The 61,827-nt window shown below is 44.2% G+C and overlaps 3 protein-coding genes across 7 annotated transcripts; 1 reads left to right on the top strand and 2 right to left on the bottom strand.

Moving 5' to 3' along the window:
- Nucleotides 1-5,034: 5,034 nt before the first annotated feature.
- On the bottom strand, nucleotides 5,035-11,655 carry NECAP1 (NECAP endocytosis associated 1). 2 transcript variants are annotated; one of them, XM_030456485.1, is made up of 8 exons: nucleotides 11,362-11,655; nucleotides 9,949-10,065; nucleotides 9,694-9,798; nucleotides 9,216-9,297; nucleotides 8,700-8,808; nucleotides 8,434-8,620; nucleotides 6,383-6,482; nucleotides 5,035-6,262 (listed from the first exon to the last, which is right to left on the bottom strand). In XM_030456485.1, the coding sequence occupies exons 1-8, from the start codon at nucleotides 11,408-11,410 to the stop codon at nucleotides 6,214-6,216; spliced, it is 798 nt and encodes a 265-aa protein (XP_030312345.1). In that variant the 5' UTR covers nucleotides 11,411-11,655; the 3' UTR covers nucleotides 5,035-6,213. The 2 variants fall into 2 exon arrangements, with proteins under 2 accessions (XP_030312345.1, XP_008501442.1); XM_008503220.2 differs by having other exon boundaries at nucleotides 9,949-10,049; nucleotides 11,362-11,650.
- C3AR1 (complement C3a receptor 1) lies at nucleotides 11,462-21,756 on the top strand. The gene is made up of 2 exons (XM_008503219.2): nucleotides 11,462-11,541; nucleotides 20,481-21,756. The coding sequence occupies exon 2, from the start codon at nucleotides 20,488-20,490 to the stop codon at nucleotides 21,604-21,606; it is 1,119 nt and encodes a 372-aa protein (XP_008501441.2). The 5' UTR covers nucleotides 11,462-11,541; nucleotides 20,481-20,487; the 3' UTR covers nucleotides 21,607-21,756.
- A 2,892-nt stretch (nucleotides 21,757-24,648) lies between these two features.
- Nucleotides 24,649-51,361, bottom strand: FOXJ2 (forkhead box J2). 4 transcript variants are annotated; one of them, XM_030445738.1, is made up of 12 exons: nucleotides 51,275-51,361; nucleotides 50,922-51,046; nucleotides 36,186-36,538; nucleotides 35,588-35,662; nucleotides 33,457-33,525; nucleotides 32,651-32,791; nucleotides 32,013-32,211; nucleotides 29,788-30,117; nucleotides 29,303-29,404; nucleotides 28,639-28,839; nucleotides 27,736-27,834; nucleotides 24,649-27,218 (listed from the first exon to the last, which is right to left on the bottom strand). In XM_030445738.1, exons 3-12 carry the CDS (start codon nucleotides 36,516-36,518, stop codon nucleotides 27,130-27,132), a joined length of 1,638 nt encoding a protein of 545 aa, XP_030301598.1. In that variant the 5' UTR covers nucleotides 36,519-36,538; nucleotides 50,922-51,046; nucleotides 51,275-51,361; the 3' UTR covers nucleotides 24,649-27,129. The 4 variants fall into 4 exon arrangements, with proteins under 4 accessions (XP_030301598.1, XP_030301609.1, XP_008501439.1 ...); XM_030445749.1 differs by having other exon boundaries at nucleotides 50,922-51,043; nucleotides 51,275-51,332; XM_008503217.2 differs by having other exon boundaries at nucleotides 50,918-51,359.
- Nucleotides 51,362-61,827: the final 10,466 nt, after the last annotated feature.

Raw genomic sequence — 61,827 nt, 5'->3', positions numbered from 1 at the left:
ATTAGTTCTGTCCAAGGACGACGCAGATCTCAACAGCTTTGAACTCTGGCTGCATCTCTGCCCAGTGAGGTGAATGCCTATCTCCCTCTTCTGAAGAGGGAGCCAGGAGTGGAAAGAAAAGCTCAAAAATAGAAAACAGTCACAGTCACCAAGTAAGCACAGGAGCTACCAGGGCAAGGTCACCCAGACCCTCACCATTTGACCTCAGGGCCACCCTTAATTGATCTCAAGCTGGCTTCCTCCACAGCCTCACAGCTTCTCCACGCCCACATAGCAAAGTTTTCTCAGAAGGAGGGTTTTTGGAAGAGTTGCACTGGTTACTCTGTCCCACCAGATGGCAGTGGAACAGAAACAGAACCAAACCCTGCAGCCCTTGCCTTAGTGCTGGCAGCGGGTAGCTCCCTGATACTGCTCCCAGCCTCAAGGGTACATCTAGGGGAAGATTGTAAATGGCCTGCGCTGACACTTACCCAGCACCCTATACCTATTGCCAAGAAGGTTCTGCAAGACATCTGGAGCCTCTGCACCCATCACACACTTTGCTTTCACCAGATGGGTGAGGGACACCTCCTCAGTGCAGTGCAGTGCAGACATCCTGTGAGGCCTCTCAGGATGGGACAAGGAAAAAAAGACACCTGGAGACAACCATAGAAAGCTGAGTTAAACCCAGGGAGTATGGTCACCTCAGCCAGACACTTCCTGGCACCTCATCACTGAAATACACTGGGGAAGCTTTAATGTCAGGAAGGGAGGGCTTTAGCTTTGGGATTCAACTGCACACAGAAGCCTCCTCACAGCACAGATGTCAACATAGTCAGATGGAGAAGGACGCCTCTTGTTCCTCTCCAGGTGCCTACATCAACCACTTTTACAACACTAAGACACTGAGGTCAGTATTGGCACAGTAAAGTGAAACACTTCACGTCAAAAAATACCAGGAGGAGTTCAGTTCCTACAGGGCAGACCAAAGGACTGGGACATCTTCATTCAAAGCCCCACACTACAGTGTCTATGAGGGCACTGAAGCACAGAAGACATTAGGGTAGCAGAACATGTCTGCATTTGAAAGCACCAGTTTCTTCACTGTCAAACTGTCAAGAGGGGAAAAAAATAATAATAATAATAAAATATATATACATATTTAAACCATGCTTCTATAAACTTGACTAGGGGTCAGTTTTAAATCATTCAGGAAAGCATTTGAATGACATGCTATGATATTGGTGGATATGAAGGCTGAAATGCTGTTGGACTGAGGGAACTGTTTAATAAAAGCCAATAGAGCCTCTGCTATGGCTGAAGGTCTAGTGATTCTGTTTAATACCAGACCCAAGGTCCTTTTTCTGTCATCTTATGGTCGCCTACCTCCTTTGTGCCAAAGTCAAGACGCCCTTTTCTCTCCTCTCCATCTCAGGTGCTCTCGGGAACACCTTTCAGATGCTGGAGTTCTTTGTGGCTTGTTTCATATCCAGGTCCAGCTCCTGCCTACATCCCACCCCCAAAAGAAGGTCTCCTCAGTCCAGCAGAGGTCACTGCAGGCAGACAACACAGGAGCCATGCTCTCTCGTCCAAAGATGGCCAGCTGCCATTTCTTTTCATAGAGCACCTGTTCTGGTTTGGGCCAGGATAAAGGTGATTTTCTGTCTTGTACTTTTGCTTTCAGCTAAGTCTCTTGTAAATAGCTGCACTTGCTGAAATTAACAGCAAGTTTCTCAGACAGTGTCTGCTTCTAGGACTGATAACACTCGATGTTTATAGTTACAGCTAGAGACTGGTGTGCAGAGCCAAGGACACTGCTCAGCTCTGAGGAATATTTTACCCTCCAGAAGGAGTAAAGAGGTCCCACCTGAAACCCTCCTTTGGGGAGGAACGGACAAGAGAGATGCCAGAACTGACCAAACAGAGTATTCCATCCCATACACGTCATACTCAGTATAAATTTGAGGGATCACAAGGGTCAAGCCCCTTCCTGCTTCCCCTTCTTTGCCTGTTCCCTGTTTTGCTTCGGCATCCTGAGAGGATTCCGTCCGTTCATCTGCCTGTGGTCCTGATCCATGCCAGCCTGAATCTGTGTGTTCCTGCCTCCAATTCCTGACTGCTGCCGACTCCAGGAGTCCAGCCTGGACTTTCCCAGGGCTGCCCTGCAGCCTCAGTGGTGACATGGGAGTAACTGGGGGGAACGTGGTATCAATTTTCTGTATATTTGTATATATTTAGTAATTTTTCCTATTTATCATTACAGCTTCATTAAAGTTGTGTAGTTTAGTTTCCAACCCATAAGTCTCTCTCCCTTATTCTCTCTCCTTTCTTTATCAGGGAGGCAGATTAATAGAGAGGATCTGTCATTCGGTTTAATTGCTGGGCCAGTGTTAAACCCTGACAGCACCTCACCAGGGTTAGCCAGGTCACAGGTGATACCTGCCCGCATCCCACCCACTGCCCCCCCCCCCAATCCTGAACGCCGGGGCCCAGTTGAAACCCAGAGATGGCAACTGAGCCCAGGGGGTGCCAGAAGCTCTGCACCAAGGGAATGCAGCACCAGGTAGCAGCACACGGTGAGGCTTGAAGAGGAAGCTATGAGGGCAAGGGAGTGCCACGCTTCTCTTTGCATCCCTAAGGCATAATAAGCCTCCACACAAAGGCTGCAAGTTACAGGCAGCTCCTTCCTTTAGGGAACGTTTCTTCAGACTGCTTCAAGGATCGCAAAGCTGGTAGCCTCTGCTAGCCAAAATGCAGGAGTCACCATCCTAGAAATGCCTGGGAAAGGGAAAGCAGATCAGTGCTTCCAGCAATGACAGCTGGAAAAATGGGTCTCATTTGGAGCCAGTGCAGACACCAGCTGCTGCTGACTGATCTTCTCACACAGAGACAGTTCCAAGGAATGTTTGTCAAGAGTCCCAACTGCAGAAGAGGACACATAGTTACAGCTAATGGCAGCCAACAAAACTAAGCTGGTTAAACCAGAAGGGCACTACATCCTGCAATATGCTTTCCCTAACGATTAGCATAGACTAAGCTATTAACTTGGAAGAAAGAGACCTAAAATGGTCCCTAGACTAAGCACCTACTGTTCACATGTGTCAACCACTCAGTGTACTGCCCAGACCTTGAGGCATTACAATGTCCCAGTGCTCTTTTCATGCATTAACAGCCCAGCTGTGCTCCCTTCTAGGTTTCTGCTGATTTAACAGGGTGAGATCAGGTTCAGATCCTATTTCCTCACCAACAAAGCTCAGGAAGACTTTGGGGGTTTTGATCTGTGAGTTTCTCTCAGCTATATCCTCACCCTTGATCCCTGCCTGAGCGAGCACAGCCATACCTACGCCTGGCCATGCACCTTGCTGATGTAAATTATCATCCTGAACTGCTCTGATCTTCCTGCCCAGGTACTGTGGGACTGTTCCTTTATCAGCGAGGCAGCTGTTCCTGCCTGCCTTACTGTGACTCAGATTCCAGCTTACTCTCCCTTTCCCATCCTGTCCCTCCTGCTCCATGACAAGGAGCACACACACTAAGCACACCTTGCTCATCTCTGCAGTCAGCAGAGAGACTGCTTCCCGTTCACAAGCATGGCAAGAAGAATTTCTGAAAACATCTGCAGGGTGCAGAAGCCTCTGATGTCTCAAATGTCAAATGGCAGAGCAACTTGCTGTTTTCATCCACATGCTTATCAAGCATCGCACACACCTACAGTCAGGACTGTTTGCACTTTGCTTTGGTTGTTGTTTGTTGTTGGGTTTTTTTGCCCCATTTGGAACAACCATAGGTTATTTTTGTGTCCTTACATGCTTCTCCTTCTTCATGCAGAACATGAGCCCATTCACTTCTAATTCTTTATTCGTCCAGTCCACAGGCCATAATGCACTTGCAGGAAGGAGGATGAATAGGCTACTAGGATGTTCCTAGAAACATAAAGACCTTCAGTCTGCAGGGCTTCCAAAGCAACAACATTTTGACAACTTAAAAGACTCATTACATTCTTTTCCCCAATATTATTTGTTTAATTACCATTTGCACCAGTACATCTTATGCTTTATATACATATATTTTTAATTTTTTTTTTTTCTTCAGCTTTTCAAATACATAATATATTATCTCCAGAATACTAAGACAATACAGAAGAGGCTCCTAGTTAGTTGTTAGTTGGTGCCATGAACTTCCTTGGTTTGGGAAAGTGATACATACTTGAAATGACAGGACCTCACAACGACTTGAGCAAAGGAAGAAAATGAAAACAAAAAGCAAACTGGCAGAGTCCATGACTTTGCTAACATATTATAGCCACTCACAAAATCAGAAGCAGGAAGTTTACGTTCAGTGAGACTGCAGAAGTGACTATCTAGGCAGTGGAGGGGGAGCAGGGGAAACACCAAGAGAGCCAGGAGATCAGGATTAAATGACTACTTAAAATACAGCCAGCAGCAGTCTGGTCCTCACTTCCACAAGTAGAACTGCAGCATCTTTAGAGCTGTTTTCGAGAATTTTGCTTCCCAGAGGGATGGTCTAAGTGAAACTTTGTCTCCAGAGCACCCTCAGTGTAGTAAGACGACAAAAGGGACTTCTGGCAAGTACAAGGTGCTCACTACTCTCCTATAGAAGTCTCACCAGGAAATCTTTTCACAAAGGGAAAAATATACTTGTACAGGTGTGCTAGCAGAGCATATCCCAGTTACAAAAGTGTTGCTGCTGGTTGAGTATTTAAAACAAGAAGCAGCCTTCCAGTAAAGTATCAAAACCCTGGTGTTCTAATGCTCAGTAACTACTAAGATCACCTTCCCAGCTAGCATTCTGGTTTATCAGCTAGCAGAGGGTAGCACTGTGAGCTTTCCAACCTGCCTGCAGGCTCTGTCCAGAGTCATCAGCAGACTTACACCTCAGATCACATCCATAGCTACTGAAGATAGAATAGTGTCTAAATCAAAGAGCCTTAGGAAACTCTCCCAAAGAAAACAGGAGAGTTATGGCCTTCTACCTCTCTCTAACCCCCCCAAACCACATGAGAAACAGAGGCAGTTTGAGGCACATTTAAAATAAAAAAATATTTCCATGTTACAATAACCAGCTCACATTGTAGAAAGCCTTAGAAGGAAAGCCATAAGGAACACAGGTGGGAGAATTTCACTGACACAGTTCTCAAGATTGGGCCTACTATACATTTCTTGCCCAAATAAGTGCAAGCTGTAGAGGGGAAGGAGATTGACCCTCCACCAGAGAATAATCCATTGTCCCCATAGTTTTTACTGTGGCATGGATATGCAATACTTGTAACACAGTGCCAAGTTACAACACAAGGCCAGGGCTCAGGATAGTGATGCAGGAACATGAAATGCTGAGTGGTGGGATCACCTGGTTGTCATCTAGTGCAAGTAACTACCAAATTATAAAAACAGCCTTTTTTTTTTTTCTTTTTTTCCTTAAAGCTATTTCCAGTTAAAACAGCTCAATGACAATGAGGCCTCTGCATGGGGCAGGAGGGAGAAGGGAATGAAACTGAGAAATTCCTTCAGTGAACCTGCAAGCCCAACAAGGAGCTTTAAGATGGGGTGCCCATGTAGAGCTACAGCACAATGGCCTGAGGTCTACTCAAGGACTTGCATGACTCCTCCCACAGGAGTACAGGAACATCCAGCACTATCAAAAATTGCATCAGAGAGGAGCACTGCATATATGGGGAGGTTTACTCCTCATCACAGATGTAATTAATCAGAGGGTTTTGTGTTGAACTATCTCTTTAAAGCTTCCATCTACAAGCTGCAGCCAAATCAGCTGCCCTCAGCACTGCAGGCCAAGCTGAGGCTGAGTCATTATTGAAAGCAGCCACAAAAAGCAGCAGTCTGACCAGAGAAAATCTGAAGGACAAGGGACCCAGAAGCACCTCTTGTACCCACCTTCTTCAGGATTCTTGCTTTCCCTGTATGGAAAGATGGGGAAAAGTGCTAGAATGTACCATATAATGGCCAAGTGGGGAGAAGAGATGAGGATACCTCTCTCCTCCTTGCCCACCTTGTGAGGAGTCAGTATGCTCTCTTTATGTTCAGTAGTTTCACTGTGGGATCAAAAATTTGACTGAAATGAAGATCTGGTTTAAAAAGGAATGATTATCCCGATTTGTTTTGATTGAAGACTAGCAGAGTTTTATGCCCCCTCTGATCCCATTTGGTGCCTCTAGAGCCTCTTGGTCACCAGTTTGTCCGATTTCACTGCTTTGAGCACTCAGAACTGGACCCAGTTGGACTGCTGAGGAGCCTGATTGGGAATAGCACTGAAATAAAGAAAGGACAATCAAAGGAGCAGATCTATCAAGCCTTCTTAGCTTATGGCTCTTTCAGTGCCCACCAGGACACTACACTTCTTGTATGCAATTCCCTTCACCACAGTTTACCTGGATGCAGTGCTGAAGTCTCCCCAGAGGTCTGTGGTAGCTGATGCTGATGCCGGTGCCTTGGATGCAGAAGCAGGAGCATCTAAGTCTAACAGAATGTCTAAGGCAGAAAAAAAACCCAAAATAAAACAAAACCAAGCTAATCAAGCAGAAAACCCCTCAGGCATTTTAACTGCCACACAAACTGCTGGAGGAAGGTACAAAGAATCTTTGAAGGGATTCCAGTTCTCCTTTCAGAAGAAGTAAGATTTTCTTAAGGAAGATTTTGTTATAATAGCAGCTCCTTTTGCTTAATGTGCACTAAGCCTCCAGCTCCTACTACAGGGATAAATAGCCTTCAAGAACTGTTCAGTCTCTGCCTAGCATACCAACTAACAGATCTGTGACATATTTCCTCTTTCTGTAGAATTAAGGCTCAGATTTAGCTCAAGCTCAGCAATAATAATTGCCAAGCAGGCATCATCTTAACAGTACAAATCACATACTAGACACCAGCCCTATTCAGAAGCTTGTGATTTCTCCTCATTCTGATCTGTGTACAGCACTGCTACAGTCCCTGCCTTCACAAAAGTATAAAAAAGTCACAAAAGACACCTCTGTATGGTCACATTGAAAGTGTGTACAGGTGTATACCACCCAGAAGGCTGCAGCGATCCCTTTGTTATAGAATTACAGAAAGGTTTGGGTTGGAAACGACATTCAAAGATCACCTAGTCCAAGCCTCCTGCCATGGGCAAGGGAATCTTTTACTTTGATCAGTTGCTCAAAGTTCTGTCTAATCCAGCCTTGAACACTTCCAGTGATGGGGCACCCACAACTCCTCTGTTGTTCCTCACCTGTTCAAGTGTTTCATTACCCCTACTGTAAATAATTTGTTATACCAACATAAATCTACCATCTTTCAGCTTAAAATCATTACCCCTTGTCCTGTTCACCACCTTTCAGTTTTAATATATAAAGGGGGCTATGGTTTTAAAGGCTGCAATAATTTCTCCCCAGAGCTTTCTCTTCTCCAAGCTGAACAAACCCAACTGTTTCAGCCTGTCTTCATAGGAGAGGTGTTCCAGAACTCTGATCACTTTTGTGACCCTCCTCTGGACCTGCTATAACGGGTCTATGTGTGTCTTGTGATGAGAATGCCCAAACTGGACATAATATCCCAGGTGGGTTCTCACCAGAGCAGTGTAGAGGGAGAACATTACCTCCCTCAGTCTACTGGTCATGCTTCTTTAGGTGTAGCCCAGGATATGCCTGGCTCTCTGTGCTGCAAGTGCATACTGCTGGCTCATATCCAATTTTTAATCCACCAGTATCCCTAAGTCCTTGTCTGCAGGGCTGCTCTCAATCCATTCACCCCCCAGTCTGTACTGGTGATTGCCCCAGTGCATATGCAGGACCTTGAACTTGGACTTGTTGAACATCATGTATATGCATGTATGAAGTTCAACAAAAATATTCTGTATGCCTTATTATTTTTATGTACATTATATAAAATCATATGCATATTTTTAAAATAACCCACTGTACTCTCAATCCTGTTATACCTTGCATCTCTTTCTGCTGCTGACATTAAACTGTCCTCTCTTCCTATTCAAAGCCACTCAAGTTCTTTTTTCTCCATCTTCAACAACAAGACTATCTGATTTTTTCTGCTGACAGCAATTATCTGTGTAGTACTTTTCTGGACACCCTACACAACTCTGTCAGTGCCCCCAGAGCACATAAAATTTCAGAAAAATCTGACTGTTTAAATTTCACACCCACCTGCTCCCAGATCGTTTTGACCAAGTTGCTTTGTTCCTCCTTTTTCAAGGACAGGTGCTACAAAGCTGTCCTCCTTGTAAGAACAAGCAGCTATGATTAAGCAAGCACCAAGATCCTCAGGCCAACAAGAGCTAAGCCCTTGGGACACAACATGCCTCAGAGGGCACTGTTGGCACTAGATGGAACACTGGTTCCCTGAAGCAGCCTTCAGTCCTCTCTATGCACCTGCTAGTGCCTTGAGTTTTGGTGTTTTTTGTTTTTTTTTTTTGCTGTAAGCTAATATTTACCTGCACTGCTCACATTACTGGATTTCAGCACAGGTGGTGGTGTGACATGGTTGGCAATGGGTGTGGAAGAAGGGGGAAGTACAGGAGGGACTGCAATTTTGCCTCCTGGTGGGGGTGGCAGCAGGCTTAGGCCTCCTGATCCAGATGCACGAGGCTTGGCTGCTCCTCCTTTCTTTGTCGTCATATTCTGCATGGCAAGATAGGACAAGTGAGAAAGTGTCTCCATTGGCATAGTCAGAAGATGCTGAGTCAACTGGGCTGCTTACCCCAATGTTAAGTTTGATGGTCTGCCCTTCTTTAAACCCCAAGTCTAATTTGGGACGTGTGTCGGCTTCCTGGGACTCCTTGGAGATCTCGGTTTCCTGCTTCACCCACCTAAAAAGAAGAGAGGAAAACCTAAGATCTTGTGGGAAAGGGGATCAGAGTTTCAGAAAAATGCATGGTTCCTCCCCCGGCCCTGCCAAAGAACTAACTTGCCTTGACAAACCAGTTACCTCACTAGTCCCAGTGTAGTACAGTAAAAAGCTGGGACCACCACAAACCCAAGAGGCTAAGCACTACAGCTGCAGCATCACCAGACCTAAGCTTAAGACACATAGATCTGACCCTGTAGGAGTCTCAGCTTGCGTAACAGTTGGCAACACACTCAAATGTCCCTGATGTAGCCAAGGTAGGCTTCCAAAACGATCCCAAGGAAGCCTGCACCAAATGAACATGCACCACCACCCACCATGTTCTCTACGGGCCAGAGGAAAACAGCATTCCGGGAAAACACAACTCACTTGAAGTGATCCTGCAAAGAGACGTTGAAGTCAAAGGCATCACCACGATCCGTGAAGCCAATGCCTATAAAAGCACTTCGTCCTAGCAAGGAGACAGGAGGTGTCACTGGAGTTACCCTGCAAATGGGCCTTCATGTTCATTCACTCCAAAATCCTTCTGCTTCTCCTAAACCACCCTGTGCTACCTCCCTCTGGCACATTTGCAGCTGGGCACCAGCAGCTCACAGCAGTTCATTGTTCCTAGCTTTCAGGATGAATCCTTTCTGCCCATGTGGCACCCTCAGAAACCAAATGTTCCTTCCCAGACCCTAGAAATGGGAAGATTCTCAATGTAGGGAGCCCTCCTTGCCTTCCTACTCCTACAGGCACACTACCCAACCTTTCCAGCACTTCCAACACTATTTCAACCCACCTCCATCAGGCTAAGTCTCCTCTACCCCTAGCATTGAGCTGGCACATATGTAACCCCTTAACTCACCAGTCCCATCCTGAATTCGAATGACAAAATAGCGGCTAGAATCTGTCACAGTCTCTACTGCAATGCCAGGGTATTGATCTATTGGAGCCTGGGCAAAGAGTTCTCCTGCAGAGAAAGAATTGGTTATTAAGAAGTGCAGCCTCCTGCTGAAGCGTGGCCTGGGCTGCTATGCACAGCTCTGAGCAGCATTAGAAGCACAGATTCATAAGCAGCAATCATAGTCACTGTCTTACCAAGCCATAGCCTTTCCCTCACCTGAAACCTTGTCCTCCAGTTTGATGTATGCAGTTTTGCCTTTGGAGGTGACACGAAGCCGCCCTGTCCAGTCTGGATGGTCCAGTTTCCAGTCAGATGCCCTGAAAAGAAAAGCAACTGTTTGATGATCAGACATCAACCTCTCCACTTCTACCCATATCTCAGCAAAAGTGTCTGCTCTCAAACCTTCAACACCTGCAGCTGCTTTATTCCACTTCTCTTCCCAAGCAATATATGACATCTCAGATGGTTTCTGTTGCTGCCAGTCAAGCCACATGGCTCTGACTGGCCTCCCTTTCCTCAGGGTAAAGGGCTATAGGTACAGTCCGGAGAACATCAAGTCTGTCTTTAACTTTGTAAGCTTGCAGAAGAGGGGAGGTTGAAACCCAGAAACTCACTTCTAACAGCAAACCCAAAAGCAACCAACAAGTGACTTCTGAGCACCAGGAAGACCTCAAAAATAAGCTACTAGATGCTGAAAACTCACTCCAATATTCTACTGTGTTGATGTAAAATAATACCAAGTACCTCTGAACCTACAGTCAGCTAGCTTACACTGGGTGAAACATCATACACACAGCCATCTTGACTAGCCCATCCAACTCTTTGCTACTGGCTGCTGCGAAGGGAAAGAAAAAAAGAAAGAAAAATAACCCCAAAAAACGGCCCAACCCCAACCTACACAATTCTACAACTGGAAACAAATGCCACAACATCCAGAAGGGCAAGTGTGCCAAGGCCAGCAAGTACAACTGACACCCTTCAGTGCCTCAGAGCACAAACCCATTTCTCTCAAAAGCAAACACCACTGTTTTCGGCTAGAGAGAGGAAAGGCATTTCTAACTCCTGGTGCTGCAACGTTTTCTGAAGAATCACACCGAACTCCTTCCGACTGCCTCCCCGCTGCCGCAAAAGCCGCCAAGCCCAGGCCATGCTCAGCGTGCCAACACAGCACATCGGATTCCCACCTCCGGGAATAGGGCTGGCTGGGAGCGGAGATCCGCTCTGCCTGGAAGCGCAAGTTGCCTGCCCGGGTGCCCTCACCTCCTGCACAGCATGAACGCAGCAGACACTGCTCCTGCACGGTCCGGAGCAAAGGCGAAAAGGCACAGGACACCTGCCAGAGGCGTCTCCGGCCGCTCCGTTCGCCCGGAGCTGCCGCCGGTGCGGTCTCAGCACCCCAGGGCACAGGCCTGGTCTGCCTGCAGCCGCAGGACACGGTCTCCCAGTGCTCCGCTGGAGGCGAGGACGCCTCTTCCCGGACCCAACCGCTGGATTCGCAGCCCTGTAGCACCGCTGCCCCGTAGCCCTTCCGCTCCGCAGCCCCGTAGTCCCGCCGCCCCGCAGGTAGGGCGGCCAGCGGCAGGGCCGCGCCATGGCAGCGCCGATCCCGGGCTCCGCACGGTCCCTCACCTGTACCCGCGGTTGGAGGTGCGCGGCGGGATGCGGTAGACGTTGACATCGGGCTTCACGCAAAGGACAGACTCGTACTCCAGCTCAGCCGCCGCCATCTCGGCCGCGAATCCCGACGACCCAGCGTGGAGTGACGGGCGGGAGCCTAATAACCGGGGACGCTCCCGACCGCCATCTTTGGTGAGGGCATATACCGCCTAAGGGCGCTGCGGAGGCCTGGCGGGAAGCGAGCAGCGTCCAAGGCTCGGAGGGAGGCATCTTGGATCCTGGCAGCGGGGGCGGGAAGGTGGCCATCTTGGAGCCCGTCCTGACACAGCAGCGAGGGCTGCCGCCATCTTGGACCCTGGCAGTTCCCTTCCCCCCTCCCCACCTCCCTCCTCCCTCTCAGAGCCCGGAGGGTCCATGTTTGGTTCGGGCTGAGGAAGTGGTGCCGGGAGCCATCCTGGTCCCGGGCGCGGGCAGAGAAGGGCGGGGTTAAGCGCCCCTGGGCAGGCTGGATCTCCTCCCTGGGTACTGGGCCTCCGGAGGTGCCGAACTCCCACCGGGGAGGGCGCCCGTCGCCGTCGCTATCGCTATCGCCATCGCCATCGCCATCGCCAGACAGTGCTTAGGACGGGCGAAAGGTGGCACGGCGAGAGCTGGGAGGAGCCTGAAGATGGGGTCGGGTTCTCTCTCGCTACTCGAGTATCTGGTGGCCATGTGGATAGATCACTGCGTGCCCTCGGCAGTTTGCCCAGGCATCTTTTTCTTGCCTGGTCAGAGCTTGGATTTTAAGTGAAAATTGATGGTTTGTGTGGGCTGTGGTGCTGGGATTAGGAGGCCTTTGGTAAAACAGAAAACCAAAGAGGAAACACGGCACAAAACCCTGCACAAAACCATTGCAGGTTTTGCGGCTAAAAGTGGTGAAAATAGCTGCCATGTGACGATTAATTTCGAGAGTCTGACTTACCAGAATTAAAGCCAAAATGAATGCATAGGTACTAGTTTATTTATCAACTATGATAAGATGTAGTAGCATTTAAGAGTCAGTGAATTCCCAGTGAAAACTGGTGTTGAAGTGTACTGCTATGCAGAAGTAGCCTGTGACTGAGTCTCTTTAGCACCATAAAAACAGAAAGTAAAGTTCTAAGAAAAATGGCACAGATATATACCCACAGAGCCAGGGGTGAGCATAGCATGAGCTAGTGGTGCTAGAAAGTATCCATGGAAGCCTGAGTGAGCCCAGTTTACTGCTGAATGTAAAGCAAAAGTGAACAAAACAGTTCGAGGAATTTTTTTCCCAGTATTGAATAATGTTTAATGCAGTCAGAGCTGAACCTGGAGTTTTATTCCTATTTGTTTCCAGAGGAACCTGTAATGGGATGGTAATGAACCTCAATCAGCAAACTGTCCTCTGTCACTTAAATCATCCATGGAGCCCAGTGTTCTACCTATCAGTGCCCAGTGCAGAAATACTGTGGAGCAGGTGGGGGTTGGTCTCTTTTCCCAGATGACATTCAACAAGACAAGAGGGCATGGTCTTAAGTTGTGCCAGGGGAAGTTTAGGTTAGATATTAGAAAGAATTTCTTTACGGAGAGGGTGATCAGGCATTGGAATGGGCTGCCCAGGGAAGTAGTGGATTCTCCGTCCCTGGAGATATTTAAAAAGAGACTGGATGTGGCACTCAGTGCCATAGTCTAGCAACAGCAACAGTGGTTCAAGGGTTGGACTTGATGGTCTCTGAGGTCCCTTCCAACCCAGCCAATTCTATGATTCTATGAAAGGAGACTGTGCTGCTGATTTGATAAATCTGGTAGGTGAAGCTAGTTTGAAGCCAAGGACAGGAATAGTCTTGGGTCATTAAGACTAACAAAGTAGGATACTTGTAGTTTAATTAGCGTATCTAAATGCAACTAGCCTGGTTTTCTTCAGAAATTATGTTAACAGCTGTGTGTACTCAGTAAAGATGTGAGCTAAGTACCTGAAGAAATACAGAATGACACAAGTGAGCAGCTTCCTTTCCCCTTTTGCCCCCTCACGGTGCAGAGGCCTGCACTGTGTTTGTGGGTTCCTTTCCCTCCTGTACCCTGGGGCAAACAGATACCTGCCTGGGAAGGCAGATTTGAACCCTTTCATGCAGCCTGCACAAGAACTACAGAAGAACATAGCGCCAATATTTAATGCAGATATGTGCCACAATGTAAAAGAAGACTCTGCCTTCCTGCTTTTGCAGTATGCCAGTGTTAGTTGCTTGCCAGACTGCAAGAGTTAAGGCAAACAGGTTGATGAGAGGTAAACCTTGGAGAAGAACAGAGCTGCCTAAAGAAAGCCTATAACACAGTACAGAATTACACTTTCCCAGTATACTAGCCTAGCAAACTGTAGTGTAAGGGCTTTGTGGGCCAAAGGTTTTGTGTGCCTTTATTAATTAGCAGTGTTTTACAGACTTTCCTTCTATGGATTCATCTAACTGCTTTTTTTGAACTTCTTTATACTACGGGTTACCCAGAATCCCTGGAGCCATTAATCTAATTGTGCAGTATGAAAAAGTGTGATTTTTTTAATTACAAACTTTTACCTGATCATTTATTTTGAGAGCATCTTGTTCTTGTGCTTTTAGAATTCATGTGTCACTTTTGTCACATGTCTCTCACACTACCTCCTTCCCAAAGTGAGGCATTCTTGTGTATTTAGCTTGTCCAACAAAAGAAGCCATTCTGAGCTATGGCTTTCCAGCTTTCTGCCTAACTTCTAATGCTATAATTAAGATCAAGGCCCACCACAGCATTCAGTATTCAGAGGCCACTGAACACTTCCCCTTATATTTACCTTTTGAATAGCATTGCATGTTGATTCATGTGGTGGGTTGTCCCTGTGTGGACACCAGATGCCCACCAGAGCTGCTCTATCACTTGCCTCAGCTAGGTAAGGGGAGAGAAAGCACAATAAAAGGCTTATGGGTTGAGATAAGGACAGGGAGAGATCACTCACCCATTTACTGTCATGGTCAAAAAAGACTTGACTTGGGGAAAAATTAAATTTATAACCAATCAAATCAGAATAGAATAATGAGAACTTAAACTCAGCCTCAAGAACGCCTTTTCCCCACCTCTCCCTTCTTTCTGAGCTCGCTTTCACTCCTGATTTCTCTACCTTCTCCCCCACAGCAGTGCAGGAGGACAAGGAATGGTGTGTATGGTCAGTTCATCACACTACTCCTCCGCTTCCTCCTCAGGAGGAGGACTCTTCACATTCTTCTCCCTCATTGTGGTGTCCCTCCCATGGCAGACAGTCCTGCACAAGCTTCAACGTGAGTCCTTTCCATGGGCTGCAGTTCTTCATGAACTGCTTCCAGCATGGGTCACTTCCATGTCATGCAGTTCTTCTGGATCAGGATACTCCAGTGTGGGTCCCCCACGGGGTCACAAGTCCTGCCAGCAAACCTGCTCCAGCATGGGCTTCTCTCCATGGGTCACAGGTCCTGCCAGGAGCCTGCTCCAGCATGAGCTCTCTGGGGTCACAGCCTCCTCCAGGCCTCCATCTGCTCCCATGTGGGGTCTTCCACAGGGTGCAGGTGGATGTCTGCTTTACTGTAGATAAAGCAGATCTGTGTGGCTGCAGGAAGGCAGCCTGTGTCACCATGGACTGAAGACAGGCTGCAGGGGAATCTCTGCTCTGATATTTGGAACACCTCCTCCTTCTTTGTTGACCTTTGTGTCTGCTGGGTTGTTTCCCCTATTCTCACACCTTGTTCCAGATGCAGGTTGTTGTAAAACAACTTTTTTCCTCTTAAAAATCTTATTACAGAGCTCGTACCACCATTGCTGATGGGCTCAGCCTTGGCCAGCAGCAGGTCTGCCTTGTAGCTGGCTGGCATTGGCTCTAAGACATGGGGGAAGCTTCTGACATATTCTCACAGTAGCCACTCCTATAGGACCCCTGCTACCCACACCTTGCTATACAAACCCAATAAAACATGATTTTTCACACAACTTCCTGCACTCACTGCTGAGGGGTTTTTTTGAATGGTAATAATTTATCTGGGGTACATCACTCTGTATGTGAAGTTATGGTTGTTTTTCCAAATTCAGTAATTCACCTTCATTAAATTTCATCTGCCACTTTATTGTGCTTTGTAGTTTAATGTCCTTCATTGTCCTATAATTCTCCTACAGTCCTTCTAGAAGGATAGCATCTAAGAGAAAACAGTGCCAAAGGACAGCTTTTATAAGGCATGTTAGGAAAGATGCACAAGCAGCACCAGGACACCATGAATACACCTCCCATTCAATTCCATTGAGACTTGAAGAGCAGAGAACACAACATTTTTTTTGTCTTTTTCTAACAAGCATCCAGGGACCAAGAAAATACAAAGCACCGCTGATAATGGCTAATGTTTTGGGTTGTTTTTTTTTTTTTTTAAAGGATTAAGCAGAGAGTTTTAAATATTGAAAGAGAATATATCTAAAATTGGACTGTGAAAGCAAAGGGGAATCCACATGCTTCCCACGCAGAACTTGTCAATGATGAAAAACAAGGAATAGCAGAAATCTTGGATGGAACTCCACACTAATAATAAAATGCAAAGAATAATAATTTGCTTTGCTTTTTGTTTGCTTATTTAAGGAAAAAAATAGGGCAATGTTCAGGAAAGTACTTAATGAATTAATTAGCTTTTTTTTTTTTTTCTGCAGAGGAGGTACAGGGAAAACCTGTTTTGGAAAACGACTCTTTAGATAACTAAAAGGCTAATCTCAAGATGAGCATTTTTGCAAAGCAACCCATGTTCTATTTCAAATAGTGCTTCCTTCACTGAAAATGCCCTGGCAAAACATTTGACCCAAACACTCTTCCAAGTACTAAGAACCTGCTATTGTGAAGATGTTTTTTTGAATTATGTATGATCTATGTATGTACCAGTATTGCTGAGCTTTGTTCCCTCCTTGGTGTCCAAAACTTGTGCTTACCTGAGCTTATTCAGCAATGTACATAAATGCCTTGGGGTCACTTGGGATTTTCTGGAGAGGAGAGCATCTGAGGGATACCAGTGCAGGACAGCCCTGCAGATACTTAATGTTACTGGAAAGTCCATATGAAACTAAATGCACAGTTGTGATGATGAAAACAAGTGCATAGCAAAGACTGGCCCACCACTCCAGTGCACTATGCTTTTTATAGAAACAGTTGTGCTAGTTTAGGCTAACCTTTACAGGGAGAATTTTGGACAGCATTTTTAGGTAAGTGGGCTTGGCATGTACACATGGAACATTCAGGGTCTGTGAAAGATCATAGCTATCTAGTTGCTCCACCTGCAGAGAAACAAATGAGAGATTTGAGAGGGGTTGCAAGGGTTTATAGAATGCAGAAGTAGCACAAATATGAAATATAAGTAGAATCCTCAGTTCTTGCCAATGTGTTTTGGACACAACCTGCATACCCTTGCAGGAGGGATGCTTTTGTAAATATACTAATCACATTTTTAGAGTTATATATGGCTGTAACTATTTTGTAACTAATAGACTGGTGCAGTTTTGCTATTAACAAATCTGAAACAGCAATATAGATGGTAACTTGCATTAAAGTTTTAGCTGATTGGTGTTGGCGAGTTGAGTCCATACATCAAGATAAATTTCAAGATTAACACCCTCATAGTCAAGCTCATGGAATATGGAGTAGAGAAGTGGACAGTGAGGTGGACTGAATAGTGGCTGCTGGGCTCAAGAGTGTGGTGATCAGAACTCAGTCCAGATGGAGACCAGTCACTAGTGGTCTCTGAAAGCAGCTGACACTGGTTCCAGTTCTGTTTAACTCTTCATTAATGACCTGGATAATGAAGCAATGTGCACCCTCAAGAAGCTTGCAGATGATACAAACCCCATAGGAGTGGCTGGTGCACCAGGTGTCTCTGCTGCCACTAAGAGGAATCTGAACATGCTGGAGAGTTGGGCAGCCAGGAACCTCATGGAGTTGAACAAGAAGTGCAGTGTCATGCAGCTGGGAAGGAACAACAGCATGGACTGGGAGCTGACCACCTGAAAAGCAGCTTTGCAGACAATGATGACATTGTGGTCCTGGACAGAAAAATGAAGATGAACCATCAATGCAACTTTATGGCAAAGAATGCCAGTAGCTGCCACAGCTAGGTTAGGAGGAGTGTTGAGATCAGGTCAAGAAAGATGATCCTTCCCCTCTACTCAGCACTGGTGAGGCCGCATCTACAGTGCTGGCTCCAGTTTGGGGCTTCCCAGTACTAGAAAGAGATGGGCATAGTGGAGTGAAGTTTGTGGAGAGCCACAAATGTAATTAAAGGGAGTGATACACCTGTCATGCAAAGAGAGGCTGAGAGAGCTGACACTGTTCAGCCGGGAGAAGAGAAGGCTCAGGTGGATCTAATCATCTATCTGATGGGAGTGTTTAAGGGAGATGAAGCCAGATTCTTGTCAGTAGTGCTTGGTGACAGGACAAGATGCAGTAGGCACAAGCTGAAATACAGGAAGTTTCATCTGAACAGAGAAAAACAGATTTTACTGTAAGGGTGGTTGAACACTGAAACAGGTTGCCTGGACGATTTGTGGCGTCTCCTGGAGAGATACTCAAAACTGACTGGATGATCATCTATCTCTAGCTGATCATCTCTAGATGACCCTGCTTTGAGTAAGGTTGTTCACAGTTATTCAGTGATGCTGTGAATTAGAGCCTTTCTAAGCAGACTCAGTCAGTAAATCATGAAGGGTAGGGAGAGATCCAGAAGAAAAGAACGCAGTTTGGTGATTTGGGGTTACCATCAACACTGCAAGTCAAAGGTCTAGTCTGATCTAAGTAAGCATTTTATGAAAGTAACAAAAAGTATTTTTTTCCTCCCTGTACCATCTCCTTTGAGTGTCTGCATCATTAAGCCCTTTATGCTGAGGTGCAAAACACTTCACTAGTCAAGCTGCTGGAAGCTTATACACAGAAGTACCACATCATCTCATCCCTGTCTAAGGTGAGTGAGCTGGAATAGATGTAAAGTGCTTTCTGTGACAAGGTTGGCTGCAGGGGAGAGGTTTTAACTGGAAGGATCAGAACTCTGACCAATAGGTCGAGAAGAATCTTCTTGTAAGGGGAGTTTGACTACAGCTCATATGGTGGTGAAAATGCTGCACTTCCCTTGGCCCACAGGAGTACCCTCCTATGGACATTACCAGTCTGGATCAGAGGAGTCCCCCTGAAAAGATGGCAGCTGTGAGGAAGATGCAGCTAGGCAAATTTTACAGACAGCCTCTCCATTTTTAGGGGCACAGCCAGCCCTGGCCTGCCTTCCTCTTTGTGGTTTTATGGCTTTTATACTGGAGTCAGCATAGATGGTATTCACAGAGACGTGCTCAGAAGCAAAACCCTGCACCATCCTGGTTCCTTTTCCAGACTAAAAACTGAAGCTGATTCTTGTATGTCTGGGGATTTATCATTTCTGCTAACAGTCTCGATTTCCCAAATTGGGATGGCTCAGGGGGAACCCTCTTATTGCAGATTTAAAATGCCTTGCCCTTGATGTCTTCTGTTCATAGTCTTGCCACATTTTGTGTTACCAGCATTCCAGTAAACCACTTCTTTTAATAATAATAAAAAAATCTTAAAATACAACAACTGAGCATTAAATAGTCTGAAAAGGCAAAAATAAGATTATATTCCCTTTTGACATGACCAGTTATGGTTTGCTGAGTACCATGTTCTGTATCAGGTGAACTAAGCTGTCTCAAGCAGGAACAGAAACTGATCTGGATTGATAAGAATCCTAGAATTGTGATTAGCTAGGCAAACATGCTGATCTGACAAAACATGGAAGTGGATACACTACAACAGAGCAGACACCTGGTGGTGGCATGGCAGAGTGTGGAAATCACGCAAAGGTCAGCATCATGCTAATAAGCAAGACATCTGATCGTGTTTTCTTATGGAAAAGATAGTGAAGTGGATGCCTGGCCTTGTCATTCCCTTGCTTTCTATTATTCTTTGACTCAGGGCACTGTATTACTTTGATACAGCTTCTTTTGTTGCGATAGTTTGTTTCTTTTATAAACAGATCTTGCTTATCTCAAACTTCAGACATGAGTCATTGTAAGCCTTTCCCCTAGGGCAAAAGAAGATACTTAGCACACACACGCACACAGAGGAAAAAAGCAGTTCCTAAAATGTCATGTGAGTTTCATTTTTCAGTCACTCCAGAAACAGGACTTGGTTCTTGCTCCCTGGCACACTGAAATACCTACTTCACACTGGTAGGTATAATAATAACTTGCAATTTCTTGCTTTTCACTTCTGAAAACCTCCCTCTCCCCTCCAGTTCCCTCTTCCATCTTCATAGCCACATGCCAGCACTTTCAGCATTCTTGAAAACATAGCATGGGCAGTATCTTCTTATTGATTCATCCCTCAGTCTGCTTTGCAATATGATTTTTATTACTGTCTTTTCAACATCCTTTGATTCCCTGTCCTCGTTATACCATCTTCTGTAGCTGTAAGGGAGGTACCAGGATTCAGGCTGTCTAGCGCTGTTCTCCAGTTGTGCCTGTAAAAGTCTCGTCTGCATATATCAGCAAGACCCCGGGAAATGGAAAAAAAAATTGTTAGACTTTTCTTAGTCCCCAGCTGCCTTTCAGTGGCTTCTCTCATAGCTTTTCTTGTAGGTCACCCTCACCTAAAACCCTCTTAGCAATTGTTACAACAATTGATAAATTACAGTGTTTGTTGCAACCGCTTATTTCATTTTCTTTGTGATGAAGCAGTTCTAACACTCATGCATCACTCCACATTTAGACTATATGTTATGCAAGGAAGAGATTAATGATTTGGATTTTTTTTTTTTCATAACAGTCCCTGACTGGCACTTAAGTACAGGAATAATAGAAGTTAAAACAGAATCAGGCTGGGCTGTCTTATTCACATCTCCTCTGTTGCTTCTGCAGGCTGTATTCTGCAGTTTCCTATGCAGTTTCCATGCATTCTGGTAATGCTTTTAGGGACTTTTCAGCAACACGACTGTCTTCATTGATTGAACAAGGCTTTGTTAACATGGATTTTATAAACAATTCTATTAATGCCTAAAGGATGATCAGGCTCTTTCTCAGAACTGCCTACTAATTTGCTTTCTGTTTTATAGCTGCAGAATGCCTCCACTCCTGGGTAACAGCAGTTCACATGAGCGGGCTGCTGTATATTATGCATCAGAATCCATTGTCTCCATTGCTATCTTCATCATCATTTTCATCATAGGTATTCCGGGCAATGGTTTGGTGATCTGGGTGGCTGGTCTGAAAATGAAAAGGTCTGTGAACATTATATGGTTCCTAAACCTTGCTGTGGCTGATTTCATGTGCTGCTTGTCCTTGCCATTTTCCATTGTTCACCTGGCCCTCCATGAGCACTGGCTGTATGGTTGGTTCCTCTGCAAAGTCATTCCATCAGTCATAATCTTGACCATGTTTGCCAGCATCTTCCTGCTCACAGCCATCAGCACTGACCGCTGCCTCCTTGTGATGAGACCTGTCTGGTGTCAAAACCATCGAACAGTGAAATTTGTGTCACTAATATGCAGTGGCATTTGGATCCTAGCCTTCATTTTTTGCTGCCCTGTCTTCTACTACCGTGAAACTAGCACCTATAGTGGCAAAACTGAGTGTGAGTACTATTTTGGAGACGAGGAAGAGTTGGATTATATGGATGATTCCGTAAATGAGTTATTGGAAAAATATTCAGCTTTAGCCTACAATAGTAATGACTCCTGGGGAAATTTCTATGAAGGTGATTATTCTGCATCCCTTGCCTTTGTGATAATAAACATCACTAGAGCTGTCTTTGGCTTTGTACTTCCCTTTGGCATAATGGCAGCTTGCTATGCCCTTATTGCTTTCAGAACACGTGCAAATCTATTTCACAAGTCACACAACAGGATGCTGCGAACAATTGTGCTCGTGATAGCTGCATTCTTCATCTGCTGGGCTCCATACCATGTAGTTGGAATTCTGTCTCTTGTACCTACTCTTGGAACAGGACTGAGAGAGTCATTAGTTCTCTGGGATCACCTCTCTACAGCACTTGCGTATGCCAACAGCTGCATCAACCCCCTGCTTTATGTTTTTGTGGGACGAGACTTCAGGGCAAAGGCATGGCAATCAGTGCAAGAAATCTTGGAAGGTGCCTTTACAGAAGAGCCAACACATGCAGTCTTTTATTCCCTTGGAAGAAACAAGACTTCAACTGAGAAGAATGTTAGCAGCACAATGTAATGCAGGACTTGGGATCACTGTAGAAAGAGCGAGCTATGGCCTTGGATATCAATCACTCTCTGCTTAACAGGTTTTTTTAGCTCTAACATATTTGATTGATCTCAGATCCACACACAAGGCACTGAGATGTTTCAGAACAGAACAGCTAACTCCATTTATATCCTGCTCTAGAGAGATGGGGAGTTGGAACTACCAAGAGGTAATAATAATCTGAAGGAAGACTCTGGTGGAGCAGGAGACAGAATGCTTTAACCTTTAAAGAAGAAAGCAAGCTTGCAGAATGGTCTGGTGGGATCATGTAATTTAACCCCTGAATTATTAGATGATGATGCTGTTAGAGTTATTTGCATATGTTTCTGTGTTCTACACCTCTTGTCTCTGATAAATTGCAGATGAAACTTTGATGTCTCTCATTGGTATTTGTCACCCCATCTTTCCTCTCCTTTGAGTATACTTGGTGTCTGAGGGTTTTTTCCTGAAGCACTACTCTAGAAGGGTAGTGCACTACCTAGAGGGTAGTGCTACATTTTCTTACAGCAGTATGCTTTTTAGACAAACAGTTGTGCTAGTTGGAAAAGTTGGCAGGCGACTTACAAGGACTACAAAGACATAGTGAAGCTATGTGGGGAGACAATTAGAAGGCCCAAAGCCCATCTAGAACTCAACTTGGACACTGCAGTCAAAAATAGCAAAAAATGTTTCTATAAATATATTTACAACAAAAAGAGGACTAGGGAGAGTCTTCATCATTTACTGGATGCATGGGGAAACATAGTGACCAAAGATAAGGAAAAGACTGAAGTACTTAATGCCTTCTTTGTCTCAGTCTTTAAACAGTAGGACTAATTGTTCCCTGGGTACCCCCTGAACTGGAAGATGGGGAACAGGAAAAGACCTCCATAATCCAAGAGAAAATGGTTAGTGAGCTGCTGCATCACTTTGGAACACACAAGTCTATGGAATTGGGTGCTGAGGAACTTGGCAGGGGAGCTTGCCAAGTCACTCTCTCTCATTTATCAGTAGTCCTGGCTAACCAGGGGGCTTCCAGTAGACTGGAGGTTGATAGATGTGACATCCATCTTCAGGAAGGGCCCAAAGGAGGATCTCGGAAACTACAGAGCTGTCAGTCTGACGTTGGTGCCAGGGAAAGTTATCTCAAGTGCCATTATGCACTATTTACAGGACAAGCAGACAACCAAGTCCAGTCAGTGTGGTTTCATGAAAGGAAGGTCCTGCTTGATGAACCAGATCCCTGATCTCCTTCTACAAGGTGACTCACGTATTGCATGAGGGAATGGCCATTGATGTAGCGTGATGGACTTGGTAAAGTCTGATACTGTTTCCTAAAAACATCTGCATGAACAAATGGCTTCCCTGAGGCTTGGATGGTCATACACACTGCTGGGTCACACACTGGCTGGATGCTGGGCCCAAAGGGGATCCCTGGGACTCAGTACTGGGGCCACTCCTGTTTAAGGGCATCCTGAGTAAGCTTGCAGACAACACCAAGTGGGGTTGGAATGTTGATCTGTTTGAGGGTAGGAAGGCTCTGCAGAGCACTCTGGATTGATGGGCTGAGGCCAGCTGTACGAGCTTCAGGAAGAACAAGTGTCTGGTTCTGCAGTTTTGCCATTACAACCCCAGGCAATGCTACAGGCTTGGAGAAGAGTGGCTGGAAAGCTGCCCAGTGAAAAAGGACCTGAGAGCACTGGTATGAGCCAACATTGTGGCCAGGGAGGAACTTCACCAGATGAGGCTCAAGTACTGGGTTTTGGGCACCTCAATACAGAAAAGATGTCAAGGTGATGGAACAAGTCCAGAGAACACCACCACCACCAATGAAGGGTCTGGAAAACAAACCTTATGAGGAGCAGCTGAGGGAACTGGGGCTGTTGAGTCTACAGAGGAGGAGGAGGCTGCAGGGACACCTTATCACTCTCCACAACTACGTGAAAGGAGGTTGTAGCAAGAGGGCATTGGTCTCTGCTCACTAGTAACCAGTGATAGGCTGAGAAGAAATGCCATCTGCACCAGGGAGAGGTTTAGGTTGGATGTCAGGAAAAACTTCTTTACAGAAAGGGTTATTAAGTACTGGAACAGGCTGTCTAGGGAAGGGATTGAATCAGCATTCCTGAACTGTGTTTAAAAATGACACAGATAGGGTGCTTAGGGGTATGGTTTAGCAGTGGGCTGGTAAAGTTAGGTTAGCAGAGTTCAGTTAAGGGTTGGGTTGGATGATCTTACAGATCTTTTCCAACCTCAAAAATTCTGATTCTATGATTTGTCCCAACAAATAACACCCCCATAGAGTAGTAACCGGTCCAATGCACATACTGTAGCTATATTGTTAGGATGCACTTACTCACCATCGCCCCAGCACTCCACCACCAGAGTCCCAGATCTTCCTTTTAAGAAGACATGGCCCATGATCAGAATCTGAGCAACTCCAGGCACAAATGAACCGGATTAGGTGGCGGCTGGGCCACGAGCCATTTGGTAAAGCCTTGAAATTGAGAGGTGATAACCCCCAGTCTGACCCCAAGGTGGGGAACCAGTCTGTTCAGCACAGCCATGTCCTTCTTTCTACAAGATGGACATCTTCCTGGTGGAGGAAGATAAAAATTGCACCTAGTCAGGCTGTTTGGGGGTGTTTCCCAAGCTTCAATGTTCCCTGTTCCCAAAAATCAGATGTATGTTTACTATGTACTCTACGAAAGTGGTTTAAAAATCTGGTTTTTGTGTTAATCCTTCCTTAAAAAAGTAAGGTCAAAGGTATGACAGCCACTAAGCACAGATACAGTTTCCACTTTGCCTTTCTGTTAAGAATGAGTTGGAAGACTCATGGATCTCAGTGCCTGGAGAACAGGCAGCTGTGAGAGCTTTTGTCTCTTGACATCCTCAGCTGTAAACTACATCTAGGTAAGGACTATTAATTAAGCAGTGTTCACACCCAAATTCTGTTCCAAAGATAAGCAGGTGGGAATCAAGCCCACCCGACAGGCGCCAATGAAAAAAGAGAAATCAATACTAGCACCAGAAGAGTTAAACCATAAACATTCACTTTTCCTTTTTATTAAGAAAGCATGCACAAAAATAAACTCGTGAGACCACGCCCCTCTCTCCCTGACCACTGACAAAAAGCACGGGGGGACCACACCATGCTGGAGGGGCCTGCCAGAGCCCCTGGTGGTGACACAGCATCCCACCCCTCCCTGCAGGCACCCTGCAGAGCTCCGCACGCCCACCCAGTGCCGTCCCACGCACTAACACCACACGTTTATTTCAGGGGCAGAGGAACAAGGCTAATTTGCACACTGACCGGCATGTATTTACATATGCAAATGAGGCGCAACTTAATATGCAAATGAGGCAAATATGCAAATGATGAGCACTTGGGTAAGCAGATGGAGCCATCTTGGTTGTTTTTTCTTCCAGTGGTGTTTTCAGACTTTCACAGGGCTGGCTCTCAGTAACATTCTTTGCAAAGCACCAACTGGCACCTACCAGAGCTGTTCTCTCATGGTTGTCTCAGGTGCCACTTTCCATATAAACCCATCACACACGCTTCCAAGTTTAATCATTCCCATCCTGAGGCAGTAGAGATGACAGCTGACTCCATGTTGAAGTTGGCTCTGGGATTCCTCATTTCTCTCAGAAACACCCAATGAGGAACTCACCCCCCGCAAACACACACTTAAAAGAAAGAAAAAAAAAAAAAAGAAGAAACAAAAATGTCCCCACCCCCCCTCCCCCAATACAAGATTCTGTCCACTTTCTCAATAAAGATCCAATTGGTTTATCCCCACAGCAAATTTCAAAAGCAATGCTAGTTCCCCACCTTCCTGCAGTGAGAGTAGAGGTTATTACTCCCCTGCCCCAGGTCTGTCAAGAAGCCACGGTATCTTCATCTTGGTTCCTTTCACTGACAAACAGGGAATAAGGGCTATGGGGAGGCTTTACAAAATACTAAGAATAAACAAGAGGTTTGACTGAACAGAGCTATACCAGAAAAAAGGTGAACACAGGACACTGCTTCGGGGAGGAGGCATCTCAACACTCACTCCTGCTCCTGCACCTTTTCCACCTTCCTGATTTGCACATGCTGACAAAACTCGTCCTTCAGGCTTTACATTAAGATTCTATCACTTCCCTGGCTGAACTGCAAGGGGTCTGACCCACCGTCCTCCCTTTTATACTACACTCTTTGGCTGCTTGGTTTAAAACTCCGCCACACTTCATCCTCTCTCTTCTAATGCACCTCTTATAAAAAGCACTTGTGAGGGCCTCCTAGTTACTCGAGCAGAGGGTCCAGCCCCTTGACCAGACATCCTCTAATTGACCTCCACTTTGAGCCTTTTTGTCTTCCCACCATTATCCCACCATGCACAAAATAGAACCACTGACTGAGAATCTGAACCTACGCAACACAATTCCTGTTGCTGGCACTCTCAAACCACAGACAAGGACAGTCTCCAAAGAACTACTGAAGGGCAAGGGGCCAAACACCAACGGAACAAATACCGATGAGGAGAAAACTTCCAAATTTGCATATACAAGTAAAAAGCCTCACTACATATTCTGAAGGGCTTGAAGGGTTGGGGGGTGAAATGAAAAGCTCTGGGGAATAGGATTTGCTGAATCACATGTGACACCTCTGACTGCTTCTTTTCCCTGATGGGGATGTAGGCTTCACCCAGAGACTGTAAAAGGCAGTGTAGAAAATAGGTCAGGATTCCCTCAAAATCTCTCTCAGCCCTCGCAGATGAACTGCATTCTGCAACTACACTACTCTGCTGAAATACCATCTCTGCTACATTCTCCCTTCTCCAAACTCCAAGTCTACCCACCCAACTCAGCTCTCCCTACCTCAGGGATTACCCTCTCTTTGTACTTGGGAACTCTACTTCTTTTCTTGCTTTTCCTGTTGGTGTGAGAAAGTTCACAGAGCTAAGATCACCTCTCCAGTGTCCCTTTAGCCTCCTGACCTTTTCAACATTTACGAAACAACAGAACTACAGGCTCTCAGGGTCCACCAGGCTCTCTCACTCCAGTAGCCAATACGACAGATTCACTGGCCACCCTGAAGGGAAAGAGGGATTGTTAAACGCAAAATGACAGAGGCAGAGGAAGATGCACTTGAGGATTCAGCCTTCCAAGGTCTTTTCATGGCACCAAGGACCCATCTTTCTGCCCTCCACAGAGCACCATGCAACACGAAAGAGCCGATCTGATGCATCCGAGGCCACCAGAGGAGAGGGAGGGCTGTGCTCAATTATTGGTAATAATAATAATAACAACAATAATAATAATAAACAAAAGAAGAAAAAGAAGATAAAACAGGATGCAAGGAAGGATTATCTTCGGCAGCATCTTGCGGTGGCTTCTCTGGCGGAGATAGAGAATATATATCTATATACAGGCAAGGCAGGGAGGCTGGGGAAGGCGGTGCTGGCACCATTCACCCCATGTCCCCCTTGCCTCCCACATCCTTCACACAGGACGAGTGATCAAGTCTGTAACTCGCTAGGTGATCAAGTCCCAGTCGAAATCATCGGGGATTTCCTCATTGGCGCCTGGAGGAGGCCCTGGAGGCCGAGGGACCAGATGGTGAGCTGAGCCAAAAACAAGAAAAAGAAAAGAAAGGAAGGAGAACAGTTAGAAAAAAAATGTCATGCTTCTTCACAACGGATCCTCGGGCAAAAGAAAGAATAAGAGATTTGGGCGTTCTTCCTTTCGACAGTCTAGCAAAGAACACTACTGGCATGAATTTCTCTCTACCTGTGTCTGTAGGTGGTCTGCTGTGAAATTCTCCACAGCAGCTCCTACAGAAGTTTCAGCCTCCTTAACTTTCCTTGCTGCTTACTGCTGATCAAGCACAAACATGAAAAGTTGCCATCAAGCAACCAACTGAGGGTGAGGCTGAGCTTGAAGATTATTTATCTGAAATGAAAGAATCCTAAACCTTGCCAGAGCTATGCCAAAGCCCTAAATGGAGGTTCCCTTGTTGTCTCCTTCTCTGCCCTCAGCACTCTATTTGACTAGCAAGTGCTTTGGGAGAATTGCACAAAGGGCTCAGGAACTGATTCTTATATGTTTGTTGGTATAATATACCTTAATGTCATCCCTTACCTGGGCGATTATATCCTGGAGAGTCCTGGGTGGAAATCTGGTACATAGGAGATGGCCCAGAGAAGAGATGGGGAGGCTGGGGCTGACCATAGGAGTTAACTGTGGAAGGAAAGGAATTAAAACAAAAACAAAAATCAATCAAACAAACAACAAAAAAAAACATAAAACAAAACCCTGTTAATGTTCTGGTCAGCTGTCTTGGCACTGACTAGGTACCAGCTCAGCCACAGAGCAACTCACTCAGACCCATGGGATCAGACTGAGGAGATGTTTAGCTGTTGGGTCCTAATTGCAAATTATAGCTTGGCCAGGGATCTTGTACTTGGAACCTGAAGGAGCTTCTCTATTATTGTAAAAGAATAAAATTTTCATCCAGAAATACCACAAGGTGGCTCAGTATTATCCATTTAGCTCAGTACTAGATGACACACCCTTAAAAAGTACTGTCAAGACCATGATATCCTCCTCCCTGCTGTCCTCAAAGAGTGGATCCTCCTACTCTTTGTTCAGTCAGTATTTCTCCAACATGGGTGCAGTAAGTTTCTGTCTACAGCTCCTGCCATCTGGAATAGCAATCTCCCTCTACTTTGCTATTCCTTTCTGTTGGTCACTGACAATAAATACCACCCCCTTCTCCTTTTATGGGTTTACCTTTTTAAAGTATTTCTGCCTGGAGAGGCTGCCTGTCAATGGTATATATCATATAATAATAGTGTGTCTATACAGAAACATAGGACCTCCCAATTCTTTAAAGCAGGAAGAAGCTGAGTTGCTACCAACACCTCTGACAGCCCAGCCCCGAGCTGCTCTGTGCTACACTACTTGGCAAGGCAGCAAGTAGTTTAGGACATTCACAGAATTAGGCCTTCATTTGTGTGTCATTTTAGTCTCCCTCCTAATTACCTTGGTTCATAGATTGCTCCTGTTTGCCACTATTCAGGGCACAAGATTCAGAGATTCGAGGGGGCTGCTGTGGGCCAACCAGATGAGGGAGCTGACCAGTCTGGGTAAGGAAGTGATTAAGGGAGTCACAGAGGCTGGCAATGTGGTGTTGATCCAGCGTCCAGTTCTTCCGTTCAGCCTGGCGCAGACTCTCCATCAGCTCTGCAGGGGACAAGGGACAATGTCAAAGAAAGCACTCACACCATGGTCTTCCCTGCAAAGACTTTCAGTCTTCTACCCCTAAATCCTAACTTCTTCCCACAAATCCAACTTCACTGCTTTGAATCTGTGACCAAACTCCTGGAGAGCTCCGTATCTAGCACACTGTCTCACTGACTCAGGTAGGGGAGGGAAGAGTAGGAGGGAGAAATCTCAGCTTTCTGACATATTTTTATGCATTAATTCCCCCTGCCTCAAATTTCTGCAGTGCGAAGTGCTTCACAATCTTTAAAAGGATCCATGAAGTAGGACACCTCACTTTGCAAACAGAAGAGCTATGCAACTGAGAAACCCATGGTCCTGTCATGGTTATACTGAAAAAAAAATCTGGGCACAGCACTCACAGATTTTAGACTACAGCCTCAGTCACTGAGTCACTAGACCTGGTCACTATCCCAGCACTGACCTGAGAATTGGGAGTGTTCAATGCTAGACCAGTTCAGCCGGTTTACCATCTTGAAGCTTTCCTTCAGGGAATCGATGTTGGAGCACCAATCAGGGGGAAAGGCTGGAATGAAATAGAGACAAGATTATTCCAGTACAGACTGACCTTTCCCTCCACTCCTTAATATAAAATGATTTGCCCCTCTTCACCAAAAGAACTGAAGATGCTAGAGTAGCTACAAATACTTCCTCCCTTGGGAGACCATGCACAGTGCCTCCTTTTTCATTTAGCCCCAACTTTATCCTGCATCCCTAAATTGGATCCCAAACCCAGTGTGGATGTATCCTCCTTTGCTACTGAAAGGAAGGAATTTCCTTCTCAGATTACAACCTCCATTGGCTTTTAACCATTTTCCACACCCAATGAAGACATGAAAGAAAGTTTGCTTCTGGAATTTCTGTCTGGGGACTCCCTACTGCTCCCTTTTCCCCATCACCCCAACTCACCAAAGCCAGCACTGTTGATTGAAGCCTGTGACTGCTGCTGCTGCTGCTGGTGCTGATGTGGTGGCTGCTGCTGTGGGTGGGAGTGTGGGTGATGTTGCTGATGCTGGTGGTAGCCTCCATGCTGCATTGGAGGTGGGTGCATGGACATCACTGGTGGAGGGCCATAACCTTCACTACCCTGCTGCTTCCCACCTTGGGATGGGCAACCCTCTGGGGTTGGAGTGTGGAGTGGGGGAGCAGCACCCACTGATGAGGGGCCTTGCTGCTGCTGCTGGTACATGTAGTAGTTGTGGTTGGAGGGCTGCATGTCACCAAGGAGAGAAGAGAAACCTGCCAAGTAAGAGGATGGAGCTTTAAGAGCTGCCTGGATCAGACCTCAGCTTAAATTATCCATCTCTAATTTCACACTGCTCATCCTGCTATTTATGAAGCTTTTGAAGTGCCCTCTACAGGCTGCCAATAACTATCACCTGGACATTCACATGCTGACTGTGCACAATTCTCTTAAAAAAAAAAAAAAGGCTTTACAACAAAGCAGGATTTTAATTTCTAGTACAGAGTTAAGCACTTAAATTCCTCCCTGGCTTTTATTCCTATATTTATCAAAGTAATCAATGCCTTTCTGAAATTTCACGCACCTGTTATTTTCCTAGAAGTGACCATTAAACAAACTTAAACAACAAAACATTTAGAAAACAAGTAACTTGAGAAATCTGACTTGCTGTTTCTAACAGCTCCCTTCAGTTTCCATATTACAAGGAGGTTCATGAGGAATGTTCATAATTAATCTCACAAAGATTATCAGAAGTCACACATGCTACTGCTTTTGTTCACAGAGCATGTTGCACACATCAGAGCTCCCTTACTACTTTCTTTCTTCCCCTTACATTGTGGAACCTCTGGGAAAAATCACAGTGAAGGGCATTACACACCACTAACCTCAGCTACCCCGCTGTGCCCTTACCCGACCGTCTGCAAGCAAGCCTCAGTTTTTCACTAGATCCAAAAATCAAAAATCAATCTACTAGTGTGAAGGAATACTGCCATTCTGACTCAAAACTTGCCTACAGAATTTTCTAAAATATTCCAGCTTTTCCTAAACTACCTTACAGCTGAAGACATCAGAGGAAAAAAAAAGACCACTGCTAAGCTTTCACAAACAGAGGTACACAACAATTCAAGGTTCTTCTCCACATTTTTGTAGCTTTCTCCATCTACAACACCTCATTTAACAGATTTCTACTAGGAATCTCCAATGCTAGTATGATAAAAGCAGTGAAAGTAGTAAATTTTTATTTCACTGATCCTACAAGTTCAGCTGGCTTCTCCTAGAGCAGCAAATTTTGCTTGCACTGTATGATGGCTGACAGCATAGGTGACAGGCTCATTTAATAATATATTCCTTTTTACACCAGACGAACATTTAGAAGAGCTTTTAAGGGCAGAAGAATTGGGAGGGTTTTTTGAAAGTGTTTTCAGTGGGCAGTATTGTTGTGTCCTCCTGCATATTATCCAACCCCAATGCCAGGTTGGATGGGGCTTCAAGCAACCTGGTCTAGTGGAAGGTATTCCTGTCTATGCAGGGGTGGTGGAAAGAGATATCTTTGAGGTTCCCTCCAGCTCTTCCATTCCACGACACTCTGATTTCAGGACAGCTCATCTCCTCCCTGCAGCGACCCTGCCCTCTGGTGGCTGCTTCCTCAGCCCCAAGAAAGCAAGCTGTGAATGGAGCTGGAGGCTCTCTCTGTCGTACTCCGAATTCACAAAGCTCAATTCTCCAAGGCCTTGTACGATCCTAGTTTTAATACATCTGAGAAATTACGACTTTCCACTCTACTTTGCAGAAACTCCACTGCCTACATGCAACAATCCCCTCCCTCATGGTTTCTAGCCTGACATTTAGTGAATGCTTTTCAGACATGCTCTTCTTCAGGTCTTAATTTCTTTAAGCTTCTTCCACTTTAGTATTTGCTTTTGTATCAACAAAAGGTATTTTTAAATCATTATCCTCTTTATTCTGAGACAACTGGGGGGAGCAATAGATAAAGGGCATGCAGATTTCCTATCTGTTCCTAGCAGAACTAATTACAGCATGCCAAAGAAGGAAAGTCTGTTTGCACAGGCTCCTAAATGAGGAAAGATCTGAGAGATTCAAGGATAGATCTGTGGACAAGACTGTGTGGGCAGATACCTGCCCACCCCACATGACTCATCTGGTTACTCACCGTGCTGAGAGGAAGATGATTTCTCCAGCATGGATTTGTAGAGGTTTCGGAAGGACCAACTAAGATCCTGGAAGTTGATCTCAGAGTAGGAAAACTTGAAGTCATGGTTGGCACTGTACAGCGGGGGTGGCACATCAGCCCCTTCACGACCCTGTCCCCCTGCTACAGTAGAAGCAACATCCACAGGCCCTGCACCCTGCTAAGGAAGGTAGAAGTAAGGCCTTTAGTTTGCACCAGGCTCTGTAACTTGAGACAGGGATCCAGAAACTAGATACAAGTAGAACATACACTAATATATCCCGTATCACTTAGCTCATCTCCCAGCAAATCTTACTAAATGACATCTTCTTTGAGGAAAATCAACCACCACCCTCCCTCTACCACACTCTGGCACCAGCCTATCGTTCAGCTATTTAATGCCACTATGCTTCACTCTTATCCTCATCTGGCCCTTGGTTAAAATTAATTTCCTCCTGATTTTCTGTCTGTACAATTTCAGCTTTTTCCCTTATTTTTGCATCTATATCACCATTTTCATGATACCTTCTCTTTTCATCACTTTGCTTTTCCAGTCACACACACATTTCTCTTTCCTTTTCCTCCACTGTAAGACTTACGCCCTTTTCCCTGCTGCTCACCTGACTGTAGTTGGCAATGGGGGTGGTGCTCTGGAGTGACAGCTGAGGGGTGGCCTCAGGTGGCAAAGAGGCTTCTGTGCTGACTGGAACAGCCCCTCGGGGGCTTTTACTTGCCTCTTGCTCTGGGGAATCTTGTGGTATCTGTGGGTGGGGATGAAAAAGAAAAGGAGCAGAAATCACGAACAGATGGAGAAGTGAAACCAGCTTCCCTGCTGTACAAGTTCAAGGCTTAGGGTTATAACAGAGGACTGGGCCTTAGTCACTAAGGAGTCAGGATCAAGGGCTTTAAACAAGATTAACTTTGCTACTGAACAGCAGCAATAGGACATTGTAGCCAGGTTGGGGTCGGTGTCTTCTCGCAGGCAGCTCTCAGTAGGACAAGAGGGCATGGACCAGAGCTCTGCCAGGGAAGGTTTAGGTTGGATATTAGGAAGAAATTCTTTACAGAGAGGAAGATCAGGCATTGGAATGGGCTGCCCAGGGAGGTGGTGGATTCTTCATCCCTGGAGATTTTTAAGAAGAGACTGGATGTGGCACTCAGTGCCATGGTCTGGGAACCACAGTGGTAGTGGATCAAAGGTTGGACTTGATGATCTCAAGAGGTCCTTTCCAACCTGGATGATTCTATGATTCTATGAACAGCCAGTCAGCAGAACACAGATGCTATTTTTTTCAGCCCTAGCCTTTGTCTCGCCATCTATATATCCTGCCCTCCAAATGATACTACAGTCTGGTGCAGGAAGGACTCCTTGAAACACAGGAATTCCCTCTCCTGCTCCATGTTGTCTGGAAAGAACAACACTCACATCATCATCTGGAGGATGCCGCCTCTTGCGAGATATATCTGGACATGTATCTATTGTCCAATAAGAGCCCTGGAAAGAAAATACATTGGTCAATCTTCATTAAATCTCAAACCTTCCTGAAGCAGGGGGTTACTGACTCAAAGAATGCAGCACCAACTATATATTCAGACCACAGGGACCACCCTGAAGAAAATGTAACAACCAAGAGTTGGGTGTTGGAAAGAGACAGCTCTATTGCATTGGGATGTATTGAAATATGAGTGTCCTGGTTTGGGCCAGGATAGAGAGAATTTTCTGTCTTCTAATTTCACTTTCAGTTAAGTCTCTTCTAAGTAGCAACACTTGCTTCCCTTATTTTTGCATCTATATCACCATTTTCATGATACCTTCAATCAGTGTCTGCTTCTAGGACTGATAACACTTGATGTTTATAGTTACAGCTAGAGAATGTTATGCAGAACCAAGGCCACTGCTCAGTTCTGAGGAACATCTTATGCTCTGGAAAGAGAAAGGGAGTAAAGGGGTCACACCTGCAACCCTCCTTTAGGGAGAAGCAGACAAGACCAAAATTGACCAAATGGAGTGTTCCAGCCTATACATGTCATAGTCAATATAAATTTGAGGGATCACAAGAGTCAAACCCCTTCCTGCTTCCCCTTCTTCTCCTGTCCCTGTTTGCTTCAGCATCCTGGAAGGATTCCGTCCGTTCGCCTGCCTGTGGTCCTGATCCGTGCCAGCCCATATCTGTGTGTTCCTGCCTCCAGCTCCCAACTGCTGCTGGCTCCAGGAGTCCAGCCTGGACTTTCCCAGGGCTGCCCTGCAGCCTCGGTGGTGACGTGAGAGTTATTGGGGGGAAAGGAGGGAACGTGGTATCCTTTTTCTGTATATTTGTATATATTTATTTTTCCTTTTTATCATTACTGTTTCATTAAAGTTGTGCAGTTTAGTTTCCAACTAGAGTAAGTCTCTCCGCCTAATTCTCTCTCCTTTCTTTATCAAGGAGGGGAGGGGGATTAAAAGACCATCGCTCATTTGGTTAATTGCTGGCCCAGTATTAAACCATGACATATGAGGTACGATGCTACTGGTGGAAGGCAGAATGCTCTGCATTTCCATCACTCTGAGACAGGACACCAGGAAGATCAAAGGATTATTTGATCCAAACTACACCAACTCTTTTGGGCCTGAACATCCCCTTCAGTACCCTCCTACAACAAGAACTGGTTATTGATTCATGAGAACCCACTCAACGTTCAGACTGGGCACAGACAGCTAGAAGAATTGCTTTTATTCCATGCTTGAAACTGCACTGTGCCCATTGGGGGTTTCCCAGTACAAGACAGACACTAAAGTGGTAGAATGCATCCAGTGTAAGGCAACCATGACGGTTAAAACTAAAGCACATGATGTACAAGCAATTCACACAGAGAGATTTTTGTGTTTAAATACAGAGCTTCTTGTCCTCACCATCTCCTCCTGCTTGTTTGTTCTTAAGCAGTAATAATATCTGCATGCCAAGACACCAAATCTTGGTTTTGCTGGCAATTCTGCGTTACAATCTATATATACTAACAAAGCTTTAGTTAGGGTTAATAACCCTTACTTAGCCAACAAATTCCTAAATTCTTGAGTTTTACTAGTAACTGATTTCTACAGATTTGAGCTATCTGATGATGATGTTTTATTCCCAACACCAAGTGTTTTTCAGTCTAAATAGGTGGTTGTTCTGCTCTCACTTCCATGGATCTGGCATCCATGAAAACCATGATGTGACATCACAGTCCAGCAGTCGCTATAGTCTTTCATAATAGAACAGGTTGGACTAGACCTACATTTTACAGATAAAAATCAAGAAGAAAAAGAAATACATTCAACCCCGTTTTCTTCGAATATGTTTAAAGTAACCTGAAGATCATAGATAAAAAAAATAATTGCTAAACCATTTAGGCCCCTTCACAAATTCCGTTTAAGTGAATGCTTCTGTAGCACAAGACCTACAGTAAATCTTACTACTGCTTCCATTTTTGTCTACCCTTTAGGTTTCAAATTCAAAATGTGAATTAGAAAGGGTAACCCCAGCTTATTCCCTGCTGTTTTAAATTGCTTGCCCAAGAACATGCAGATTTCTTACCTTCCCAGGATCATCTCTAGGTCGAGGCACCTTCCGAAAACATTTATTCAGAGAGAGGTTATGACGAATAGAGTTCTGGTGAGAGATTAAGAGAGACAGGTAAGTGCTACAACAAAAAAGTACAGCCTTCTGAGTATGCCTGGAAGCGGGTAGAGAAAATAGAAAAATTGTGTGTACTTAAAAGCCAAAGCCTACTACATACACCCAGAACAAAACAGAACATAAGCTGTGTATAGGAAAGGGATGGATTACACTGCATTAAATGGGGCTGAACCACCTATAAAGCTACAGAAGGTGCAATAAAAATAGTACCACAGTGATACAGAGCTTGGGAGTGATGTAGGGTTTGAGGATGGAGCGGAGGGGTTGTTTTGTTTTTCTTGGTTGCTGGTGGTGATTTTTTTTGTAGGCTCTATCTTAAGGAGCCATCACATACATACAACAAAATTCAAAGAGAAAAGAGAATTCTGGCTCTGCATTTTTTCTGGCTGGTCAACTTGGTTTCACATCTGTCTTTTTATTTTGGTCAGTGAGGATATTTTACAGATAATTAAGAAAATAAATCTTGCACTTAGAGGAAAAAGATGCATGACCTCACCTTCCAACCAATACCAGCATTTTTGTAGTAGGGAAAGTTGTCACAGATCCAACGGTAGATCTCGCTGAGTGTCATCTTCTTGGCAGGTGATGAGTTGATGGCATATGTGATCAAAGTGGCATAGCTATAACGTGGCTTTCCATCTTGGTGCACTGCAGCCTCATCCTTACTCAGGGTGGCATTGGGATCTGTTGGTGAGCCTGGGGGACACTTTCGGGCAGTCCCTGGAGGTCCTGCTTGTGAAGAACCACCTAATTTTTCAATTGTAGCCCTTAAAGTAAGCTGTGGGAGCCAGTCTATGGAAGTGAGGCTGCTTTCCAGGTCAGAGGCCATGATGCCAGAAGCAGAAGTATCTGTGAGGAGAAAGAAGCAGAAAGGGAACTCCTGAGATATAAACAAGGTGAACCATAAGCACAGAAACACCTGTTTGCATTCCTCCTCTGCTTCTCCCCCTACCACTAATACCTGTGTTAACGCCTGATCAACCTGCTTCAAACACCTTATTCACAGAGAGAAAAAATAATCCAAAAAGTCTTGGAGGACCATCCTGGCTGACAGTAGCTGGGACAGTCATATCATATTAACATTGCTAGGACAGCTTTACTCGGAGCATCCCAACTGTTTCCAGGTAAAGAACTAATATCTGTATTAAAAAAGTGGAGCATTTGTATCATATTCACTCCTTTACTACAAAAGCAATAGAACCTTGGGATCCTTCACCAAGGTTACCTGTAATCCAGGAGGTTTACTCTGTCAGGTAAGAGCAAAATCATAGCTAAAAGGGAATGAATACTCCTTCATGAAATACACAAACCACAATTTAATTAGATTGTCTGGAAAAGTCAGGATTGTGACTATCTTAATTTGGGAGGAAATTAATTTCTCTCTACGGCCTATCTTTTCTTTTTTCCATCAGGTGACATTTTAATGAATCCTATTCCTTAGAGCTAGGATTACGTATCTCATTTTAAAACAACAAGATCATGCATAACACTATATATAGCTAATTACACCTACCATGTCGAGGTGGAACAGAGTATATTAAGCTCATTGTAGTTAAAGCTTTGCCTACCCTAACCTATTTTTCCCAAATGTACATATTTTATTGAATTAAATCTTGCTTAATTCACAATATAACAGCAAATATTTTCCCCAAGTCCAAGAGACAAAAGCATTTTATTTGTCCAAAGTCACACACCAAGTTTGCCACAGGACCTCTCCTCTTATAAATACTATATATTTCCCTAATAGAAATAAAACACACCTATCCAATATAGCTAGCACTTGTACCCAGGGTTTTCTATTTAATAATTATTTTATATGAAGAAAATATTGAACAGCATGAGCTCATATGAACTTGTACACTTAGCACACAAACTTGTTGCTGTCTTTTATAGTAATCAAGGCAGCAGAAGGATCATCACTCCTTCATAACTGGCTGCATCACTAAACTATGTGCAATCCCTAGAAGTCTGGAATGAGGTAGCTAAGTTTCCATGGCACTTCTCTGCACTTAGTCTTTGCATAAAGAGAACAAAGGGCTGCACATTTTGCATCTTTCATTTGTTAAAATTTATCTTTTCAGTGGATTAGATTATACTATACATACAAAAGGTAAATGCACAAACACACATGCACATACTTAGGTACACACTCATGAAGCAAATTATATGCATACTGTACAAGACTGACACACACTCTGCTTAGGAGAGATTCATCAGCAGACACCTCCCACCAAGTGCATCACTCAGATGAGTGGATCAGATGAGACAGGGAGACACCCATCTGCATGAATACCAATTAGATACTCATTCTAAAAATAGGTATTTGAATATAGGTATAGGAATAACACAGCGTGGATGCACAGATCCCGAGACAGATGCACCCAGCATTTTTACACAGAAGCTCCCCATTCTTCCCCCACAACCATTCCACATTATACCTTCGACTTCTGCAATGAAGTGTCCCCACAGCAAAAAAAGCACTTCAGAGTTTACACTGCAACACGTTTGTATGCACCAAACGTTTCATGTTCATGCATGTGCTCATCACACCTCTTAGGGCTCAAACACCTACACAATAACCCAACTAATTCTATCCCTCCACCACCACAAGCACTGGCTCCAAAGCCTCCTAACTCCACAGCTAACATTATCACTGACACTCAAATGCAGGCACAGACTGAACAGTAACACTGCAGCACCACAGTATCTGTAGCGAGTGGAAATATTTTTCTGTCTGCAGACGAAAGGAAAACCCCAACTGCTAGTAACTTATCTATCTACTCATCTGCCACATTATCACATATGATAGCAGTGGCTTCTTCCTATATAGCTAACTCGCTATATAGAGGATCAGAGCTGCAAAAGGCTTTCCACTTTCCATTGGCCACCCTCCTCCAGTTGTTGTCAATTGAATATAGCTCTTTTTGGGGGAATTAATCTAATCTCAGGCATTTTAAATTAAAAAAAAACCCAAAACAGCCCACTGCTCCTTGCTGACTTACACAAGGCAAAAGCAAAAATGTATTTTCATCCAGTGGCGATGCACAGACTGCAGTGGTATCCATGTATCTGAACACACCTACATTTGCGGGTACTTCACAGGTACAGCTATCACTAAAAGTAGTATTCAGCTTGGGAGAAAATAAAAACAAATCAAGTATCACTCGAATGCTTAATTTTTTGAGTGTATTTCGTATAAATTTTAATTTCCCCAGTGCAATGAAACCACTATGAAATATCAGTTGTGCTACCAATACAAATCCAAAGTAAAATATATTTAAAAATACAAAAAAATATATTATTATACAAAATAAAATAAATACAGCCACCTTTTTTTTTTTTTTTTTAAAGACAAGCATATAAATCAAGAAAAATAGCTAATAAAAAACTGAGGGAGACAGGATACCTATCGGAAACACCAGAAATTCAAGAACCATAAGAAAACACTGCAGTTTTCACTGAGTTTCAGATTTGCCCAGGTTATGCCAGTAAAGCATTTGGAATGATAGGCAGATAATAAAATGTAAGGTTGATGTGCAATATGCCAATTGTCAAATGCATGAGCTTTTGTGTATTTGTATAAAATACTCTTGTCAAGGAGAAAAGTAAGGTTAGATTTAGGTCACATTACACCCACACTAAGAATCTGAATTTTTCATGGTTTATAAAAATCTCTGACAAGAAAAAAAAATATTCCAAAATCTTAAATAAAAACATTCTGTGTATATATACGCATTCATCACCTAGCACTGAAACAACTACTTCTCAGTAAAATACAGCACCTCTTTCAGAACTAGAGTACTGTCTTTACTTGACAGTAATTTAGGGCATAAAATGAAGACTCAAACCCAGTAACTGTCACATGGGAGATTTTAAAACTGTGCAATAAGATTTTTTTTCCAGGCTTAAACTTGATTATGATACCAGATTTGAAAGCCTGAATACTGGCAATATGGGATCTGTAATCACCAGGTATAGCAAAACCTTAGGTAAGATGGCAATTTCAGTACACTGTCATTGAAAAACCACTTTGGTGTAACCAACTACTAAAATATTTGAAAAGACTTACTGTCTTTTAAGACAATAAAACAAGTCTTAATAAAATAAAACTGCAGCCAGACCAGAACAGCTGATGATTCTTCCAACTTTTCCTTCCTGTTCTATTGCCTGCAAATCTTTCAAACTCTTCTCTTATGATCCCACTCAAAGAAATAAAGCATAATGATCAACAAACACACTAAACTAAAACCAAGGGTGTTAAAAAAAATATCCTACCACATTAGCAAGTCTGATTTAACTTTGAAGAAGTAAAAAGAAAGTCAAAGACCAGAATTCATAATCTCCCACTTTACATAGTAAACGGTATCTGTTTATGTATTTGGCTGATGTTAAAAACCAAGGGTAAGGTAGCCAAGTCATAAACACCACCAACAGCTGGAAACTGCCTGCAGTCTTCCCATCTCAAGCACTAATTCCATTACAACCCCAAATAAAGATCGGTCAAAGAGATGCAAAAAAGGACAATCAAGCAATGATCCAAAAGTACAATTAATCAGAGGATAATCTGAATCATAAGAAAAATGTATTATCATCATTAAAGAAAATCCTATCATCAAATACCTTTAAATAACCACTAATTCACATGGGACCAGTAACACTTCACTACAGCTTTCCAGGAAAGCTACTGCCATATTTTGAATATTTGAAACTAGCAAAACAAACCTCAGGCTGAAAATGCTAGGCAGCCTTCTGTCTATCAGACTGCAGTATCCCTGATGCTGGACTGAAGAAATCTGTACTTTGCCTGCCCTATTTTGCAAATGCTTGCTCTCAGCCAGTCAGATCTTATCCAAGACTGCTGCTACTTACATATATCAGGACTGAAAAATGTATGAAATGTGGGGAACAGCACTCTAAAGATCATATTGAATGCAGTTAACAAACATTTATGGCCTGACATATTGTCTAAGGCTGAACTCAAAGGCTGGCCAGTCAGAATCAGTTATGACTGAAGCAGAGAGCCATACAATGAATGAAACTCCGCTGTGCACAGCCTTCAGAAGATGCATATTCCAGAATAAATCTCTATATTTACTTTCCTATATTTACTTTCGCTGTTGTTTTGCTTGCTGCTATTCCAACCCAATGACACACTACTGCCAAAACATTAAAAGGAGACCCAACATTAACTTTGAGAAGGAATGCACAAGGCACTATCAATCAGTGAGAGACATTGCTGCAGAACACTTATTAAAATAATGCCACATAGGTGAAACGTGGGCCCAGTGACCTAACTAACTATATCCATCTTATATTCTCCTGAAATACATTTACCTTGTCACGAATTTAACAAGCAAAAAACCCTCAAATGCAACAAACTGGCAAAAAAGAACTTGTTGACTGAAACTCTTTTGAAAGAGAAGGTCACTTGCTGTAGGTGACCCTGCTCTGGCAGGGTAGGGAGTAGGACTCGATGATCTTTTGAGATCTTTCTGTGATTTTATCAAAATGCAAGGTAAGCAGAATCTTAGAGGAAACTGCCTCAAAAATGAATAAAAGTAACACATAAGAATACTATGAATATCACATGCATAGAGAAACAGCTTCCACTTTGATGGAAAAAGGCAATTTTAACATACTTGTGTAAGTCAGACATCGGTATCTTATGTCAATACAGAAAGGGGAAAAGAATCAATTTCACTAACTCTGGCAGGAAGAAAAATTTGCCATTTTAAGATGTGCTTTCCCTCAAAAATGAGGAGGTGTGAACTAATAAGGCAGGAACAAAAGGCCTAAAAATCTTATTTTCTCTGATCAAACATAGTCCCTGAGAGGTATTTATTTAATGTAAGAAATTTGAAAAGAAAGCATACTAATTACCTGCATAGTGTGAAATAGTTATCCATCATTTTAGTAACTGCTTGTGAGAGGCTTTCAGGAAATGCTTGCTTCTGGAATAAAATCCAGAAGGAAGAGAAGGGCTGCTGGGTATTGTTCATAAAATGAAACTTAAGCTGGAAGGAGTGGTAGGTGTCATGCTATTATATTAGCAAAATAAAGGGAAGCATTGCAGTTTGAAAACACATTTCTGTCTGCAGTGCCGTATGAAAGGAGGAAAATCAGACCCTGGGGCAAAGAGAAGTGAAATCATCACACCCTAAAAACCATGTTTCCCTTCTTTGGGAGCACAACGTGTGGTACCACCTATGTAAATACAAACTGTCACAGCCTCTGCCTGTCTGTCCACATGGTCTGACTCAAACTACTTAGTGTGCAAGATGGAATCGCTTTGAATGTTCGATGCTATTTTGTGTAAAAGAAGACAGGTGGTACAGTAATTATGGCATCCTGAACTGGAAATTTGCTGAAAGTTACAACATGCTAAAATGTTACTGAAAAATCAAGAGTTAGAGGAAGATGAAAGCTTTTAGAACATGTATAGCTTAATATAAATATTTGGACTAGGACTAGTTGTTACACTAAATGGTTACACAAGTAAGGCTCTCCTTTAACAAATAAATCTCAATAACATAAGGTTTATATTAAGTCTTGAGGAAAAATAAAACTATTTTGTTTTAATAATAATTACTATTTACCTCAGTATCATAACAGCATATTTAACATAAGACCTTTCAATTACCTTCATTCTATGAAAGCTACCTGAGGGGGTAAAATTTTTAATTTTTAATTTAGTGAATGAACAGCATTGACTGTGTACTAATGAAGCATGAAGTCTTCTGGGGACTATAAAGTCACCAAAACCCCCATGTTGGAACTGTATCAGGATTCAATTCCAAAAAGCAATTATGTATTAGTTTTGTACAAAACTGACAAAATGGTATAATTTTTTTAAAACTAATCTTCTTATTTAAATTTATAAACATGGCATTACAGCCAAAGTCTAAAATACTCTTATGCCAAGGGATACAGTATCTTTATAGGCATAAAAGGCTATGATAAAACATAACTAGTGCCTTGCCACAGTTTAATAAAACCAACAAATCAAATATTTCTGTTGTCTGCTATATAAACAAGCAGCAAAAACACAGAGAGAAATACTACAAACATCGCAGGGACCCCTCAAGACAGCCTGAAAATGTGTTCAAAGTTAAGGTAAGTTTGCTTATTTATGATGTTGTGTAGGTGAAAGAAGGGAATATGTAACACCTGTCAGAAGAAATAGCAAATGTTATTGAGACTACTGGTATGCCTAAAATATTTTTGAGCTGAATTGATATTTTCTTTAAAAGATTTATTTTAATAATAAGCCAAATGTCCCATGACAACCCTCTCAATAACAGATTTGAAAAGTAAACCAAGCACTTTGAAAAAACACAATGAAAATACATCACGACAGTAGAAATGTCTCTACAGCTTTTCTCCACCCTCAGTACCACTATGCAATATTTTAACATTGCAAGTAGGAGCTGTAATTCTAAACATATGCCAAGGCAGAGAGAGAAATCTTTGGCATTTACTTTAAGGAAATTAACAGAACAATTACTCCTACACTTAGAAAGGTATTGGGTATTGTTTTGGGAATAATTCAAATTTAGAAGCACCTATCTGAAATGAAATTTTCCCTTGAAAACCACAAAGTCTTTGGTAGAGAAACTGCATCTAAAGAAGGTATATCCCATAGTCTTGTGGGAGCACCAAGGCTGAAGAGCAGGGTTTCCATTTTAGCTGCCTATCAGAATCACATTCAGTAGTCTACCTTCAGTACAGGATATGCAAATACTAATATGACACCCAGATTGTGTCTGATATTAGAGACAACATCAGAAGTACATCCAGATACAGAATACCCTGCTCAGGACATCGCCACATCATTGCAAAGATAGGTACAGAAACCCAGGTTAAATGAATGCAAGGTGGACTTAAAAATGAAAATTGCATCCTTCTTCCCCTTAAAAAATGTGTCTGGCACTGAAAAATGACTGTTAACCATGCAGTTTAGTAATACTAATACTACACAGGCTAAATGAATGCTAGCCAGGCACAGTGAAGATTAAAATCTGTCTGCAAGTGGTCAGAACCTGTTCACCAAAGGCTGAACCACTGAAAACAGACTAGTCAATATGAACTCTGCAATGGCTACTGAAACAAGTCACAATCCATTCCATCCCACTTGTGAAAGTGGGTATCAGGCACTAGCAAGAACTATATCCTAAATTAATAGAAAACAATTGGCATTGAGTGTAGATTGGTCGTATGCCATGTGGCCAAAATGTACATAGACCAAATGTTCCCAGAATACCAAAGCACTGCAGAAAAGCCTGTTAAAGAGGAGACTGGAAGCAAAGAGCAGTCGAAATTGAAGCTGGAGAATGATCAGAGCAATCAAGTAACACTGTGTGAAGGTCATAAATTATGCCTCAACCACTGTTTTAAAACAATTCTTTTTCACTATTAGCTGTTATTCTGAACTAAAGTGAATGAACTGTCTTCCAGGAGACAAAACACAGGACAACTTCTAGCCAGGCTCACAACTTAAAAATATTCGTACCAAGGTCAAGAGTGTTCAGAACCACACTAGCAAGGAACACACCCCCTTTAACAGTTTCTTTTGGCTTAAAACATTAGTACTGCTTCTTGGCTTTCTGCACCTTACTAAAAAAGTGCTTCATTCTGTTTATCATCCTCTAACTAAATCTCCTGCTCATCTCCTTACAGGTACTAAAAGAAGCTAGTTTCTTCCACACACATACTTGCCACTGTTGCCACCTTGCAATTGCAAGTGAACATTATTCTGCTCCAACCCTAACCTTCCTACTCTTTCAGTTGTTATATCTTCGCCTATGATGGTCTTTATTTACTTTTGTAATCATTCCTCTTTGCAAAAGAAGCCAGGGACAGGAGGGTACATGTAACACAATTGCCTCCAATTACCAGTGAGACCTTTTGACTAATTTTCAAATATGCAAATAAGTAGTTTTCAGTATGTTTGGCCTCTACCAGCTGGCATTTTTCTTACATGGCTCAAGGTATGAATCAGCTGAGGAAAAATGTGAAGAGATGCTCACGCAAGAAATGAAAAAGCACAATGTCATGCTCGTGTTGCTGTCAAAGCAAAGGACAATGCAGTAAGAGACAGTGACAGACGGGAGAAACATAAAGGTTAAAGGCCCCTTAGAGCGAGAAGTTGGAGCCTTATGTGGGTGGATGATAGCCAAGGAACAGGCTTGTCAAGGAGAAGATGGCAACAGGGTGAGAAAACACACCAGGACAGCTTCCGTAACTTTTTAACAAGACAAGGTGGAATCGCTGTTGTCAGAGGCCAGCAAGAACAGCTAGCAGTAACTGCAATAGTAAATGAAGGAGAAAGTGTAAGGTTACCCAAAGAGACTAAGCAAGAAACAGAGGGACACAGCCCAGGAAACTGGGAGTCCCCATCCTGTACTTGTAGAGCAAGAAGAGTGCAAGAACACCCACATTATAGGTCTGATTGTGAAGGCTCACAACACAGGAAAGCAGGAAACAAAAGGAAATCTCAAAGGAACTTTCTAGAGTTCCATCCTGGCCTCAGCACTCTTAAACTTGTGCAAAAAATTTTAAAAAGATGTTAAGGTACTATTCCAAGTTACATAAATTAATATCACTGGCGTGGTAAAGAAAAGCAAAGAGAAGATAACAGAGATGTATCTTTGTGTCTAATTAATGAAAACTATAAATGAGGGAAGGTTAGCGCAAAAGTTACTGAATGAATGACTAGAACAGTAGGAGGGAAACCAGGAAAATATGGACACAAAAGTCAAGGGAGGACAAGATTTCAAGACTGGGCATGATCAAGTGTCAAAAACAGCAGGGAAGCCAAGAAGGATGAAGATGGAATAGAGACCCTGAGACCTGGCCAAGAAAAGGTCATTAGAGATCTTAGAAGAAGCTTCAAGGGACTCAGAATATCTATACTTAAAGTCAACTTAAAAAAACAGGATCTTTCAGTTTTGGAGTCACAGGTTCTTCCATGAAACAAAAAATAATTGTGGCATCATACTTTCACTGTTTTTCAATGCCACAAAAAGCAGCATATAGAAGTCTTAAGTTCAATACCACATCGCAATTAATTTAACCAACAGTGAGAAGAACTGCCAGCCACAATAAATCGGTTTTCATCCTTGTACTTCAGAATTCTTATACAGAATCAATAGTCTATTCCAGAATAAATGCATGGGAGAAGTGTGCAGCCCAAAGTCCACCAGCACAGGAGTAGCAGGACCAAGCAAAGAAAACAGGTCTCCCAAATTCCAGATTGGGTCTCCACACTCTTGAATGCTTTGTTCAGATAAAGGGAATTTCAGAGGTAACTATTTTAGCAGCTTGCTTATTTGTCTCTGCAAGTTCCTGATAGGGAGGGAGAATTGGTTTGGTTTTACTTAACAATAGTTCTTTTGGGGAAACTGAGAATTCAGAAGTTTTGCTCCTTTAGTATGTGACCACAAAAAGTTCAGATGCCTACCCAACTATTCAGATTTGAACTTTTAACAGTAATTACATATTTCTGCTATAATTTGCCACAGTCTTTATACAGCAGAAAGCATAACCAAAATTTGAATTGCTAATTGTAGAAAGTAGAAAAGAGAGTATTTTTTTCCTGGAGGCATAAAAGCTCTTGCTCCTCATAACTCCTCATTACTCCTTCTCTCTTATACATAAAAAAGGCGAAAAAAACCCCACAGTTTCCCTTATTTCTTAGTTTCACATCAAGGAAACGGACCATCTTAGAAAAACTAAAGGAAAGAAAGGAAGGAGGTACTGGGTGTTGCACCAATAGTTCACCATGATTCTCAAAAACAAGATCCTGAAGTGCTGGAAGGAACCAGAAGGATTTTCTTTCTAAGCAACTAAAATCCAGCTTTTCCTGGGAAAGGGAAGGAGGCAGGTGAGAAGGGAGGGTAGGGGAATGAATGAGTCAGATAGATTATGGAGACAAAATGCCATTCCCCAGCCTAGCAGAACTGAGTGTTTTCAGAGAAACAAAATTCTATTTATTATATAGTGTATAAGAACACATTTCTTGACATAACCTCTGACAAAAAAATGCTATTGGTCCTCAAGCATATAACCTAATGAAAGCCAAATGAAGAATGGGTCAAAATGTAGGTGTGGAAGTAAGAGGCAGGGCCTGTGAGAGCTACTATGAAAGGATTTCTGCCAGTGAAGAATCCTTGATATGAGGTGAGGAATATTTGCTTGATTGAAAAGCAGCATTTTAGGCTTGTAAGACCACAGGACAAAATGCCAAAGGGACATCTTGGAAAATAAGATACAAAGAGCAGTCCATAGAGAACTGGGAGGAGGAGTGGGGTGTAGAAGGAAATGAGAGTAAAGAAGTAGGCAGGGTGGAAACATGCTGGTCCTTAAAGGTGCAGGAGAGGAACATGACTGTGGCACGATGCTAGAGAGCTCAGAATGGGATTCAGGAAAGGGTTCACAAAGGTCAGGAACCAGAAAAATCTGTGCGTCATCCACCTTTAAGGCAACAACTCCAAGGTTCATAATAAGATGGGGTAGAGAATGGGGCAGGTCAAAGACAGCAGAATAAAACAACAGTCTAAGCTGTCTAAGTCTAAGTTTCTTGTCAAAACAGCACAGGGCACATTAAATCAGTCCTAAACTCTGTTGTGAGGATCCTGTTTTTGAAGCATTCCCAGTATTTTGCATTTTCATTTCAAACATAAAATGAAAAGTTCTGATTAATAATTGTGAAAACATACTGCAGTATCCTTGCTCTCTCTCAGTAATACACAGACTACCTTTAAAAATGAAAACATGAGTACAGAGCAGAAATATGTTATTGTTTAAGTTCATCATACATCCCTTAGAAGGAAGAATGAAACAACAACAACAGAACAGAAAGCAAGTGGAAATACAGACTCCTACCAAGAAAAGAAGCACTTGGAGGTTGAACACATAAACTGGATATTCCTGCTAAAATAACACAACATGCAACAGTCAGCAATAGCTATTAAAATGCTTTTCTTTAGGCTTCAGAGTTCAAATGAGCGTTCAAATATTTCTGATACCATTTTAGGCTGTCTGCTAATCTGGGCATTACTCATATTTTTAAAGTTTTCTTCCAGACTGAGAATGCTAGAAAAAGTACTTTTTAAAGTTTAAATTCTGAAGCATTGCTAATCAAAACATTCTGCAAGGAACTACAAAGCAAGGGTTCTGTGTTAAAGTCACTGGTTAGACTTCTACCCAAGGTTGAGAGTATCAAATGGAAAAATTAATCCAATCCATTTCATATTTTAGCTACTAATTACTAAGATGTAATTCCTGTCTCACAGCTGTGTAAAATGAGATAATCATCTCAGTCCTGCTCTTGAGGGACAGCTGTCCCTATCACAGTTGCCTTTAACCATACCTCCTTTCTGACACTTGAAGGGCCAAACGGCAAAACTGTGATGCAGACTGAATCTCCCACTATATGAAGATCAGCTGAAGTTTAGGGGAGGAGGTAGTAGAAAAAGGTACCTGAACCTCTGGGGTAAGAAAAAATTTCTCCAGAGAAGTGTTCATCAGCTGTATTGCTGGTTTTTTTTGTTTGTTTGTTTGTTTTTGGTTTTTTTGTGGGGGGGAGGAGAAGGGGAGTAGGGCAAGGGGAGGCAGAGGGGGAAGCAGTACAGTACTGACAATCCTGTCTTAGACTGGGATATTACATCCAAAGTCCTCAAACTGTTTATTGTATTTTACTCCACCTTTTTTGACTCTTTATTCTACCCTAGAAACTTGCCTACAGAACCAGATTTCAAGATAAAACCAAAGAACTTACAGAAAACATACTTAAATATTAATATAATCTCATGATCTTTCAGTAACATAATCCTTTTCCTGTAACTCTCTAGACCTTCTCATTTCATTCTACTTCAGGGCTTGACCTGAGAAATGTCACACACAGCCCTCAGATGGAAATGGAGTGCACATAGGACAGGATCAGACTGCTTCAACTTTAGAAGTCAACTTTTAGAAACACAAATGTCCAAATTTAAACTTACAAATACATACACACATAATTAAGTCTCTTTATTCAAATGCTGAAGACTTCATTGTTGCTGCTGTTGAAATCAACTCCTGGCACTTAAAAGAATCAGGCTATTTACTTAGATACCTAAATTTGGTTTTAAAGGTCTAATTTTAGATATTCAGGCTTAACATTCTTAATGTAAGCTCTTAAAGACATAGCATTTTAATTTAAATGTGTCTATAACATACCTTGCAATTTTATGAAGATTACTATTTATCTCCCTTTTACAGACATTTTTGTATGAAATAAATGGCGCAGAACAGCTGCAGTATTCCACTTCAGAGGAAGCTGCATTTTAGCCTGTGATAAACATTTGATGTAAATACAATGATCACACTGAAGAGCTACTCTCTCTAAAAATTATTCCCTTTCTTAAATTTATCAGTGTGTCCTAGCTTTTGTATAGCTGTGTTCTAGACTATGAAATCTTCAGAGTAGAGATTGTCTTAATTTTGTGTGTCCAAACAAGCACTGAATGCCATGTCAGCAATCAACAAATAAATTACAATTACTCTACATCATGCAACTTTCGGCTCTGTATGTCTGTCATGAATATTTAAAGCTCAGGCAGCAAATACAAAATATTAATATTTCTCATTAATAATGAAAAGTAATTAAAAATACATCCAGCAAGACAGTTGTTGTGGGAGAGCAGAATTTTTTAAGGCTGGTACACATATTCTGTAAAGTGCCCTGGCATCCATCAGAGCCAAAAGCACTTGAAAAATGTCAAGTCATTACTGTGAGGAAGGGGGGCAGCATGAAGTAAATTAATCTAAACAGAATGAAAAGTCAGTTACCCCCTCGAATGTACAAAGGCCAAAATGTCTCTGTTATCTCTTTCCTTGTGCTAGATAACACAGCTGTACTCAAAACAGGGAGATTGCATAACTATAGGGCAACAGGTAGGAGGGCATCTAACAGTACTCCCAGAACATATGTATGCTTCATGGTTCAGCCTTCCCTTAGAAAGAGGCACCTGCTGAAGCTACATACAGATCTGTCAAAATCCTCTGCCAAAAAGAGGAATCACTTTGGAGGGACCTGACGTCTTTTGTCTGATTTTGCTACCAAATTACACCAAGGAGTTCCTTCTTCAGGGATTCCCTGTTAACCAGTGTGGATTCCAGAAGGGTTCCTGTCCTGACCAAGGACCCATTAATCTTGGATTTCCTCACTGCTATCTCACTGAAGAACCAAACCAGCAGTATCTCAGGTGAGATATCCTTAGCCACGATTCTTCTGCTACGGAAAACTGCTTTAGCTTCATTTGAGATGAAGTCTCCCTCAGACTCAATTTCTCAGGAAATCACTTTGTTAACAATGTCAGAATTCTCATTTGTTGCTGAAATCAACTGCCTCATTTACAAAAAGCAGCCAGCTTGGCTCACCATGGCATTAGCATTAAGATTCGCATTCCTAGCCCCTGAACACAGCATAAAACACAAATGAAGACGGATGGCAACAGAATGGTTTCTTTTAGCTTTCAGAGCAGGTTCCACCAGCACTGTCACAATTCTCATTCCCAGTCCCCTGGGCACCACAGAATCCACTTACAAGGGGACTCTTTCCAGAATTCATCCCACAGCCCCTAGGTACATTAGGACACAAGCCTTGGGAGTACGAGCACCGGGATCTGTATGTTCATCTCCGAAGCACAAGGTTTGCACTGCACAATGATCTTATTCCCACATTTACAAGCACAGCAGGACCCACATGGAGAACAACTGACACTCTAACCCCACGAATGCATCCTTGGACACTTGTACTACGAATCACTGCTCCTGTCTCCTCAACACTTTTTTTTTTCAGTATTATCCTTTCTCAATGACCCCTAAGTGACAAAAATTAATTTCACATTGGTGATAATAAAAGCTAGATTTAATACACCAATGAAAGAAAGTAGAAGGGAAAGGGCTGACAGGTTTCTTACAATTAAATAGGGCTAAAAGGTCTCCCATTAGCTAAGTAGTGAGGGAAAGAGACAGGTCAAATCCATAGCATACAAGGGAGCTAAACAAGAGAGATGGAGCAAGACACACAGAAAAAGGTGGTTGTGGAAAGGTTCAGAAACAGAGAGAGCTAAAAGATTAAAAGGAAAGAAGATACAGTGTGTAAGAGAGAGAGAGATGGAAAGCAAGGACAGAAGGCAAAAGAGAAGGACAGCTAGGAATAGGAAGCAGACACAATGTGGTCACTCACTCTGGAAGATTTTCTGAAGGCAGGTGGATTATCTTCAGTGCCGATTTCTGGGGTGCTGCCCTTCACACTCCTTCTCAGAGACCCATCCTCAGAGCGTTGTTGTCAGCTATTTATTCTAAGAGCTTCTTGAAGAAATAATTTGAGGACGAAGAGTTTGCAGATGGTATCAGGATCTTGAGTATTAAAACAATCTATTTGGGACTGTCAGTATCTTAAAACTGCTGGGTTTATCCCAGGATGGAGATCATCTCTCCCTTTTGGCAGCTAGACTACTGAAGGGGTGTTCCCTTGGTAGACAGCCTTTTCATTGATTGTCAGATTATTTCAGAGATCAATTTCCTCAGTTTCCCTACCTGTGAATCTCTCTTCTCGTTCCTCTAGGTGCACTTTGTCCTTAAGGGTGGGCAAATTTTTTCTGGAAAAAAATCTTGCTGTCTCTGTGGATACTATCAGCAAAATCTGCCTTTTCCTTTCCCTATAATTGAGAGGCGTGTCTTCTCTCCTTGCACAGGATATTTGAAAAAACCTTCTCAAGATTAGGGGACGAGGAATCTTTCCCAGGATGAAGAAGGATGAGGTCAGTACTGGAAATTACCTTAATCTCCAGTGGCTAAAAGCAACTGGAAAAGGGAGGAATATCTAAATCTGTCTCTGCTCTCTCTCCCGTTTTGCTTTCTCTGCTGCCTGCTAAGCAGATGTAAATAATTAAAATTACTAGATAAGTATTTGAGCTCCTGCCTATTTCAGTCTTGGGGACTACCTCGCTTGGGCATGTGGGGTTTCTTCTGTGGAGACTTCCCTGTTACTATCTGGTCTGGGGATTAGCCAGGGAGGGACCGTGACCTCTGCTTGGGGGAAAAATTTTCTCAGTAGCAAGGGGCAGTAGGTGACAAGGGTTATTCTCACAATCCCCCCCGAAACCGGGGTCTGAGGACACCTCTCCCCTCAGCAGGTACTGAGAGAGCTCCAGGAGGCTCTATTCCACAGCGAGGAAGAGCAGCCCTGCTTCCAGATAGTTATCAGCGTTTGGTGCCGGGGGGGTCTCTGCCCACCCTTGGCTCGTTAGTGGGTCAGGGGGCAAGTGCTAAGCTCCCCCGCCAGCTGCGGGGAAAGAGGCCGGCAGGCGGGTGAACCCCGGCCTGCCAGCGAAGCGGGGGTGGACAGGGGCCGCCGGGGCGTCCCCCCCGCCGGGAGCGGGGCTCTCTTACAGGGTGTGCCCTCACGGCTGCGGATGGGGCGGGGGGCGGCGGGTTAAGGTCTCTCTCTCTCCCCCACCCCGGCAGGTTACGGGGGTGTCCCCCCACCCCGGCTGCCCGGAGGCTGTCCCTGGCTTCCCCCCAGGCCCCAGCTCCTCTTGCCCGGGCCCGGCTACCACGGGAGGCCGCGACGGCTCACGGGCCTGCGCGGGGCTGAGCGGCCGCCTCTGCCACCTTCCGCCGGGCCTCTGCTTCGTCCCCGGGGGGCTCTCTGGGCTCCGGTGCGAGGGGCCCCGGCTGGGCGGTGCTGAGTCTCCAGGCCCCGCCGCTCCCGCGGCTGCTGCTCCGGCTGCTCCGGGCTGCGGCTCCACTGCAGGCCCCAGCTCCTCCCCGGCCTCCGCTCCGCCTCCCCCGGCTCCCCCCGGCCGCGACCGCCCCCGCCTCCCCGGGTTAAGGAGGCGCCGATCTGGGGGAGCTGCTCTTGCCCCGAGGGGGCCGCGCCCCTTCTACCCTGTAGAGGAAGAGACCGGCTCCGCCCGGGTAACCTGGCTGCCCGTCGGGACGAGCCGGGGCCGCGGCCTACCCTGGCACCCCTGCCCCCGCCCCGCCGGCTCGACTCACCCCGGAGATGGCTGCCGGCCAGGGGAGCCCTCGCTCCTCAGCCCGCGGCCGGCTGCAGCCTCTTGCCGCCCCCAGCTGGCGGCGGCAGCTGTTGCCCCCCCCCTGCAACAGCCGCTCGCCCACCCGGCGCTCATCTCCTCCAGGCCGAGGGCGCTTCCAGTCCCACCCGCGGAACGAAGCTCCCAAATGGCCGCCTGGGCCCGAGACGCTGTCGGGAGTTGGGCTCCTTTACCTGCTCTGCTCCCTCCGGCCACGCAATAGTTGTGACCTTCTCCAGCCCATGACTTTCAGAGCCTTCTCCAACCCCTCCAAAATCAACTCTCCATCCTCGGTATTCTTCCTCCCCCCGTGCCTTGTCTTTGTCAACAACTTATTGCAGTAACATCTCCATATCTTCAGAGGCGTTTCTGCTGCAATCCTGTTGAAAGTTTCATCGTTATCTCTCCAACATGTTAGGACCAGACAAAACCATATAGAAAACCTTGGGAATTACGTACAGCGTTGGCCTCTTTTGAGCCAGTTGGCTGAACGCTGAGAATCTCCTGTTCCGGGGGACACAGACCATCATTTCTCATGAAAGGGGACTGTGCAGTGAAGTAAACAGATTAAATACTACAAAATGTCTGTGTGAGAAGAAACAGCCACTGCTAAGGATCCCCTGCCTCTGAGGCCAATGGCGTAGGCAGGCCACTTGTACATGGAAATCCAAAAATGTCTTACCACGAAGCAGCCTCTTTCTGCGTCCCTACCCCAGTTATCTAAAAGACCCTCCGTATTTTATAAACTCTTCTTTCTGTGGGTAGCTTCACAATTGCATCCCACCAAACAGTAAGAGAGCTATAAAGTTTGGAGTAGAGGATAGGACATGCGCTGGGAGAAGATGTCATTTTCTGAATAGATTTTTTTTCCCTCTGGAAACTGTAAGACAGAAATTGCTCTGATAGCAGAGAAGGTGCTGGAAGACTTGCTGCTTTTGCAGGGTTTAGTTTATCATTGCATCTGCAATGACTCCTTGCATTCCTTCAAGTCAAAAGCTGTGCCAAAGTCCCATGTCTTCATTTCTGGAAGTCACAAGAATGAATGCTCAACCTCCATCCCTTCAAGATGCACTGTGTCCCCTTTTCCCTTGCCAAACCTTTCTTCTGCTCCTATGCCAGCAGCTCAAGCCGCAGCTCTTCTCCCTGTGCTACTGTTCTGTCAAGGAGCATTTCCTGCCCCCTTTCCCGTTTTATTAACATAATCTCATTACAGATTCCATTACAGTGATCCTAATCATTACCAAAGGTCAACATCCATTCCCTTCCACCTCCACAGCAGAGCTGTTCTTGTCACCCTCTGTCCATGCTCAGGTACATATATCTTAACTTCGGTTCCCTTGGCCTTCTGCCTCTCTCTTTGAGCTAAGTGATTTTTAGGTCTCCCTGCTATTCCCACACCAAGTTCTCCTGTTCTTCTCTAGCTAGGATTAACATCCATACTATCCAAATGTTCCTTGTAACTACTGAGAGACAAGGCAGAAGTCTCATGGTGCTGGGAGGCACTGATGGGTGGTACATTAAAACTGTCTGATCTACAGCCAACTGCAGAGGTGTTAGAAAACTGCAGTTGGACTTGACACGTGCCAGGCATCCAATGTGTGTTCCCCATTTGTTTTTCCTTTAGTTTTCAGGATCCTCCCTCCCCAGTGAATGTCTGAAATATTCTCTACTTTTTAAAGACAACAAATATGCAACAAACTCATTGCTCTATTTGAATAGATTTTTTAAAATGGCAACAAAAAAAGCCAAACAAATAAAAAACCAAACAAAAAACCCAAAATAAACCAACCAAACTTGGAGGGGCAGGCTAAAGGACTGGTGTTGCCGAAACACAAAGAAAGTAGATTGTGGTCCCATTTTCATATTCAGCTTTCAGAAAGCAAAAAGAACTATCCCAAAGCCTTTACAGGATAAGTAGAAGACAGGAGCTACCAGATGGAGGCATGGGGAAAAAGTAAATAGTTACCACTTCTTTTATGCTGCATTCAATGTATTTTATTTTTCTCTGTCTTTTTCAAGATATCACTGGCTGTGAGAATGACTTGTTAGTATCTGTCTAGGGAAAGCTATAAACTTTGACAGAGGGGTAGCAGACAGGTAAGGCTACTGGTAACCAGAGGTGTAGGAGCTGACTGGTTTTTGGCAGCTAGGCCACTGAAACTTAGGGCATTCAAGAGGGAATTGTCTTCTACATGCTGCTGAAGGACTGTTTCTTCTGTTTGCAACTAGTAGTAAACAGGCAACTCAGAAGTCCCATGTAACATACAAGCATCCTAACACATTTTTCTCCCTGTGTAGGGTTTTGTGGTTGTGGTTTTTTTTTCAAAACCTCTTCTTCCCAGGAAAATCTTATATATATTTGTGTGTAAATACATACATATAGATATATGAAGTTACTTTAGTTGCTTGTGTTACATACCAAATAATTTTCTCAGACTGCTCTATAGAAATGGCGTATCTGACTGCTTTCCCAGATAACCCTCATCTAACTACGAGCCTTACATGACCAAAAGGCTAAAACCGGTGCTTTCAAACTGGGTGGTCTATATGCCTTTCGGGTCCCGACTACCAGAAAGTTAACAAACCCTACAATACCCTACATCTACACCAGCGCCAACTGGACCTGCCAGGAGCCCGGGAGTGTCAAAGGTTGGACAACACGTGCCGAAGGCAGACACTTGGTCTCCAGCTGCCCTTTCCTCGGTGCCACGGCTCCCGTCCCCAGGCGGGAACCCTCATGTGACGGCTCTCATCTCCCGGTACGCAGTGCCAGAAGCAGCCTCCTTCTCCACCCATTCCCTTCACCCTGACGGCAAAGCGGCTCCGTTCTCCTTCAGCCCTGGAAGTGCGCCGGGGCAGCGAAGCCGCCGGGCACTCCCCCAGCAGGCAGCTACCGCCTGACACCACGGCTGCGAGTCTTCCCGCGGCGGGGCTTCGCTCCCTGACCCCCGGGACAGTTCCCCCCCGACCCTCCCCACACCCCGGGCAGTGACACAGGCGGCGGCGGCGGCTCCTCCTTCCGTCGCGGCCGGGCAAAGCAGGCGAGGCGGCAGGCCCGCAGCAGTGGCCTCGCTGGGCCACCTTAAGAGCGCACGGGGCCCCCGCACGCAGCAGCCGGGCGGCTCCTCCCCGCCCCGTGTCGCATCCAGCCTGGGAACGTGTGGCGGGGAGCGGAGCCGCGGCGACACAGGCCGCCGGGGCTGCCCCGGCCCGGGGTGGCAGGAGACCCCCGGTGCGAGGGTGAGGCTGCCCGGGCCAGAAGCTCGGAAGGGGCGGCCGGCAGCGCGTCTGCTGGGGCGGGGGCGCCGGCGCTCCCCTCCCTTCCCCCACTTCTGCCCCTCCTCCCACCTATCCATTGCTATTAGCGCCTCCATGCCACAGCAGCCATTGGCAGGGGGGTGGGGGCGGGGCTAGCCCGGACTGCAGGTCCTGGTTGGCCATTGCGCTCGTCTATCAAAGGGCGCCGGTGACGCGAGAGGATTCCGCCGTTCCGATTGGCCGTGGCCCCGGTGAGGCAGACAGGCAGGCAGGAAGGGAGAAGCCGCCGCCATTCACCGCCCCCTGCGTGTCACTCAAATGAGTCACAAAAGGGGCGCGGGGCCGTTTGTCACCGGCCGCCAGGGTCAGCTTCCTCTCCGCGGCCGACGGCTTCCGCTTCACTCCGCGGCCCCTCGGCGGAGCTGCCCGGGCGGCTGCCGTTGTCTGGCGGGTGACGCATGCGCGGCAGCCGTGGCGCCCGGGGCCCGCGCTCCCACCGCTCTCGCCGTGTCCCGGCTTCGCGGTGTCCCGGAGGGCGGGCGGTGGCTCAGCCTCCTCCCCCACAGGCGTGGGCGCCGCGCTGTGTCCCGTGGAGGGGAGGGTGACAGCGGCGCTCCGTTCCCGCCCCCGCCGTGCTGTGACACCCGAGACGCGGCGGGGCTTTCCCCGCCGCCTCGCAGCTGGGGCCATGCGCGGGAGTTCGCCGCTGCTGCAGCCCCACCCACCCCTCTCACGCGTGGGGAGCGGCGTCTGCAAAATGGCAGGGAGAGGCTCCATGTTGTCTCCCTCTCAGCACCGCACACGCTGGGGCTGCGGAGTGGGGTGGTTTGTAGCTGTCAGGCCCTGTGCAAGCGCTCGGCTGGGTCAAAGTGGTGATAATGTGGTAACAGTCATAGTAATAGAGATTGGGATAAAAGATGACATTTAATTGTTTTCTAAGCTGGTATGACTGACTTCACAGGGTGAAGTGTGTCGTTTTCCACTCAGGCTCTCAGCAAGGGAGCATGTTGTATCTGTTAAAAATGTGTCTGCTAAAGCAGCATGTCTCTGTAACCCTGCCTGGTTATGTTAAAAAATAATAAAATCAGACATGTTCTGGAGGCTCTAGTCACTGGTAAACGTAATGGAATATTTCGGGTGGACAGAAGCCCTTCTGTTTCTCACCACCCAGTTTCTACATTGAGTATCCTGTCTCTGCCATGGTATCATATAGGACCCCTAGCTATATGAACACTACTCTGAAAACCTTAAAAGTGAAAACAGGGATGTTGGCTGTACCTTCAATAAAGGGAAGTTCCAGCCATTATTTCTTAGTGACTGATAGTTTGATCTTTGTTTCTTTCCAGGCCTGGCTGCACAGGCTCTGTGCTATTGTGCATGGTTGCAATAATATTTTTTCAGGCTACAGCAGCACTTTAAAGTGCTTCAAAGTGGGTAGTTCTGTGACTTGCAGAACTAACAAAGCCTGGTTACTTTTCAGTTTTGGTCTCATAATCGATTTCTTACACATCTGATAAGGCACAAGTTCTAGCTGCAGCTTTTATACGAATTTGTGTATTTGTAATGTCTCATTCTGGTTCTCTTACACATTTTAAATATTTGTACCTTTCCCTCTGCAAGGAAAAAACTAAAGGATTTCTCTATTAAGTATCTTATTCTTATGAACTCTACAAGAGTTGTAGTTTAGTTTTTAGATCTCTGCAAGACACCTTCATTCTTACAGCTTTATACTAGAAGTTTAAGACAGGGTCACTTCTTCTCCCAGTCTTTTGGGCATGCTTAGCAGTTACAGGTAGGTCCTGGAGCACAGCAGGGCACATTGTCAAGGATCATGAGCAAAAAGAGGTTACTCCCTCTGTGTCTGCCCAGGGTTAAACACCCTGCTTGAAAGGGAGATGTGCCAGCATGTCTTGGGTGAATGCTCTTGTTACCCAGCTCTGGATAATTGGAGGCAGTTCCTCTTCTAAGGCTTTTTTTTTTTTTTCCCTTGAAGCTCTTCCTCTTTGTGTGTATGACTATTCATGGAGGCAAAAATAGATTAATAGATAAATATCTTGAAGTCACCTAACGGGAGATACCAGGAAGATAAAAAAGCTATAAATACTGCAAACTACTAAATTGTGTGTTATCTCTGACAGAAAGCAATGTGTGTGTGGGGGGAGCTGAAGTCCAGATCTCCCACAAGCTTGTGAAAATGACTTAATCATTACATGCTTGGTCTGTCCCAGCCCTTCCCCTGTGTTTCCTGTGGCCAAGGTGGCATCTGAAGGGGCCCTTGGGAGTGATGTCTCCTAGACAGATTGGTGGGGGAATATTGTACATAGGAGTCTTATTTTGGACCTTCTGTTCAAGCTGAAATGCTTGGAGGGTGACGCCAGAGCTGACAGAATAAGCAGCTGGTTATGTGAGAGTAAGTAGTACTTAAATGCAGACTCCTGCATGATTTCAGTGCTCAAAAGACTGAAGAGCTGGGGACCTCTTGGAACCAGATTCCCATCAGACCAGGATGCTGAGGTCTTCCAAAGCATTTTTAGTGCCCTGGGGTCTGCTGTGCTCTATTCTAGCAGAGCTGGACAAGACCACGGAGTTCTCTTGGGAAGAAAAAGCAGTGTCAGTGTGTAAACTGAATTTGTTCTACATACATTCTCAATTCCTGTTTATTTTCTTTCAGTGTAAAACTTAATGAAAGTTTTCCATGACAAAATTATTTCCATGGTAATTGCACTTTCCTGACTCAGAGGGTTTATGTAGTACATTATCAAGGATTACAAAGTACTCAGAAATGAGGCATTTCAGTAGGTAGACAGACAGATCAACTGAGAATGAATATCAGAATTGAGGTACCAAAAGCTCACAGAGGTACTGTTACACATTATGTTAACATAAGCTGAATGAATACAAAGCAAAATGCAGCAAATTCACTTATAAAGTAAATCTCCACCAAAAAGTGGTAAGTTAAAAGGTACCTTCTTACTCGGAGGTTCAGATTCTTAAGTGCGTTCTAACTAATCTTCTGACTTGGTGGGTTGAAATAACTTTTCACATTTTTCTTGCTTGCTAGCCCTGCAGTATTAAAATAGCTCTAAGAAAGGAAGCTGGGTACTGCTCCTTCCTGTATTAAGTTGACAAAATTGTGTTTAAAGTTTCAGATAGTTATAGTGAACAAGCCAAAAAGATCAATTAATAGCTGTCCTTAAAGGAAAACTGTTTTCTTCTTCAAAGTTTGTGTCTTGCAGTTAAGCAACAGTGGCAGGGAAGGAAAGCTGTAGTCACGTCCCAGACTGGCAGCCAGGAAACCTCTGTCTGCCTGTAAGCGTGGACTGAAGTTGCACCTGAAATCACTTTTCAAAGAGCCACAAGACTTCACAGACACTGAAGGACAGCAAGTATGATTAATTGTCTAACACTTCAAAAGCAGGTGGTGTAAAAATGCACACAGTATATAAAGCTTGATTGCAATAGGTCAAACTAATGAGCAGTTCATGCCTTTCTGTTCTGAGAAGTAGACATCATATTGAATAGTAAAAGATTAAAATCCTTAGAACTGCTGCAGGTGCCTGTGATACCGGTGATAATAATAGTCTAGGATGACAAGCATTCCTGTGGATCAAAAGGAAAGTAAGATACCCACATGACATACGTTATGATATGTTCTGAGAAATTGGGAGTCATGCAAGATGTTCCTCAGAATCTGCAGTAGGGAGAAGTTTGAATTTTCAGCATGTAATAATTAGGAGGGAAGCTAGAAAAGGGAGTTGCAGGGCAAACAGTGAAATGAATCAAACATATAAATGAGAGTCTTCAGGGTGTGAGAACCAGGAAGCCTGTGAGAGAATCACTGGATATGTTGGAGCAAGGGAGGTTAGGGAGAATAATCAAGAAAAACTTTGTATTTTTATATCCACCTTCAGTTCTGGGGATGTATGAGGCTTTAATATTCTTGTCCTGCATCCATTCTGTTTGTTACAATGAAGTAGCTTTTGGAGATTGAGATCTCATAAGGACACATGATGGACAAGAAAAATAATTTCAAAACATAATATGGCATACCTCCAGGAATTCCAAAGAACTGAAAAGTGAGAAGTCATTGGGCACCTTGGCTTCTTGGGTTGGGAAAATATGTGGTCTCTCATAGAAAGCTACCATGGTGCCAGAACATATACCCACAATTTATAAAAAGGTACGAGGAATGAGACAGGAAGTAGGATAGTGAAGCTTTTATCTGTTTCATGAAAGCTGGTCAGAATGGTAACTAAAAATATGTAAGAACACCTGGAAGACTATGATAATTGAGATTATTTTTTTTAAGCAAAGAATATATCATAAATCCCCTTCTCAATTTTCTGGATGTGTCAATGAAGAAGTTAATAAAAGAGAAACTTTTCATATGACACATCAAGATTTTTAAAAGGCTTTTCAGACTGCTCCATGATGACAAAACCTTGATAGGGCAAAGGGATTACTTGTGTAGGTCACTCTGGGGCCTTATCTTGTTTTGTATTTGAATTCATGGCCGAGGCATAAATAAAAAGAACATCTGGGTGAAATTTGCTGATGGCACAAGGACGGAATGATTAGGATGTTATGAATGAATATTGAAAGACCTCTGTGGTTTGGGTGAAATGAAATCTTGGATGAGATTCAGGTATGCAAAACTTAATGCCATGAATATAGGGACTGATAACTTGTTTTTCCCTCTGGTAACACACCAATTGGTTATGAGGGAGAAGGAGGATCTTTGACTAGTAACTGGTGACCATGAAATACTAAAAGGTAAATGGGGTTCAGGAAAGTAGCTGGAGAATTTTCTGTTAAAAAAATCTGATACAGAATATTGAGTGTAAATATGACCATTCATTGTTGGTAAATACTAATTCCATCTGAAACAGGTGTAAGAATGGCTTGTGGGATTTTCTGGAAAATGAAGAATGAAGAACTTTCACCAGAACTTTCTTGCCTAGCAAAATGGGAACTGGAAACAAATTTGATACACCTAAGAGCTTTGAATTGGAAAGATGTTTAAGAACAAATGGTCAAAGCTAGGCTGAACAGTAGGGAAAAAACACCCAGAATTCAGTAGGGATTTTTCAAAATAGCCTTTCCTAAATTGTGCAAATAAAAATGGTAAAAAACTTTAAGCATCACAGAGTAAGACAACAAGAGTTGTCTTTGGACAAGAACTATCCTATAAGCAGCAAGCAAGAGGTGGAATTGAACAATTAATTTTCACCACAGTAGAATTTTAAAAGAAAAATATCTGAAGGATTTATCCTGTTTTGTGTTTCTAGACTGTTTAGTAAGAAGGGAAAAGCAAACTGTGAAGCTGCAGCCTCTGTAGAAAACAAAGTAATTCAGGTAGCCAGATTAGAGAAGTCTCAAGAAGACTTCAGGAAGGGAAGGTGACTGGGTAGCACAACAGTAATTGAAATTCAATGTCAACATTACGAAGGCAAGGGCTGATGTTGCCCCTCTGGGGTTTAAATGAACTCTATAGTAAGCATATGCATTAGAATTCAGTGCCAGAGTGGACAATCTTGTTTGAGTGCTCCTGGGAGGACATAGAAGTCTGCCTTAAAAAGGAGACTTCAGGAAATGGTGACATGAATAATTAAGGCATGTAAAGACTCTGAGAGAGTGATTAGAAAAACTGAGATTGCTCTTTTGGGCAAGAGGTTTATCAGGAGCAGTCAACATGGCTTTACTAAGGGGAAGGCATGTCTGACCAACCTGATAGCCTTCTGTGAGGATATAACCAGGTAGATAGATGATGGCAGAACAGTAGACATGGTCTAT

The sequence above is a fragment of the Calypte anna genome, chromosome 1 (genome assembly GCF_003957555.1).
Source record: "Calypte anna isolate BGI_N300 chromosome 1, bCalAnn1_v1.p, whole genome shotgun sequence".
Classification (NCBI taxonomy): Eukaryota; Metazoa; Chordata; class Aves; order Apodiformes; family Trochilidae; genus Calypte; species Calypte anna.
Note: the sequence above shows the minus strand (reverse complement) of the source record. Positions and strands in the feature narration are given on the sequence as shown.

Coding starts and splice junctions, on each gene's coding strand:
- NECAP1 (XM_008503220.2), bottom strand. CDS start 11,459: ATGGCGGCGGCTGAGCTGGAGTACGAGTCTGTCCTTTGCGTGAAGCCC. Junction 6,483..8,433: donor CAGTAATGTGAGCAGTGCAG/GTAAATATTAGC, acceptor TTTCTGCCTTAG/ACATTCTGTTAGACTTAGAT. Junction 6,263..6,382: donor GACTTCAGCACTGCATCCAG/GTAAACTGTGGT, acceptor TCTTTATTTCAG/TGCTATTCCCAATCAGGCTC.
- C3AR1 (XM_008503219.2), top strand. CDS start 20,488: ATGCCTCCACTCCTGGGTAACAGCAGTTCACATGAGCGGGCTGCTGTA.
- FOXJ2 (XM_030445738.1), bottom strand. CDS start 36,518: ATGGCCTCTGACCTGGAAAGCAGCCTCACTTCCATAGACTGGCTCCCA. Junction 29,405..29,787: donor AATCAACAGTGCTGGCTTTG/GTGAGTTGGGGT, acceptor ATTTCATTCCAG/CCTTTCCCCCTGATTGGTGC. Junction 27,219..27,735: donor TCCAGGATATAATCGCCCAG/GTAAGGGATGAC, acceptor TTTTTGGCTCAG/CTCACCATCTGGTCCCTCGG.